The sequence below is a fragment of the Triplophysa rosa genome, linkage group LG21 (assembly GCF_024868665.1).
Source record: "Triplophysa rosa linkage group LG21, Trosa_1v2, whole genome shotgun sequence".
Lineage (NCBI taxonomy): Eukaryota > Metazoa > Chordata > Actinopteri > Cypriniformes > Nemacheilidae > Triplophysa > Triplophysa rosa.
Window position 1 is genome coordinate 17,431,914 of NC_079910.1, and position 72,089 is coordinate 17,504,002.

Below are 72,089 nucleotides of genomic sequence, written 5' to 3' on the forward strand. Positions count from 1 at the left end.
TTGAATTTCTTTGCAGGATGTCAGAATAGCCTCCCAGAGCTGCTGTTTTGATGCTAACTGCCTCCCACCATCATAGATCTTTCGCTTGAGGATGCTCCAAAGGTTCTCAATAGGGTTGAGGTCAGGGGAGGATGGTGGCCACACCATGAGTTTCTCTCCTTTTATGCCCATAGCAGCCAATGACACAGAGGTATTCTTTGCAGCATGAGATGGTGCATTGTCATGCATGAAGATGATTTTGCTACGGAAGGCATGGTTCTTCTTTTTGTACCATGGAAGAAAGTGCTCAGTCAGAAACTCTACATACCTTGCAGAGTTCATTTTCACACCTTCAGGGACCCTAAAGGGGCCCACCAGCTGTCTCCCCATGATTCCAGCCCAAAACATGACTCCGCCACCTCCTTGCTGACGTCGCAGCGTTGTTGGGACATGGTGGCCATCCACCAACCATCCACTACTCCATCCATCTGGACCATCCAGGGTTGCACGGCACTCATCAGTAAACAAGACTGTTTGAAAATTAGTCTTCATGTATGTGTGGGCCCACTGCAACCGTTTCTGCTTGTGAGCATTGGTTAGGGGTGGCCGAATAGTAGGTTTATGCACAACTGCAAGCATCTGGAGGATCCTACACCTTGAGGTTTTCGGGACTCCCGAGGCACCAGCAGCTTCAAATACCTGTTTGCTGCTTTGCAATGGCATTTTTGCAGCTGCTCTCTTAATCCGATGAATTTGTCTGGAAGAAACCTTCCTCATTCTGCCTTTATCTGCACGAACCCTTCTGTGCTCTGAATCAGCCACAAATCTCTTCACAGTACGATGATCTCGCTTAAGTTTTCGTGAAATATCTAATGTTTTCATACCTTGTCCAAGACATTGCACTATTTGACGCTTTTCGGCAGCAGACAGATCCTTTTTCTTTCCCATATTGCTTGAAACCTGTGGCCTGCTTAATAATGTGGAACGTCCTTCTTAAGTAGTTTTCCTTTAATTGGGCTCACCTGGCAAACTACTTATCACAGGTGTCTGAGATTGATTTCAGTGATCCAAAGAGCACTGAGACACAATACCATCCATAAGTTTAATTGAACAATATAAAATTAAATGTTTACGACACTTAAATCCAATTTGCATAATAATTTGGAACGCAGTGTATTGACGGAAATGCAATATAATATACAAAACTATTTCTTCAGAGGTGTATAAAGACCTTACGTAATGAACCATTATGTTTGTAATACCTTAGAATAAGCTATTTATATCTACATACAGAGCGGGCCTACACGCATTGAATTAGACACCATGTTTTGTACAGCAGCTCTAAACGGACAAACAACTCTACAACGCGCGTTTCCTCTTCCTCTCCCCTGCGGTATAGTGGTGAAACGGATCGTGGGATGATCCGTGATCCGTACGGATCGTGCTCTCCGGTGCGGAACGCATGTGACCAGCAGATTAACTGAAAGTTTATTCATCATTGAGTAAAAGAGTAATACGCGCTCTCGCTCTCTCTCTCTCGCAACGTTATTTGGACGAGTACAATATTAAAGCGGTTCCAGATAATCAATGACGCTCAAAACTGCTCCGTCACACAGCTAATATTACAACAACAACATATCTTGGTATGTTAGTATGTTACTCACATACTGATCCGAATCAAAGCATCCTCCTTGGGGGTGATTTTTAGACTTTCTCTCCAACGTCTCTCTGCTGGAAAGTATATATGCTAAAAGCCATGGGTCCTAACGCTTAAAAGTCTTTATAATATTATCGCAGGTCCTAGCTCCTGCCTGACGTGTATCCTTCTTTTTAAACTTAAAATCCACAAAGCTTTTATTTTATGTAATACATAAGACATAGCTCTTTCTACAGTCTTTCTAATGCCCGCAAAATCTCTTCCCTGCGTCAACATGAGAACGACATCTTTTGGTACTGTGGTGGCCACCGTCGTGTTTGGACTGAGCGATTCGTTGCAAATCTATAATACAACGCTAGTGGCCACTGTTAATCAAGATCTGTGTCTTTAAAATGAGTAAAACAACTCATTTGTTTCCTTTTTAGAATAATTAAAGTTTTTATTGCTGAAATTGCATACATTAATATCTGTGAAAACTAAACCCATTTAGTACATTCCATTGCCATATTAAATTCAAAATGCAATATAATACAAATATATAAATAAGAAACATGAATAAAAATAGAAAGAATAACTTCAATGGTAAACAACTAACTTCAGCTTATATAAACTAAATGCATCATGCATAAATTTACTATTAAATAGTAATATATAGCCTATGACTTTTATTTTGGCAGGTTGTCAGAAGACGCTTATTTTTTAGTATGTCTGTTTCTTCACTCAAACAATAACATGTTCGTGAAATAAACTCTCAGAGCAACTCTGGAGGTGAAGTTCATGTCCTCATTCAGCGCAGACAAATTCATGAGCATCATGCTACGTGTAGCACGTTAAACTGTGCAGTTAATTCACGCAGAACAGTCAGATGACATAAATAACAGGATTCGGCATCCACAAGTCCGCATCTAGTTTGATGGACTCAATGCAGCCGGAAAACAAGTTTCACTCGCAAAATAGACTAAAACTAAGTAAAATAGCAGTTCACCATTTCAATAAGCTATCACTCATTTATCAGCATGAGAAACACGTGTGAACGTGTGAACAGACTAAAACGCGTGTGTCTCACTGTGAATGCGTGAGACTTGAGAGACCTGTAACATGAATAGAGTTTAGCGGGCTGTGCATCAGTAATAACGGTCCGTGGGGAAACGCAGTGCTCCGTGATGAAACGAGGCTTCGAGGCAACAAAAATTGCCTCGATGATTTTTTGTATTCAAATTACTCGAGTTACTCGAGGAATCGTTTCAGCCCTACTTCATATGAAGTGTCAGTATGATTGTTTTGGATTCTGAGTGCTCAAGTTTGCTTCTAAGCGTTTTACTTAGTGTCTGAAGTTGGTTATACTCTCCGTGATTGCTATAAAACAAAGGCAAGCAGTAAATATTAGTGGCAGGGCTGTACGATAACTTTTACATAGCACTGGTGTTACAGAGGTTTTGTAGCACAGGCCAAACAGTTGTAGCTAGTGTTGTAGTCGAGACCACCTAAACCGAGACCAAGACAAGACCAAGACCAGAGGGTGTTGAGACCAAGACGTTGAGGGGCCGAGACCAAGGCAGGCCGAGACCGAGTCAAGACCAAGACCAGTACTCCTAAAATTCATCTAAAAGATCCACATAACACTAAAAAGTCATAATTGCAGAATCATGCGTTCTAAGCGATCTTATCTACTATTCTGTAGCAAAATATCATGTTTTCAGATCACATCAGACTTTATTATATAAAGAAACAAGATCTAATACAAGTACCTTTTTTGCAATCACATCTTGGATATTGTGGACCTTTGTATTAAGTTTGTTGACAGATTTCTTTTAGCACAATCCCCCATTCATCTCTTACCGGCACAACAGTAACAAAATTAATCAATTTACATTTAGTCATTTGGCAGATGCTTTTATTCAAAGCGATTTACAGATGAAATAATAAGAAATAAGTCACTGATTGCTTTTAAAGCTTATAGGCTCGGTTTCACATACAAGGCTTAAGGCTAGTCCTAGACTAAAATGAATGTGAGACCTGTCTTAACTGAATATAACTTGCCCAGAAATATTTTTAAATATATCAGGGCCATTGTTTTGTCTCAAGATGCACACCAGTAAATGTATTTTTCTAAAAGTGACATAAATATCTTAATTCAACTAAGGCATAGTCCTGGTTTAAACGAAGCCGTGTCTGTGAAACCGGGCCTTGAAGTTTTACATCCAATCACATGAATAATGTTAACACTTAAATCAGACAATGCACCATCATTTTATTGTAATTCCCACAGTTGTGGTCTTGAAAAAAATCCCGAGACCACCAAGTCTGACACCAAGACAAGACTAAGACCAAAGACAGTTGAGACCGAGACAAGACCATTGAAGACCGGTCTCGAGTACTACGTCACTAGTTGTAGCACAAGTATAAAACGACTTTTGTCATCATTAAAAAATGTGCAAGTACAGTTCATCACATGAATAGCCAGGTAACTTATTAATGTTACATACCGATGGACAAATTAAGGCCATATAATTTTGTTTTAATATTTCTAAGTACTGTGTTTTTCATTTTTTAATATACAATAGTGATATATTTGTCCACATAAATTACTGTAGTGTATTACAGTATTTACTATAGTAAACTGCAGTAAAGTTCCTAGATACTATAGTGTTTCTGAACTTTACTATAGTATATTATGGCCCGATTTCACAGACCAGGCTTAAGGCTAGTCCCAGACTAAAATGAATGTGTGACCTGTCTAAACTGAATGTAACTTGCCCAAAAATATCTTAAAATATATCAGTGCCATTGTTTTGTCACAAGATGTTCACCAGTAATGTATTCTTCTAGGGCATTTTTATAAAAGCGACATAAATATCTTAATTCAACCAAGGCATAGTCCAGTCTTAAACTAAACCGTGTCTGTGAAACCGGGCCTACGTGTTTACTCTAGTTTATCAATTTACTACAAGGGCACTACAATTTTACATATTAAATACTATAGTACACTACAGTATTTTGTCGTCTGAGTGCGCTATTGATTAATGTCACACCAGTAGTGTAGCCAGAAAAGAGACTCTGTCTGGGTGTGCATTTGAAAAACTGGGTGTCACATTTTTTAACAGATTAAAGTGTAAAAAAAACAACTCTGCATATAACGTTACAGAATACACTGGGCTGTTGTGTAAAACTAAACTCGCCACATATCCATAAAACTATATACATTTTATATCTATATAAATGATCAAATATAACTATTCAATACATTCAACAACGCCATAACACATAAACAGTACCGTTAATAATGCCTCAAAGGGGAGACGACGTGGCCTGACCTTGAATGCGTCAATTATGTCATCTGGGTCCAGTGTTTCTGTGAGCTCTCCTTCAATCATCAGCAATGAGAGTCTTTCGGTGAGCATAGGTGCTCTGTTGCTGGTTTTGATTCGATTTACTGATGAAAATAAACGCTCCACGGAACAGCTAGGCAGTGTCATAAAAACGCGTAATAAACTGTTCACGTTGGGGAAAACGTCTTTATCACACGAGTCTAAGACTTCTTGACTTTTTGCTAAAAACAATTAAGCAGGGACCTCTGAGGCGTATTGCTAGCTAGCAACATTCAGTCAAGGACTATATTTTGTTAATTGTGCTCGGCAAACGTCTCCCAGGGTGCTAGGGTGGGGTCACGTGAGTCATTTGCGGAATGCTAATTGGTTGACAGTCCGAATGTTTTTTTTACCAAAATAATTCAAATGAACAAATATAGTAAGTAAACAACAATAGCACGAGTATAACTTTTTTTAAAACCCTTTCACACGTAAGTTTAAAAATTTCAGAATGACTCCCTGGCGTGAGTTTTTTTCAAGGCAACCGTTAGAACGTATCGCTTTAATATTTCCATGGCGACGCGGGACTGCTTATCATGTGACAGACACACCGCAGAACGACAGCAGCTATGACTGATGTATTGCTTTTACGTAATTTTTCTTTTTTATTCATAATATTCACAAACTTGTTAACTATGATATGAAATATCTGATATTCCGATTGTCAAATATGTGTATATGAATGTGTTTTGTTGTTTAAACACTTTTATAATGATCGCGTTAGTTGAGCTAACAGTTACGTTATAAGCGGGCGCTGTCATGTTTGTTTGTGCCGCATTTACAGCACGTGAATTTAAATGTATGAAGCCTAAAATAAACATTACGTGATTGAAAGCACTGCATAGTTGTGATATGTGAGAGGATTGAGTAAATCCGTCTCTGGCTCAGTGCCAGCCAAAGCGCCAAATGTTCTAATCACACCAGTGTGATCGTATACGTGCCAAAGGGTTAATTTAAGACTAAAAATCTGCATTTATTTTGTGTCACACACAAACAAGCACAACGACAAACGCACTTTGCACAAACACGTGACGGTAGACTCGCTGCAATTAATGGAAATCCGTCGTAGTGACGGAGAACTTTAATCCATATGTGTAAATGTGTCATTTTATGGTTTAAAATGGCCGCGGTCTAAACAATCTAGTAAAACTTAAATAAATAAAAATAAGTGTCAGATAAATGTTAATTATTTTTGTTTAAATTAAAAAAACATTTAGAATCAGATTTTAGGTCCAACATGGCGGACGCGTCAATGTATGATATATGAACACAGACGTGAAGCGCTCTTACTATTTTAAATTAGTTTTTAAATACACTTTTTTAAAATAACACAGTGTATTGAACGTATTAAAATAAAATAATTAATACACAACATTAAATGCATTATAATGACTGAATATTTATTGACATTAATAGATGCAGCAACAAACATAACAACTACATGTAAAATGTTTTACCTGTAATCGTTACAGATTAATAACGAAACATTTAATAATAGAATCATAATTAAAGTAAAACAAAATGAAATTTGGGACTTGCTACTCCTCAAAAACATCCAATGAGCGAAACCGACCAAGGAGCGCTTAGCTTAGCGTTAATTTACGCGTGAGAAATGGTCAGTCACGTTTTCTACTGACACCTCAGTGGCACACAAACCTTCTCAAAATGACGTAACAATGATCTCTGCGCGTCTACAGATCTTATCTTAGCTTAGCTTATATAAAGGCTGAAAACACTCGCTGTGCTCATTGTCATTTCAGCTGCGTTTGCTTAACGTTCGCTTACGGTTTGCTTAACGTTCGCATAACTGCAGTCTTCTAACGGCGAAATGGGTCAAGAATTTGGCAAATGTGTTAAAACCGACAGCGTTGACGATCGGAGCGGTGTGTACAAACAATGCACACCAGCACCATCGACCGCGAATGGTGAACGCGATGGAGGAAGGAAGAAAAATAGGTTTTGGAGACGGAAGAAAGGCCTCAGAGAAGATCAGGTTCAGGCCACTGAAGTGATCGATGTGGCATCTGACAGAAACACCGACGGTAAGTAACGTTAATATCATCACTTTATGTACACTTCCGTTCAAACGTTTGGGGTCAGTTCCTGTGTTTCTCCAATAGTAAACGCATCAAAACGAATGGATTGAATTGAATGATTTCATAAACAAAAATGTAGTTAAAATATATGTGAAAATATTTCAATTTGAATCTAACTTTCATAACCTTTTGGATCTGTTATATAATGTAAAAATGTTTGTTATACCTTATATGTTGAATATTATTTATTGTGTTTGCCAGGATGACCTACTGTTACTGTAACTTAATGGTTAAAAGGATGAACAGATATTTCAGTATCGTGTTGGATTCATGAATGTGACATTAAGTGTTGATTATTTGATGAATATTCTTTGATTGACTTGATCTTGTGTGTTTGTCACTACAGAGTTTAAGGATAACCAGGAAACTCTCACCTGTGACCTGGAGATCCTCAGCACTCAGGATCCAGTCCTGTCTGAGTCCCTTGTGCAGGTGCACTTTGGGTCGGACTCGACTGAGGATGCCGTACAGGATCCAGTCGCTATAGAGTCGGATTGGGAGGAAAAGATGGATTGGGATAAAGAAATCCAGCCAGCACCAGTCAGTGTGGCTGAGGAGGTGATGGAGGAATATGAGGAGCCCAGCGTGGTCATTAAGGGTGAGTTTACTTCCATAATCACAACATATCACAACATACACCTATACACTTCTGCTCATATGATAAATATAATATTATGGAGTTATATAATTAGATAAATATTAGATAAATATTGTTAAAATAGTTTTGGATGAAGTATCGCTAATGTTTGGTGTTTTGTGTCAATTTCATGTCTCTTTTAATAGAAATCAAGTCATGCCGGTATGAAATCGGTGACATGCTGTCTGAATGCGCTTTTGGAGCCATTTATGAAGGGACCCGGTTGAAGGATGGCTTGAAGGTTTGATTTTTTACTCACAGTAACCAACAAATAGTCTTGTGCTCATCTATTTAATATCTCTCTCTGTCCTTTAAAAACCTTCTGAATGTATCTCATATCCACTTTTTAGTGCTTGTATTTCTTACATGTCTGCTCAGGATGAATGCTTTGAATGAAATGATTTAACTGTAAATCCTTGTTTGTTTTGTTGATCAGGTGGCAGTGAAACGTGTCAATACCTCTAAGCATCTGGATTATATCATTATCGTAAGTAGTACCTATTATTCTTCAATTGAAAACATCTTCATTACTTTTTACATGCACACAATTCCACTGTCTTCTGTTTTTCCAAACTCTGTGTAATGATGCTGTTTTCTTTCTTCTAGCCTGGTCACCCTGAGCCTCTTCCACGTGAGGTGGCTCTTCACATGCTTGCCTGTGATGGAGAAATCCTTCCTGAGGTTGTCCAGCTCTTGGACTGGCAGGTGTATCCGGACCACTACATCATGGTCCTGGAGCGCCCCTCTCCCTGCGTGGATGTACGTGAATTTGCCACGAGCAACAAGGGAAAACTCAACGAGGAGGTAGCCAAAGACATCATGTGGCAGGCGACCACAGCTGCCTACAAGTGCTGCCGACGGGGGGTTTTCCACCGTGATATCAAAATGGAGAACCTCCTCATAAGAACAGACACCCTATACGTCAAACTCATCGACTTTGGGTGCGGCGATCTACTTACAGGGTCGTCTTACAAGACGTTTATGGGTATGTGTTATCATTTCATTTACATTTGTATAAATAAGATGACAGCATTCAGATTCAGTGCTAGGCTCACTTAGACTACAAAATAGTGTGTTAATGTAAACGGTTAAATGATATGAAATCTGTTTTCTTCAGGCACAAGAGACTACGCCTGCCCAGAGTTTTTCAAAACGGGCGAATATTACGGACAGCCGGCGACGGTGTACTCGCTGGGCGTGCTGCTGTTCGCCATGGTGTGCGGGACATTTCCCAACTGTAATGACCAGTACTCGATCAACGAAAGGATCTTGTACAAAGACGGCTTGACTGAAGGTGAGATCTTCATCAGACCAACTGTAGTTCTGAATGATAGAAAACAGAACAAGTGCTTTGATAAAATAATTGAATAAGATGATGAATGAGAGTTTAAAGTGACATTCAGATAAACTCACAGTTTAAGTTAATAATCGTCTCTTCTGTCTTTCTGAACAGAATGCTGCCATTTGATTCAAGCCTGTCTGCAAGAGGATCCAGAGGATCGTATTGATCTGGATGAGATCCTTCACCACACATGGTTTCAGGTACTGACATCTTTATACACAGACACATTTTCTGCATTTGTTTTTTTGCTGTTGGTTTATTCTGAAATCTGGAAGATGAAAAGTCAATATGTGTCAATATAATGTAGACAATACACCACTTATATTACTGTTTATTTCAGGACAAATATCCTGCCGACGGTCTCCAGACTCCCATCCACTTTAATGAGAATAAAGAGGATGATCAGAAGCCCAGAGTGAGAATTGAAGGTGAGCTTACTTTAATAATTCCAGCATAACACAACGTATAAAAAGGATATAGTTTCACTCCTGGATTCTGATTGGTCAGTAGCTGTGTTTTATTCACTCAACGATTCTGTGTAACAACACTTTACAGTATGTTATATTATTTACACGATATTGTTAAATAGTTTTAGGTGAAGTATTGCTGATGTTTGGTGATTCATGTCTGCTGCATTTCTCTTTGAATAGAAATCAATGGCCGGCGGTATGAGATCGGCAGAAAGTTGGGTCAAGGCGGTTTTGGATACGTCCATGAAGGGACGCGTCTGCGGGACGGATTGAAGGTTTGATTTTTTTCTATCTTGTGCTCATCTTCTTTTCAAACCTTAATGTGTCCAGTGTCCAGGACTTCAGTGCTTGATCTACTGAAACCTGACCAAACTTGCTCTTTACTGTTGTAAATCTATTATAGCACAGTTCTGTTCCGGATGAATGCTCACACAAATCCATTTTTTTATTTTGTTGATCAGGTGGCAGTGAAAATTGTCAAGAAGACCGATGATGTGAGGGAGGATTATATCAACTTTGTAAGTAGCTTGTGTTATTATTCAGTTGAAAACATCTTCACAGTTTGTTTGAGACTGAGCTAAATCCTTGTTTGCTAAACCACCTTCATCTATTCATGACAAACAATTGTTTTTCTTCTAGCCGGGTCATCCTGAGCCTCTTCCACGAGAGGTCGGTCTTCAGATGCTTGCCTGTGAGGGAGTACATGTTCCTGTAATCGTCCAGTTGCTGGACTGGCAGGACGATTTAGACCGATACTTCATGGTCCTGGAGCGCCCCTCTCCCTGCATGGACCTGCTCGGTTTCATGAAAAGCAATGGAGGCAGAGTGACCGAGTACATTGCGCAGGCTATCATGGGGCAAGCGACTTATGCTGCTGCAGTCTGCTGCCTACGGGGGGTTTTCCATAGAGACATAAAGCTGGAAAACCTCCTGATTAACCCGGACACGCTGGAGGTCAAAATGATTGACTTCGGGTGCGGCGATCTGCTTAAAAGATCAGCTTACAAGGAGTATATGGGTATGTTTTATCACTTTCCTAATGATTTTCAGATATTTTCTGATAGTTCTTCTTCTCACTTTTGAGACATCACATTTTTTGCACGCTAATTTGTTTTCTTTAGGCACAAGGATCTACATGTGCCCCGAATACTTGGAATGGGGCGAGTACTATGGAAAGCCGGCGACGGTGTACTCTCTGGGCGTGCTGCTATTCGCCATGGTGTGCGGGAGATTTCCCACCTATTCAGACCTGGACCAGATCAACGAGAAGTCGTGGAGTAAAGACGGCTTGACTGAAGGTGAGATCTTCGTCAGACCAACTTTAGTTCTGATTGATAGAAAACAGAACAAGTGCTTTGATAAAAGAATTGAATAAGATGATGAATGAGAGTTTAAAGTGACATTCAGATAAACTCGCAGTTTAAGGTAATAATCGTCTCTTCTGTCTTTCTGAACAGAATGCTGCCATTTGATTGAAGCCTGTCTGCAAGAGGATCCAGAGGATCGTCTTGATCTGGATGAGATCCTTGAACACAAGTGGTTTCAGGTACTGACATGTTTATACACCGACACATTTTCTGCATTTGTTTTTTTGTTGTTGGTTTATTCTGAAATCTGGAAGATGGAAAGTCAATATGTGTCAATAGCATATATTTAGACAATACAGCACTTATATTACTGTTTATTTCAGCAGGAAGATCCCGCAGACGGCCTCCAGACTCCCGTCCACAATGGGGGTGATGATGTCATTGAGGATCCAGATGATGCTTGGTCTGACTTGAATGATCATGTGGACATTTTAAGCCTGCACACTTCAGGCAGTCCGTCCGAAGAAGAGTCGGAGGATGATCAGAAGTCCAGAGTGAGATTTGAACGTAAATTACTTTCATAATTCCAACATAACACAATTTACAGAATGATATAGTCCTTGATTCTGATTGGTCAAAAGCTGTGTTTTATTCACACAACGATTCTATGTATCACTTCACACCTTTAGCAATGTAAACATTCTGTTTCTGTGATATATATGTGTGGATGTAATAACATATTCAGCAACAAAATTCAGGTTAAATTTATTTTTAAAAACAACACTATGGGGCGGTTTCCCGGTCAGGGCTTAAGCCTAGTCCTAGACTAACTTAAATGTTAGAGGTGTCTTGATCGAAAACAACTTGCACTGACATAACTTAAAATATATGAGTGTGATTGTTTTGTCTCAAGATGCAAGCCTGTGAAGTTGTTTGTAAAATAAGTTTTTTAAATTGACTTAAATATCCTAATTTAACTAAGGCTTAGTCCTGATTTAAAATAATCCTTGTCGGGCAAACCGCCCCTATATGTTACATGTTAAATAGATATTGTTAAATAGTTTTAGGTGAAGTATTGCTGATGTTTGGTGATTCATGTCTGCTGCATTTCTCTTTGAATAGAAATCAATGGCCGGTGGTATGAGATCGGCGGAAAGTTGGGTCAAGGCGGTTTTGGATACGTCCATGAAGGGAAGCGTCTGCGGGACGGATTGAAGGTTTGATTTTTTTCTGTCTTGTGCTCATCTTCTTTTCAAACCTTAATGTGTCCAGGACTTCAGTGCTTGATCTATTGAAACCTGATATTGAAAACTTGCTCTTTACTGTTGTAAATCTATTATAGCACAGTTCTGTTCCAGATGAATGCTTACACAAATCCATTTTTTTATTTTGTTGATCAGGTGGCAGTGAAAATTGTCAAGAAGACCGATGATGTGAGGGAGGATTATATCAACTTTGTAAGTAGCTTGTGTTATTATTCAGTTGAAAACATCTTCACAGTTTGTTTGAGACTGAGCTAAATCCTTGTTTGCTAAACCACCTTCATCTATTCATGACAAACAATTATTTTTCTTCTAGCCGGGTCATCCTGAGCCTCTTCCACGAGAGGTCGGTCTTCAGATGCTTGCCTGTGAGGGAGTACATGTTCCTGTAATCGTCCAGTTGCTGGACTGGCAGGACGATTTAGACCGATACTTCATGGTCCTGGAGCGCCCCTCTCCCTGCATGGACCTGCTCGGTTTCATGAAAAACAATGGAGGCAGAGTGACCGAGTACATTGCGCAGGCTATCATGTTGCAAGCGACTTATGCGGCTGTCGTCTGCTGCCTACGGGGGGTTTTCCATAGAGACATAAAGCTGGAAAACCTCCTGATTAACCCGGACACGCTGAAGGTCAAAATGATTGACTTCGGGTGTGGCGATCTGCTTAAAAGATCAGCTTACAAGAAGTATATGGGTATGTTGTAGCACTTTCTTAATGATTTTCAGATATTTTCTGATAGTTCTTCTGCTCACTTTTGAGACATCACATTTTTTGCACGCTAATTTGTTTTCTTTAGGCACAAGGATCTACATGTGCCCCGAATACTTGGAATGGGGCGAGTACTATGGAAAGCCGGCAACGGTGTACTCGCTGGGCGTGCTGCTATTCGCCATGGTGTGCGGGAGATTTCCCACCTATTCAGACCTGGACCAGATCAACGAGAAGTCGTGGAGTAAAGACGGCTTGACTGAAGGTGAGATCTTCATCAGACCAACTGTAGTTCTGAATGATAGAAAACAGAACAAGTGCTTTGATAAAAGAATTGAATAAGATGATGAATGAGAGTTTAAAGTGACATTCAGATAAACTCACAGTTTAAGGTAATAATCGTTTGTTCTGTCTTTCTGAACAGAATGCTGCCATTTGATTCAAGCCTGTCTGCAAGAGGATCAAGAGGATCGTATTGATCTGGATGAGATCCTTCACCACACATGGTTTCAGGTACTGACATGTTTATACACCCGACACTCAGCAAAAAAAAGGGGTTTTAGTATTAGTCACCATTTAGTTTTTAGAGCGTGAGTCACATACAGCAGAAAACTGAAGTAAAATGCATTTTCTCTGTAAAGGGCACAGTTATTGAAAAATCAAGACACTTCAGACAAAAGTATTTGTTTTTTAATATTGCTGCATTTTCTGCATTTGTTTTTTGTTGTTGGTTTATTCTGAAATCTGGAAGATGGAGAGTCAATGTGTCAATATCATATATTTAGACAATACAGCACTTATATTACTGTTTTTTCAGCAGGAAGATCCCGCAGATGGCCTCCAGACTCCCGTCCACACTGGGAGTGATGATGTCATTGAGGATCCAGATGATGCTGGGTCTGACTGTAATGATGATGGGGAGGTTATAATACAACAGACCTCAGTTGGTAGTGTGTCAGGCGTGGTAAACCTGCACACTTCAGTTAGTGGTGCGTCGGACTGGTAGGGGGGATATACGGCAGAATTCGTTCGATATTGCATCATTCAGGATGGTTAAAATTCAGCAGAATTCGTTTGATAGTGCGTCGGACTGGGAGGGTGACATACGGCAGAATTCGCTCGATATTGCATCAAAAAGGATGGTTAAAATTCAGCAGAATTCGTTTGATAGTGCGTCGGACTGGGAGGGTGATATACGGCAGAATTCGTTTGATAGTGAGTCGGACTGGGAGGAATTCCTTTGATACTGTATCGCACAGGATGGATAAAATACAGCAGAATTCATGTAATAGTGCGTTGGACTGGGAGGGTGATATACGGCAGAATTAGTTTAATATTGCATCATTCAGGATGGTTAAAATTCAGCACAATTCGTTTGATAGTGTGTCGGACTGGGAGGAATTCCTTTGATATTGTATCGCACAGGATGGTTAAAATACAGCAGAATCCATTTTATATTCTATCGTATAGGATGGTTAAAATAGTGCGTCGGACTGGGAGGGTAAAATACAGCAGAATTAGTTTGATATTGCATCATACAGGATGGTTAAAATACAGCGGAATTCATGTAATAGTGCGTCGGACTGGGAGGGTAATATAGCAGCATTAATTTGATATTGCATCGTACTGGATAGTTAAAATGAGGGATGTGAACGAATGTTCGAATATTTGATTAGCAATAATTATTCAAAAATTAAAAATGCTATTTGAATATTCGTATTTTTCATAAGAATAAAAAACTGCGTCACTACAGGGTTAAGTTACGCTACAGAAGACCTTATTAGAATAGTCTCGTCTTATTTAACGCTTCTTCACTTCATCTGTCATGACTTTATAACATACAGAAAATATAAAAAATCATTTGTATGCGTTCCTAAATCTTTGTTCACTCAGATCGCAAGCTAGTTTAAATATTAAGTTTACACGGCGGCGGGTTCGGATGAGTGTTATGCTCGGCTCACATCACCATAATAAAATGTTTTAAAAACTGGTTAAAAACATTAGGTATACAAATACAAACGTAATATTAAATGATTAACATTAATTTATTTATTACCATAGCTTGTTCGGAGCGGTTGATCTTTGTAAATTCATATTCGTTGGATAAAAACTATATAAACTAATACTCACTTCAACAACTTGAAACATGAAAGTGTACGTTTCACTGCAACCAATGTTAAAGGGATGTTCACCCAAAAACTCAAATTTACTCTTTATTTACTCACCCCCAGGCCATACGAGATGCAGGTGACATTTTTTCTTGAGTAGAACCATAAAGAAGATTGTTTGGTAAATCCGCAGCCCTCTGTGCTTCATATAATGGATGTATATGGGGTCCACCTGTCTAAGAGTTCCTGAAGGACAAAATTCTAACAAAAGCGGGTCTTGGTGAGATATTGATGTCTTGTGAAGCGAATCGATCGATATTTGCAATAAACTGAACGTTATTTTTAATAATACGAGCGGTACTTTACACCCTCCGCCAGAAGTCAGAAGCGACTTGCACCACCTGCTGGTGAAGCGGTCAGGCAGCAGGTAGAGATCATGCATTGGCGGAATCGGCGCTCTGTTGCTTCTCCTGGGATTCCCGGATGTGGAACTTTGAATTTCAAGTCGAATTTGAACCACTGAATTTGTGGATTCGAATTTTTAAACCGAAATTATATGGACTGAAAATTGTCTGTCGAATATTAAAGCTTGTATTTTATAACAAGTTGAATTTTTTAAATGAAATTTAAAAGGTGAATTTTGATTATTGAATTTTTAAACGGTGAAACTGTGTGTGAAATTTTTACATTTGAAAAAATCACAGCTTAAATATGCAACCATGTTGAATTGCAGAACCTTAAAATGCGAGCACTGTTAATACAATGCATTTTTTTTCAGCTTCAAACACATTTGTCTCTATTTTACTTCCATATAGGTGCACCCAAATTTTCGACCACATCGCATTTAACACCGCAGTTTTACCAGTTCATTTCTTTTTAAATCGCTGTCCATATAGGCAAAATTGACTTGTAAATGATTAACTAACAATCTGGTCATCATAAAGTTCTTTATTTTTGAAGCACAATTCTACAAGAAAGGTAACTTACTGAAAAAGTGTTGGTGCTTAAAGTGCTTCACCGAACTGAAACTTAAAACAGCTCAAGATAAATGGACCAGGGCTTGACATAACCTGGGAGGTTGATGGCTCCGTGTCAGAGCATTGCTTATGATTTTCGGACGGATCAGGCCTTAACTTAACATTATTCACAAAAAAGTTGTCAATCGTTCTTTTCATCTTCTCTCATCATCCGCGCTACATCCACTCTGTTTAACTGACGGGCCTACGTATAGGCTCCTCCCCTCTCTGTCTGACTGCAGCACACGCATTTTCACACGTACACACCAGAGGTTGTGCCAGACTTTTTATTGTCCGTCATTTTGACTGACAGGCTCATAAAAAGTCCGTCATAATCTATTATTACCTGTCACTATGGTGCAAGGTGGCTTTAGGTGGTAATTAGTATGTTCGTGATGTCTTCACGCTGTTCTTGCGTCTAGGAACTTTTTGTATTTTAATACAACTGAATGCCCAATAAAGCCGTTGTTGTTTATATTCATCTATATATTTAATGTTTTAATGTTTATGTTCATATGTGATTCGATCTGGGAAAACCCAACACATGGTGCAAATTTATATATTACAGTTTTTGATACCAAGCCCTTTCCAAATCAGTTTTTATTTTGCTCATACCTTGGGTATGTAACAAAAGTTATGGCTGAGGTCGGCTGAAGCGCTAGGATATTAAGGAACGGAATTTGGAGAAAAACGGGTTTAAGGTTAAGTGATGAAAATAAAAGCAGAACAGTCCATTATCACAAGGAAAAGTCACTTTAGAGTAGTAAAAGACTTACTCTAATAACAATTTAATAAAAAAAACATTTCCCAGTGTTGAAGTCTATAAAAATACTTTACAAAACCGTTTGAATAAAACGAAAGTAAGGAATATGGTGCAGGGCACACTTAAAGAACGAGAGCTCTGCCATTATCACTACACGAGGAAACTAGCAAACATTACGGACAACAACTAATAAGCAGTGAAGCAAGTTTTACCTTGTTTATCATGTGCATAGTGTCTGGACTTTTGATCATCCCTTGTATGTTTTGCGATCGCGGTCCGGCTCGCATGAGCAGCGATAACTCCCGGTGCTGCAGACGGGGAGCTCCACCATATCACGAAAACATTGTATGAAAAAAACTTTGCATGCCGTAGTTTACACAGGACTGGCGGGGAATGTGCATTGATGCTCCTTCATTCTTCATGTTATGTGGTTTACTTTGATAGGTGAACTGTCTTTCCCGCGTCTCAGTGCGACATCCGACAGGTTTTCTCAGATCGCATCACATATGTCTAGTCAGTAACAATGACAGGTGAAAACACGCTCGCGAGCATATCACGCTCTAATGAAGGGAAACGGGGAGTTACAAATTGCCATCATTGTAATCCGTCAAAATAGCTAACGGACGGACGGCCTTCAGATTTTTCCGTCACTGGTAAACATTTTTTGTCAATGACAGAATTTTTGTTTAACACGACCTCAGGTACACACACTTACAGGAAAATCTGGACCATGGCCAATCAGAGGGGCGCTCCGCCCTTCACTATCTCTGATTGGTTTAGACCACGATATGGGCCTAATGTGTGTCTGTTGTTGAATCACAGGAAGACTTTCAGAGTCGCGGTGACTTTTTTTCTCCCTCGAACGGCTAGTCGCACCGGTGCGACCTCAGATTTTTCTTATTCGCACCATTGAGAAATCAAGTCGCATGTGCGACCAAATTGGTCGCACTCTAGAGCCCTGCACATGTTACACAGCAGTCACTTTCACGAATTGACATACCCTCTGACAAAATCATCATACACATAAGAGAGGCGATTTTGGCAATATTACTGTATTTGTCTCGTGCAGCGCGTGTGAAGTGGCTAACAAACTGCATATTTACAGAAGTATGCTCATGTTCTTAAGTCTAAACAGTGACAGGGAAACGCTATATTGCACTCATTGTGCAGTGAGCGGAAGGGAGAATTGTCAGAGTAGATGCAGAGAAAGACCATCCTGAATTGTATTTAGTTATATTAACTTTTAGAACAACGGGGCTGAATAGTTTTCTCTTTCTCTACTGCTCTTGTATACTCCGCTGTATTTCTAACTAAAACTGCAATTCATGGCCGCTAGAGGCTGTCTCTAAAACAGAGCAGAATCTCATTGAGCCCCATGTTAAAATGGCCAACTTTACAGCACAAAAAAACATGTTTACAGCCTGGTACAAAAAAATATTTTGGTCTATATAGGTAATTTTACCCTTCATGACAACTGTGAGGAGGGTGATATCCTTAAAACTCACCCGTTTAACTTATATTAAGCCTTAAAATTCTGCAAAATGGTTGCGTGGGCACTTGAGTGACAAGTGGTTTTAGCCAACCGGGTGCCTCAGCTCCAACCACGTCCCGCCTCTTTGCCCATTTACAATTATCCGGGAGTGAGGCTCGATGCCAAGATGGCAACAACCGGCTCCACCTACTTTAGGCTTAATTTTTATTCTTCGCAAACCTATGGGTGACGTCACATATACTACGTCACATACATTAAGTCCATATTTTATACAGTCTATGGTTTATACCAAAAGCAAAAAGGCCCCAAGCAGTTTTGCGCCCCTGTTTTTACTTATTTGTCCAGTAGGGGGAACTGTACATTAAGAACCACCAGAACAGACCTAAGAAAAAAGATAACTTCATCATCCATCACGAGTTATGGTAAATAAACGTTTTCAGGCAATCGTCCAACATGTATAGTTTTAAACGATTCATTGATATCGATATGAAATTATTTCTAAAAAGATATGTAGGCCTATGTGTAATTTATACTCAAAGACAATAAAATGTATACTTATTGACCAGGTCGATATTCTGTCTGGATCAACCTTAGCTAACCACGTGTATGCTTACTCGATATCTCTTACTCATTTTCATAATTATTTTCTTTTTCATTTTATTTTGTTGTCTGTCTCTAGCCTATGTGATGGCCTTTTCTGGTAACATATTCTTCTGACCCTGTTTACTTGCATTAATACATAACGTCACTACAGTAGGCTTCTATGTAAACCATTTCAATTTAGCTGCACACGTACTTAAGTTATTAATTATTTTAAGTCGTTAGTCATAGTACAACTTCCTACAAAATGGAGAGCCCCATAATCGGAACTAACAATTAATCACTGCGGTCAGGCCAGCCTCCACTTTGAAAATGACTGTCAAGACAGCCCTCACGGTGGTTTTCTGTGCGCGCATATATGACAGATTGCGGTAGGAGCGCAGGTATGGGAGGCAAATCCTGCCAAATTTAAATAAATAAATTAAACGATGAAAATGAAAACCAGATTAGCAATTTCATTATACACAACTGCGTGCACAATATGTGCCAAAATGAAAAATAAAATGAAATTATTTTATTTTCATTTTCATTTTTACACTGACAATGCGTTGTCCCTGTCAAATTGAAAAAGAAAATGCAATTGGTGATTTGACATTTCATTTTCACTAAAATCTCGAGGCAAGACTGCCAATATGAAAATGAAAAGGCAAATGTGAAAAAGAAATTGTAAAAACATTTTTTACAAAGGTTTTATTAATGTTCACGCAATAATACTGACACAATTCAAATTAAAATGTAAACTTTGATTTTCATTTTATTTTATTTTCTCTTCTCTTTTATTTCATTTTCGTTTTCATTTTCTTTTTCTTGTTCACAGTCATGCAAATTACATGTTAATTAGTGGGTGTGGACGAGCGTCTGCATTACTGGGAACGCCCACAAAAAACGTCATATCCGTTTATTCGAACGAACGTGTGTAGACCTTGTCAGGCGCTTGGCCTTAGCGCTTTGTAATGATGACGATGACTGTGCCTGGTGCAATACCGAAAATTGTTGTGTGGTGTTCTGCATCTCTGATAAGTTAACAGACGAACAAACTAAAGCATTGGAGAGCCCGTATCTCTAGCGTGCCCTGAAACATGCCGGAGCGCGATTGTCCCCACTCCGCCGCTGACCTGCTCTTACACTGTACATTACCATCCGCACCCGAGCACGCTATCATCATTACACTGTGACTGCTTTTAAGAAAACATAAACAAAGCGATCTTTCTCAGCACAATAGAATCCATCGTAATGTTCGGTTTGAGGTTGATAAGATGTGTTTAACCTCACGCGCGCTGTGCGCAGACCAATTCGCTTATGGTATCACAAGAGCGGCTCATATGTGTTTAAATCAGCCCCGCGTACTTCATTCATTATGATTATGAGCCAATCGTTATACAAAGTGCTGCACTATGTTATGAATGCATGTTTTAAATGATGCGCCTGTTTAAATTCCTTGAAGTTCAGCTGTCATGGCAAAAAACATCTAATACGCACACACTATTAATTCATTCGAATTGTTTTTTTTGTCCCACGGCGCGGTGACACAGGCCTGCACTTATAAGTGTTGTAGGTATTAGATGTTTTTTGGTATGACAGCTGAACTTCAAGGAATTTAAACAGGCGCATCATTTAAAACATGCATTCATAACATAGTGCAGCACTTTGTATAACGATTGGCTCATAATCATAATGAATGAAGTACGCGGGGCTGATTTAAACACATATGAGCCGCTCTTGTGATACCATAAGCGAATTGGTCTGCGCACAGCGCGCGTGAGGTTAAACACATCTTATCAACCTCAAACCGAACATTACGATGGATTCTATTGTGCTGAGAAAGATCGCTTTGTTTATGTTTTCTTAAAAGCAGTCACAGTGTAATGATGATAGCGTGCTCGGGTGCGGATGGTAATGTACAGTGTAAGAGCAGGTCAGCGGCGGAGTGGGGACAATCGCGCTCCGGCATGTTTCAGGGCACGCTAGAGATACGGGCTCTCCAATGCTTTAGTTTGTTCGTCTGTTAACTTATCAGAGATGCAGTACACCACACAACAATTTTCGGTATTGCACCAGGCACAGTCATCGTCATCATTACAAAGCGCTAAGGCCAAGCGCCTGACAAGGTCTACACACGTTCGTTCGAATAAACGGATATGACGTTTTTGTGGGCGTTCCCAGTAATGCAGACGCTCGTCCACACCCACTAATTAACATGTAATTTGCATGACCGTGAACAAGAAAAAGAAAATGAAAACGAAAACGAAAACGAAAATGAAAACGAAAATGAAATAAAAGAGAAGAGAAAATAAAATAAAATGAAAATCAAAGTTTACATTTTAATTTGAATTGTGTCAGTATTATTGCGTGAACATTAATAAAACCTTTGTAAAAAATGTTTTTACAATTTATTTTTCACATTTGCCTTTTCATTTTCAAATTGGCAGTCTTGCCTCGAGATTTTAGTGAAAATGAAATGTCAAATCACCAATTGTATTTTCTTTTTCAATTTGACAGGGACAACGCATTGTCAGTGTAAAAATGAAAATGAAAATAATTTCATTTTATTTTTCATTTTGGCACATATTGTGCACGCAGTTGTGTATAATGAAATTGCTAATCTGGTTTTCATTTTCATCGTTTAATTTATTTATTTAAATTTGGCAGGATTTGCCTCCCATACACGCAGGAGGACAAATTTCAAAATAAAAGCGGTTTCGCACTCAATGAGAGACGATGTTAAAGGGTTGCTATCTCACAGGATGGGTTAAATGCAGAGGTCACATTTCGGTTATGGGTGACCATAACTGACTATAGAATAACTAAAAATAACTGATAAATAGGTAACTTTTAATACACAATATCAGGACTGTCTGATGTGATTTTTTAAATACCCCCCAAATGTCCCATATAAGCTGTTTTTATACATGTTCAGAGTTCAGACACATGTTTAAAGGAAACTACCTGTTTCAAGAAAATGATTACACCTCAGAATCATAGTACACAATCTCAGATTACCACTCAGACAATATCAGGACTGTCTGATGTGGTGTTTTTAAATAAAAGTCCCCTGAATATCTTATATACACTGTTTTTTTCTATATGTTCAGATAAGTGTTAAAATGAAACTACCCTTTTTGTGAAAGTGATTTCACATCAGAATCATAGTATACCATCTCAGATTGTCCATCATACAATATCAGGACTGTCTGATGTGGTGTTTTTAAATAAAAGTCCACTGAATGTCCATAGACTGTTTTTTCTATATGTTCAGATAGGCGTAAAAAGGAAACTACCTGTTTTGAGAACATAATTCCACCTCAGAATCGTAGTACACCATCTCAGATTGGCACTCAAACAATATCAGGACTGTCTGATGTGGTTTTTTAAATAAATGCCCCTCAAATGTCCAATTTATACTGTTTAAGTGGGCTCCCATAGGCCATAGGGTATTACGTGAAGTGCTACTGCCTTACGTGAAATTAAACGACCTTTAAGTGTGTTTAATTTTGCTCAATAGGGGGCAGTGCTTTGTTGTAAATATCGTTTAAAACTATACATGTTGGACGATTGCCTGAAAACGTTTATTTACCATAACTCGTGATGGATGATGAAGTTATCTTTTTTCTTAGGTTCTGGTGGTTCTTAATGTACAGTTCCCCCTACTGGACAAATAAGTAAAAACAGGGGCGCAAAACTGCTTGGGGCCTTCTTGCTTTTGGTATAAACCATAGACTGTATAAAATATGGACTTAATGTATGTGACGTAGTATATGTGACGTCACCCATAGGTTTGCGAAGAATAAAAATTAAGCCTAAAGTAGGTGGAGCCGGTTGTTGCCATCGCGCCTCACTCCCGGATAATTGTAAATGGGCAAAGAGGCGGGACGTGGTTGGAGCTGAGGCGCCCGGTTGGCTAAAACCACTTGTCACTCAAGTGCCCACGCAACCATTTTGCAGAATTTTAAGGGTTACTATAAGTTAAACGGGTGAGTTTTAAGGAGATCACCCTCCTCACAGTTGTCATGAAGGGTAAAATTACCTATATAGACCAAAATATTTTTTTGTACCAGGATGTAAACATGTTTTTTTGTGCTGTAAAGTTGGCCATTTTAACATGGGGCTCAATGAGATTCTGCTCTGTTTTAGAGACAGCCTCTAGCGGCCATGAATTGCAGTTTTAGTTAGAAATACAGCGGAGTATACAAGAGCAGTAGAGAAAGAGAAAACTATTCAGCCCCGTTGTTCTAAATGTTAATATAACTAAATACAATTCAGGATGGTCTTTCTCTGCATCTACTCTGACAATTCTCCCTTCCGCTCACTGCACAATGAGTGCAATATAGCGTTTCCCAACACCTGTCACTGTTTAGACTTAAGAACATCAGAATCAGAATCAGAAGAGCTTTATTGCCAAGTGTGCTTGCACACACAAGGAATTTTCTTTGGTGTTGGAAGCTTCTAGTACAGACATTCAACACAATGACAATACAATATAATACGATTTACAGTCTAAAAGATTCTAAATTGTGCATATATAAAATAAAGACTATTTTACAGAAAATGGGGGATAATAACATATAAGAGACATTGTACAGGGTAGTATATAGTAGAATAAACATATTAACAGATTGTATGTACACTTGTGCAAATGGATAATTTAGTAAGTAGAGGTAGTGTTATATACATGTATACATAAGATGTAGATATAATAAGGCACTATAGTGCACACTATAGGAGTAGTGGAAGTGGAATATTGCTCTTAAGGAGCAGTTATCTGTTTAGGAGGGAGATTGCCTGGGGGAAGAAGCTGCTTCTGTGTCTGGAAGTCCTGGTGTTTGGTGCTCTAAAGCGCCGGCCAGAGGGCAGCAGATCAAAGAGTTTGTGTGCTGGGTGTGTGGAGTCAATGATGATTTTTCTTGCCCTGTTTTTCACTCTGGAATCGTACAGGTCCTGAAGTGTGGGCAGAGGAGCACCAATAATTTTCTCAGCACTACGAACTGTCCGTTGTAGTCTTCGTAGGTCTGATTTGGTGGCCGAGCCATACCAAACAGTAATTGAAGTGCACAGAACAGATTCGATGACCACTGAGTAGAACTGGGTCAGTAGCTCCTGTGGTAGGTTGAACTTCCTCAATTGACGGAGGAAGTATAACCTCTGCTGGGCCTTCTTTACAATGGAGTCTATGTGGGACTCCCACTTCAGGTCCTGAGAGATGGTGGAGCCCAGGAACCTGAATGACTCCACAGTATCCACAGTGCTGTCCAGGATGGTGAGGGGAGGAAGTGATGGAGGGTTCCTTCTGAAATCCACTATCATCTCCACTGTCTTGAATGCATTCAGCTCTAGGTTGTTTTGACTACACCAGGCAGCCAGCTGAGCAACCTCCTTTCTGTAGGCAGATTCATCACCGTCTTGAATAAGGCCAATGACTGTGGTGTCATCTGCAAACTTCAGGAGTTTGACAGAAGGGTCTGTAGAGGTGCATTCGTTTGTGTAGAGTGAATATAGCAGTGGAGAAAGAACACATCCTTGAGGAGCTCCGGTGCTGATGGTACATGTGCTGGATTTAAATTTTCCCAACCTCACTAGCTGCTGCCTGTTCGACAGGAAGTTAATAATCCACTGACAGGTAGAGGTTGGCACAGAGAGCTGGGTAAGCTTGGGCAGGAGGAGGTCTGGGATTATGGTGTTGAAGGCCGAGCTGAAGTCTACAAACAGGATCCTGACGTAAGTCCCTGGTCTGTCTAGGTGTTGTAGGATGTAATGCAGTCCCATGTTTACTGCATCGTCCACAGACCTGTTTGCTCGGTAAGCAAACTGGAGGGGATCAAGAAGTGGTCTGGTGATGTCCTTCAGGTGGGCCAGTACAAGTCTCTCAAATGACTTCATGACCACAGATGTTAAAGCAACAGGCCTGTAGTCATTAAGTCCAGATATTTTGGGTTTCTTCTGTACAGGGATGATGGTGGAGCGTTTGAAGCATGAAGGGACTTCACACTGCTCCAAAGATCTGTTAAAAATATTAGTGAAGATGGGCGACAGCTGCTCCGCACAGACTTTCAGGCAGGAGGGTGAGACATTGTCTGGGCCTGGTGCTTTTCTGATCTTTTGTTTGCGGAAAAGCTGGCAAACATCCTCTTCGCAGATCTTAAGTGCAGGTTGAGTGTCAAGAGGAGGTGTTAATGGTATAGCAGAGATAGGGTCAGGGCGGGTGTGAAGGGTGAGACTCTGCATTTCAAAACGACAATAGAAGTCGTTCAGGTCGTCAGCCAGTCGTTGATTACCCATAGACTGAGGGGATGATGGCTTGTAGTTGGTAATGTCTTTCAGGCATGAGCATACTTCTGTCAATATGCAGTTTGTTAGCCACTTCACACGCACTGCACGAGACAAATACAGTAATATTGCCAAAATCGCCTCTCTTATGTGTATGATGATTTTGTCAGAGGGTATGTCAATTCGTGAAAGTGACTGCCGTGTAACATGTGGCACAAATGAATCGCATTTATTTACTATTATACGCTTGCTTTAATGTCTGACAACAGAAAATGTCAATGAGAATGGCTTTATTGGACATTTATTGGCATTAACATACAATATGTGACAGTTCAAAGACTAGAAGCGAAATTGCCAACTGAGCGCAAATGCGGCATAATGACGTTTTCTGTATGCTAATCAGTACGTCAAGAATCGATTCTGAATCGAATTGTGAACCTAAGAATCGATTCTGAATCGATCGTGAGGGACCAAACGATTCCCACCCCAAATGGAAACCCGCTTAAAGATCGCGTAGCACAGGCAATTTCTGCCAATCTCATATTAATCTTGAGTGCCTTTACAGTAGTATTGCATAAGTCGTATCTTCGAAGAGTATTTAGTTTGATCAAATTTATAAATGAGAGATACAGCTGTACGATTATTTCCGGAAAAACACGAGCTGCTAGAGGTGGGACTAGTGGGGAGAGTGGGATTGAACTACAGCACGAGCACACAACACATCATCACATTAATCCCTTCGTGTTTTGTACATTATGCACATTCACGCCGATTGCCAACAAAACACAAACGTGTGACTTAGTTTGACTTACAGCGTGCAGTTCATGTCCGACATCAGTTTCAAACGATCTCCAAATCCAGCGTTATATCCACCGTTTATATAACATCTATCACAGAAATGCCACGAACAAACAGACACACCTAAACTTCACTACCGCAAGAGTAACGAGCTGCAGCACAGCCCTGCCCATCTTGACGCAGCACAGAGAATCTTGATGGTAAGCGGGTCTCGCTCGTCGGTTGGCTTGTGGTCGGGCTCTTTCTTTCGCCTTGCCGTGCTTTTCTGGGAGAATCACCAATAAAAGGAATAGGACCCCCCACAGGGATCCAGAATTATAAAAATCTTTCCGAAACAAGTTGGAGTGCTGGGGGAGTGTATCGAGCACAGAAATACTACGTCATACGTCCAACTCGTTTTTTAACAAGTTGACCATGTTAAGCATGAGAAGTCAGCACGTTTAACAGTGTAAAGAAGTCAGAATTAGAGCTGTAATCGGGCCTTAAAAGTTAGGCCCGACAGGGTCCGAGCCCGACAGAATTCGGCCCGAGCCCGACAAGTACATTTTGATTGACAGCTTTTTAAAAGCCCGAACCCGTTTACAGCCTGACATTAGGCTATTCAAATGTGCACACGCACACAGCTTTTTGTCAAGAATGCGTCATCTATACATGTTTTAACATAATTTATTAATGACTAACGTAAGCTATAGGCCACTTGGAAGTTGGAACAAAGAAATAAAATAAGTCCTCTGTAACATCATAACATATCACATATCCCACTGGCTCATTATTCTCATTATGCACATGGTCAAAACTTTTCCTCACCTCAGACTTTGCTTTAGTTGCTGGTGCAACCAAAACGTAATTGCCAGAGGCAAGCCTCCGTTTCACCTCCTCAGCATCCATTTTCGCATCTTTCTCGCGCTAATCGGAACGCATCACATGACCGCTCATTTACCGCGCAAGCACGAGCCCGGCCCGAGCCCGTGTAAAATGATAGAAATTAAGCCCGAACCAAAGATCTTCAGCTCTAGTCAGAATGCATGACCTAGCATGTTACCCCATCTTTAACAACTACTCAGTTCAGGTTAAGAATATGATGTTTACAATGCAAAATATTGTTGTTGTAAAACAATAAATTTAACTTGCATTTTGTTGCTGAACATATTATATATTTATATTACAGAAACAGAATGTTTACATTCTGTTAAAGGTGTGCAGTGATACACATAATCGTTGTGTGAATAAAACACAGCTATTGACCAATCAGAATTAAGGACTGAAACTATATGTGTTTTATAAATTGTGTTTTGTTGGAATTATGCAAGTAAACTGACCCTGAATGAACATGCTGGGCTTCTCATAATCCTCCATCATGCTCCTCTTTAGACTGACTGCTTACTAAAAGTTGGCAAAGTTTTAACCTCCCAGTCTGACGCACCATTACATGAATTCTGCTGTATTTTAACCATCTTGTACAATGCGATATAAACGATTTCTGCTGTATTTTAACTAGGGATGGGCATATTTAAATCATTTCATATTAGAACAGTTGAGCTCATAAAAAAACAAATATTTGAATGTTTGTTTGTTTATTTAAATTAAGTAAACAAAAACATAATTTGTTACATTTTTTTTAGTCACAATTTCACATCAAGCTTATAAATATAATTAAATATTCATAGCGCAATAATATTATATCCTGTATATAGGGTTTTAATGTTGAAAGATTAGCAACGTAGGAAAAATAGCCTACATAAAAACTGCGTTTAAAACTGCGCAGCGCGAAGCACAAAAAGAGAACATACAAAACGAAAAGGAACAAAACTGTGGTAGATAGTTATCTAGTTTATTTTGTTTTATATGTTCTTGATCAGAAAAACAAGCATATAGAGTAGGCCTATTTTACTCTGGTGAAAGTTCCTCAGCCGGTTATCAAGCCGATTGTTAAGAAAACTCACTGAATGCTCTTCTAAGTCACGGTAACAAAAAACAAATCTGACAAGAATATCTGGCTTGATCATAAATAAAGTAAACAGGCTTGATACCTCCATGCCCACTCTTAAGGTCCTAAAATCAAAGACTGAGTCATTGTAGTGCTTGTTGTCATGTTTATTACGTGACTAATCTGAGGAAGATATTTACTGATCCTGCTGATCACCACAGATATAAATATGGTTTTCGTTGTCGTTTCATGGTCAGTGTCTGTCTTGTTTAGCTTTGCATTGCATTTGCATCAATAAATAAAACTGTGACTAAGGAATTACTGATCGTTTAAAAAAAACATCCGTGCTAATTTATTTACAGGCTATAACTTGAAGGCGACGACCCTATTTTAACTTCTTAGGAGGAAAATACAGGCTTTTAGGTATGGAAAAGGTACTCTTATGCAAAAGCCAAATTCATTAAAGGGATAGTTCATAGTTGTGTTATGTTGGGATTATGGAAGTAAACTCACCCTGAATGACCACGCTGGGCTCCTCATATTCCTCCATCTCCTCCTCAGCCACACTGACTGGTGCTGGCTGGATTTCTTTATCCCAATCCAGCTTTTCCTTCCAGTCCGACTCTATAGCGACTGGATCCTGTACGGCATCCTCATTCGAGTCCGACCCAAAGTGCACCTGCACAAGGGACTCAGACAGGACTGGATCCTGAGTGCTGAGGATCTCCAGATCACAGGTGAGAGTTTCCTGGTTTTCCTGAAACTCTGTAGTGACAAATAGGGCTGTCACGATTATGAAATTTGACTGACGATTAATTGTCTGATAAGTCATTGCGATTATGACGATTAATTGTCTGTTTTATGGCTTTCACGATTATGACGATTAATTGTCTGTTTTTGAGCTTTGACATTTAATTCTCATACATTTTTGATTCAGCGATTGAAACCACCATATTGTTCTGAATATAAAGACTATGTTCTTTTTCTTGTAAATACATCGGAAAAAATTGTGTCGTCATATATTTAAGGTTTAGGCTTTTACATGTCAATAATACAACTGCCAAATACTTGTAAATTAAGTAAATTGATCAGGTGTGAATTGAAGCCACCATTAAAATACTATCAGTCATAGAAAAGCTTCTAGTCTGTTTTTTTCTAACTTGCAAGACTACAATAAAATTGTATGTTATTGAAATTTTGGTAGACTGGTTTTCACACTGAGATTTACTTAAATAATATTAAATTGTACTGCAGGTAATTTGTATGGTATATGCTTTAGTTTTTTTTAAGTGATTGTGTTGTGGTGGTACATTTTACAAGTATTACCATGCTTTAGTTACAATATATACACTAAAATATGCAATATGCAGATGCACTACAGCTCCCCCTAGTGTCTTCTATAGAGATGTGCAATAATTGCGATGATCTGAAACCATCGCGATGAGGTCAAACAATCGCGATGAGACGATTATTTAATAATCGTGACAGCCCTAGTGACAAACACACAAGATCAAGTCAATCAAAGAATATTCATGAAATAATCAACACTTAACGTCACATTCATGAATCCAACACGATACTGAAATGGACAAATTTCACTCAGATTTTCAACAAAATGATCTGTTCATCCCTTTAACCAATAAGTTACAGTAACGTTAGGTCATCCTGGCAAACACAATAAATAATATTCAACATATAAGGTATAACAAACATTTTTACATTATATAACAGATCCAAAATGTTATCAAAGTTGAAAAACTACATTTTTGTTTTTGAAACCATTCGTTTTGATGCGTTTACTATTCGAGAAAATTAGTTAAATATTTATAAGTGAACTGACCCCAAACGTTTGAACGGAAGTGTACATAAAGTGATGATATTAACGTTACTTACCGTCGGTGTTTCTGTCAGATGCCACATCGATCACTTCAGTAGCCTGAACCTGACCTTCTCTGAGGCCTTTCTTCCGTCTCCAGAACCTCTTTTTCTTCCTCCCTCCATCGCGTTCACCATTCGCGGTCGATGGTGCTGGTGTGCATTGTTTGTACACACCGCTCCGATCGTCAACGCTGTCGGTTTTAACACATTTGCCAAATTCTTGACCCATTTCACCGTTAGTCGACTGCAGTTAAGCGAACGTTAAGCAAACCATAAGCGAGCGTTAAGCAAACCGTAAGCGAACGTTAAGCAAACCGTAAGCGAATGTTAAGCAAACCGTAAACAAACGTTAAGCGCACCATAGTCAACTGTTAGCAAACGCAGCAGAAATGACAATGAGCACAGCGAGTGTTTTCAGCCTTTATATAAGCTAAGCTAAGATAAGATCTGTAGACGCACAGAGATCATTGTTACGTCATTTTGAGAAGGTTTGTGTGCCACTGAGGTGTCAGTAGAAAACGTGACTGACCATTTCTCACGTGTAAATTAACGCTAAGCTAAGCGCTCCTTGGTCGGTTTCGTTCAGTGGATGTTTTTGAGGAGTACGCGTCCCAAATTTAATTTAGTTTTACTTTAATTATGATTCGATTATTAAATGTTTTGTTATTCATCTGTAACGATTACACGTAAAACATTTGCATGTAGTTGTTATGTTTGTTGCTGCATCTATTAATGTCAATAAATATTCTGTCGTTATAATGCATTTAATGTTGTGTATTAATTCTTTTATTTTAATGCGTTCAATACACTGTGTTAATTGTTTAAAAAAATGTATTTAAAAACTAATTTAAGATAGTAAGAGCACTTCACGTCTGTGTTCATATATCATACATTGACGTGTCTGCCATGTTGGACCTCAAATCTGATTCTAAGTGTTGAAATACCATTTAATAACTAAAATATATATTTTTTAATTTAAACAAAAATAATTAACATTTATCTGACACTTATTTTTATTTATTTAAGTTTTACTAGATTGTTTAGACCGCGGCCATTTTAAACCATAAGATGACACATTTACACATGGATTAAAGTTCTCCGTCACTACGACGGATTTCCATTAATTGCAGCAAGTCTACCGTTACGTGTTTGTGTAAAGTGCATTTGTCTTTGTGCTTGTTTGTGTGTGACACAAAATAAATGCAGATTTTTAGTCTTAAATTAACCCTTTGGCGTATACGATCACACTGGTGTGATTAGAACATTTGGCGCTTTGGCTGGCTCTGAGCCAGAGACGGACTTACTCAATCCTCTCACATATCACAACTATGCAGTGCTTTCAATCACGTAATGTTTATTTTAGGCTTCATACATTTAAATTTACGTGCTGTAAATGCGGCACAAACAAACATGACAGCGCCCGCTTATAACATAACTGTTAGCTCAACTAATGCGATCATTATAAAAGTGTTTAAACAACAAAACACATTCATATACACATATTTGATCGGAATATCAGATATTTCATATCATAGTTAACAAGTTTGTGAATATTTTGAATAAAAAATAAAAATTACGTAAAAGCAATACATCAGTCATAGCTGCTGTCGTTCTGCGGTGTGTCTGTCACATGATAAGCAGTCCCGCGTCGCCATGGAAATATTAAAGCGATAGGTTCTAACGGTTGCCTTGAAAAAACTCACGCCAGGGAGTCATTCTGAAATTTTTAAACTTACGTGTGAAAGGGTTTTAATAAAAAAATTATACTCGTGCTATTGTTGTTTACTTACAATATTTGTTCATTTTAATTATTTTGGTAAAAAATCATTTGGACTGTCAACCAATCAGCATTCCGCAAACAGGCACTGACTCATGTGACCCCACCCTAGCACCCTGGGAGACGTTTGCCGCGCACAATTAACAAAATATAGAGTCCTTGACTGAACGTTGCTAGCTAGCAATATGTCACAGAGATCCCTGCTTAATTTTTTTAGCAAAAAGTCAAGTCTTAGACTCGTGTGATAAAGATGTTTTCCCCAACGTGAACAGTTTATTACGCGTTTTTATCACACTGCCTGTTACAAGCTGTTCTGTGGAGCGTTTATTTTAATAAATCGAATCAAAACCAGCAACTATGCTCACTGAAAGACTAAATAGCCTCTCATTGCTGATGTTTGAACGAGAGCTCACAGAAACACTGGACCCAGATGACATAATTTCAAGGTCAGGCCACGCCATCTCCCCCTTTGAGGCATTATTAGTGATGCTTTGAAAAAGCATAACTATTGTTATTCGAACATACATACTTCTTATAATTATTCTTCCGCCAAAAGTTTGGCACGCTACTCTTCCTGCAGCTTTTGACGTGAATGAATACATCACATCGACGGGCCTATTCGGGAATGGTGTGCTATGACTTTTATAAGCGATCGGGTGGGGTGCAATACGGGGGCCAAAATCCACCCAAAAAATCCCATTGACTTAACATTGCGCCCAACTTTGAGGGATCGTAGCTCCGAGCGAGGATATCGTAGAAACATGAAAATAAAACACGATTTGAAGGGGTTATCAGGCTCTATAAGAACATCACTGACAATGGGGTGTAAGTTGCACCCCTGGGGTGTGAGAGCCTCCCAAAATTTCTGTATACTTATAATGGCGCCCTAGGACTCCTATTCAAAACCTAGATACCTATATATTCACATGTTATTTTTTCGCTTTGGACCCATGAATGACTACATCAAATCGAGTGGCTAGGGATGGGGAGTCGACTCTTAATGTCCCTAAAGTCGGAATCGACTCCAAGACAGGTATCGACTCGTCGACTCCGTAATTTTTAATGTTGTCATTGACTCAATTCAGTTACATTGTCTTTGTGATTGGCGCAAAGCAACGAATAACATTTAAAAACCAATCAGGTAAAAGGCATACCTCTCTCTCTGATTGTACTACAGCCGATCCAAAACAGCGCAATCAGAGCATGAGCGACGCCTACTTGTTCGCTCACAAAAGTACACGCAATTCATTCTTCACCTTCAATCTGATCTCATTAAATTCTAAAAAATTCTTATTAAAAACTCTCCTATATTTCGTCTATCCCTCTTCAAGCTTTTATTTCTCTAAATGACTGTTAAGACTTTGTAAGTTGCTTTAAATCAAAGCGTGGCGCTATGCTTAAATGTGAGTCTGTGCGCATAACGACACAAATCAAAATCAAGTTTGTGGAAACAAATTATAAAGCGTTTCATCCAGTTTAAATACTTAAAAAATCAGCAACAGTCAAGAAGTCACAAATCATATATTAAGTTATTGTTGCTGGGTTATTATTATAGCATATTTGTTGGTTTTGAAATTACATGTTGATATTTTGAGTTATTTTGCAATGAGTTACATTAAGAAAAGAACACAAGGTAGACTCAATGCCTTTTTTTAAGTGTTGAACTTAGCCCAGGGTGAATATATAAACTCTTAAACGAAAATAAATAAATAAATGTTTTAGGCTTGTTTAGCGCACATTTACGGAACCTCAATTCAAAACAATGAAACGCGGTGTCTTTACGTACAAAACATATTCATTTGTGCAACTGTAACTCTCCAAAATCGATGAAATAAAAAATATAAAAACAATAAAGGAAACGAAATGTCTTAGTTATACCCCTGGGGTGTAAGAGCCTCCCAAAATTTCCCAATCGCAGGAAGCATGCCCATGTAAGGCGTAAAACATCCCGTTTTGAATATCTTAGCAGTACAACCACTTAGAGACAAGGGGGTGGGCTCATTTTACTCAGGCAACCAATCAGTGTCACATGATCATTATGAAGATATTAAGCCACGCCCATAGCAACCATTTACAGCAACCGATCCCATTGACTCCCATTATCAAAAGTTCATATGGATATCTTTGCAGTACAGTGTCGTAGAGACGAGGGGGTGGGCACGTATTACTCAGGCAACCAATCAGTGGCCCAGGAAGTTCATTAAGCCACGAAGCCACGCCCATAGCAACAAAACATCTTAACTTAGCAACTGTTTAACAACACCTACATCTCTTCATCAGAACATCATAGAGAGATGGGGGTTGGTTTGTTTCACTTGTGGGTTGAAGCATCATCAGTTGGCATATGCTAAGCCACGCCCATAGCAACCAAACAGGTTAGCCTAGCAAACATTTAGCAACACCTATATCTCTGCATCAGAACATCGTAGAGACACGGGGGTTGGTTCGTTTCACTCATAGCTTAGAACATCATCAATTAGCACATGCTAAGCCACGCCCATAGCAACCAAACAGGTTAGCCTAGCAACCGTTTAGCAAAACCTATATCTATGCATAGGAACATCGTAGAGTCATGGGGGTTGGTTAGATTCATTAGTACTTAAAGTGTCATCACCCTAGTGCCGAGTTCCGCGGTTTGCCACGAAAGCATCACTCACAGTTTCTTTAGAAAATGTACTATCCAGTTAACGGTACTGTTTATGTGTTATGGCGTTGTTGAATGTATTGAATAGTTATATTTGATAATTTATATAAATATAAAATGTATATAGTTTTATGGATATGTGGCAAATTTAGTTTTACACAACAGCCCAGTGTATTCTGTAACGTTATATGCAGAGTTTTTTTTTTTTACACTTTAATCTGTTAATAAATGTGACACACCCAGTTTTTCAAATGCACACCCAGAGTCTCTTGTTTTCTGGCTACACTACTGGTGTGACATTAATCAATAGCGCACTCAGACGACAAAATACTGTAGTGTACTATAGTATTTTCTATGGAAAATTGTAGTGCCCTTGTAGTAAATTGATAAACTAGAGTAAACACATAGTATACTATAGTAAAGTTCAGAAACACTATAGTAATTTATGTGGACAAATATATCACTATTGTATATTAAAAAGTAAAAAACACAGTACTTAGAAATATTTAAAAAAAATTATGTAAACAAAAAAATTATATGGCCTTAATTTATCCATCTGTATGTAACATTAATGTCATTTGTCAGTTATCTGCCTATTCATGTGATGAACTGCACTTGCACATTTTCTAATGATGACAACAGACGTTTTATACTTGTGCGACGTGTTGTAGTACTCGAGACCGGTCTTGGTTGGTCTTGTCTCGGTCTCAACTGTCTTTGTTTCGGTCTTGTCTTGGTCTCAGACTTAGTGGTCTCTGGATTTTTTTCAAGACCGGTCAAGACCAACTGTGGGAATTACAATAAAATGATGGTGCATTGTCTGATTTAAGTGTTAACATTATTCATGTGATTGGATGTAAAACTTCAAGGCCCGGTTTCACAGACACGGCTTAGTTTAAACCAGGACTATGCCTTAGTTGAATTAAGATATTTAAGTCAATTTTAGAAAAATACATTACTGGTGTGCATCTTGAGACAAAACAATGGCCCTGATATATTTAAAAATATTTCTGGGCAAGTTATATTCAGTTAAGACAGGTCTCACATTCATTTTAGTCTAGGACTAGCCTTAAGCCTTGTCTGTGAAACCGAGCCTATAAGCTTTAAAAGCAATCAGTGACTTATATCTTATTATTTCATCTGTAAATCGCTTTGGATAAAAGCGTCTGCTAAATGACTAAATGTAAATTTGATTAATTTTGTTACTGTTGTGCCGGTAAGAGATGAATGGGGGATTGTGCTAAAAGAAATCTGTTAACAAACTTAATACAAAGGTCCACAACAAAGGTTTCTGCGCTCTCGTGCAGAAACTCCAAATATGCACTGCAGAAGAAGACCATAACACACGTAGTTCTAGGAAATGCCTAAGGACATGTTTTTATCACTGATCCTCAATCCTCCTCAGGTATTTTTATGATAATAAAGTATATTTATCACGATCATGTTTGACGGGTGTTGCTTTTTTAAATGCACGTTATAAGCAACTCAAACTCGCACTGCTTTAAGATCGAGCAGCATTTCCTACTGATCCCAGAGACGTGCTTCACGGATAAGCTACGCATCAATAAAATAATCGATACCTTGCATTATCGCAGCCAGCTCAGTTTCAGCAGGATTTAGTGGTAACCACGGTTAACCGGGCACATGTCTACCCTTGTCACGAACCCACCAACCACATCTCCCTCAGACACCAGATTTCCAGTTTCACGCACCCGTTCCAAGTCACCCGAATTCTAATTAACAACACCTGTTTCTCATCAGCCTGCAAACATAAATATCTCACCTCCAGGCTCACAGTCATCCGGTCGCAATGTGACATACCTCGCGTTCTTGGGACACTTGTTTCGTGGACTCTAAGGATTTTCGTATCTTATTTCTCTCTGGGATTCTTCCTCGGCGACCAGCTCTACAGTTACGAGCTACCTAAGGATAAGACTGTTCGTGTTTTCTTTCTCTTGTTGAAGATTTTCCGGTGTTTATGCACCTATGGACTTTCCCATGATATTCTGAATAAACCTCTTGTTTTGTGAAATTACCTGTTCTCGTTCTTCCGTGAGTGTTGTGATAGAAGACCGGATCACTAAGAAGGATTTTCCGAGGATGGAATCCCAGCCCCCAGAAAATCTCAGACCGTTCCAGGAATTGGTTGACCTCCTCCGCTCATCACTACAACCGCCTTCACTGCCGTCTGCCCCTGCTTGTCCCATGGCCAAACCTACTACTTTCTCCGGGGAGGTCCGGAGGGAAGGGTGTATGTGCCCACCTCTCTCCGACTCACCCTCCTGAACTCTGTACACACGTCCCCGGGATCTGGTCATCCAGGTCGTCAACGAACTATCTCCCTGCTTCAAGGTAAATACTGGTGGCCGCACATGCACCAGGATGTTCACCACTACATCAAGGGATGTGCAATTTGTGCGATGTCCACCACACCGCGTCACCTCCCAGAGGGTAGCTAATGCCGCTCTCGATACCACGAAGACCATGGTCACACATAGGCATTGACTTTGCCACAGACCTACCCGGCTCCAAAGGTTTTACCACGATCCTAGTAGTCGTCGACCGGTTCTCGAAGGCATGTAAACTTATTCCTTTGAAGGGTTTGCCCACAGCCCTGGAGACCGCCGAAGCTTTGTTTCATCAGGTATTCCGCAACTTTGGGTTGCCCGAGGACATAGTCTCCGACAGAGGTTCCCAGTTCACCTCACATGTGTGGAAAGCCTTCTTCCGACTGCTAGGAGTATCTATTAGCCTCTCCTCTGGCTACCACCCTCAGACCAACGGCCAAACAGAACGCAAGATCCAAGAGATTGGACGTTATCTGCGTGCCTACTGTCATGACCATCAGGACCGCTGGAGTCAGTATCTGCCTTGGGCCGAATACGCCCAGAATTCACTCCACCAGGAGGCCACGGGTCTTACGCCATTCCAGTGCGTGCTCGGCTTCCAACCACCACTGTTCCCTTGGACAGAAGACTCGTCAGAAGTTCCGGCCGTGGATGCCTGGTTTCGAGAGAGTAAGAGAGTCTGGGATTCTGCCCACATTCATCTGCAACGAGCCAGACAAAGGCATAAGAAAAACGCTGATACTCGTCGACAGGACAACCCCACCTACCATCCAGGGGATCGAGTTTGGCTCTCTACCCGTAATATCCGTCTCCGTCTGCCTAGCAAGAAATTGAGCCCTCGCTATATTGGACCATTTACTATTGTGAGACAAATCAATGATGTAACCTATGAGCTCCAACTACCCGCCCGATACCGTATCTCACCATCCTTCCACGTCTCACTGTTAAAACCATACACTGACCCTGTTCTTCCTCCTTCCACAGAACCTGAAGCAATCCCTCCTCCAGAGATCTACCCCGGAGGTTCCATCTACATCGTCAACCAAATTCTAGACTCCCGGCGACGAGGCGGTCGGCTACAATACCTGATCGACTGGGAGGGGTATGGTCCGAGGAGAGATCATGGGTTGATCACCGTGACGTACTAGACCCAACCCTGTTATCTGACTTCCACCGTCTACACCCTGATCGTCCAGCCTCACGAGGTCGTGGCCGTCCTCGTCGTCAGTGGAGTGCGTCAGGAGACGCCCGTGGAGGAGGGGGTAATGTCACGAACCCACCAACCACATCTCCCTCAGACACCAGATTTCCAGTTTCACGCACCCGTTCCAAGTCACCCGAATTCTAATTAACAACACCTGTTTCTCATCAGCCTGCAAACATAAATATCTCACCTCCAGGCTCACAGTCATCCGGTCGCAATGTGACATACCTCGCGTTCTTGGGACACTTGTTTCGTGGACTCTAAGGATTTTCGTATCTTATTTCTCTCTGGGATTCTTCCTCGGCGACCAGCTCTACAGTTACGAGCTACCTAAGGATAAGACTGTTCGTGTTTTCTTTCTCTTGTTGAAGATTTTCCGGTGTTTATGCACCTATGGACTTTCCCATGATATTCTGAATAAACCTCTTGTTTTGTGAAATTACCTGTTCTCGTTCTTCCGTGAGTGTTGTGACAACCCTCTGCTCTTGGTCTTGTCTTGGTCTCGGTTTAGGTGGTCTCGACTACAACACTAACTACGACTGTTTGGCCTGTGCTACAAAACCTCTGTAACACCAGTGCTATGTAAAAGTTATCGTACAGCCCTGCCACTAATATTTACTGCTTGCCTTTGTTTTATAGCAATCACGGAGAGTATAACCAACTTCAGACACTAAGTAAAACGCTTAGAAGCAAACTTGAGCACTCAGAATTTGCAACAATCATACTGACACTTCATATGAAGTTATATTTTTTATGTTCGGACAAGTAATTTTTGTACTCGGACAAGTGAATGACAAATTTACTTGTCCGAAGGACAACCACATGACAACACTTAATGTCAAGCCCTGCATTTACATGATTCACGGATGAAGAAGAATTGTGTTGAAGCGTCCACACTCCAGAGCCATTGAGAGAGAGCTGCGCCAACGGAAGTTTAAAATTTTCGCGTGTCACGTGATTCATGGAGCCCTCAGCTAGTTCCAGGAAGTTATGTTTTCTGTTTTTAATGCTTTTTTTTCGTTTTTTTATTCATCAAATGACCTATGTCCTTAAATGTGTTAAAAGTTGACCTCAATTGGTCTGTTTAGCAGCAGCTCCATGCGTTACTGGTACTTTCCGGGAACTATTGAGATGAACTGCCATTGCTGTGAAAAAACTGTTCCATTGTTCCTATCTGAAAGTGGCCTGATAATCAAGATTACAATATCAAGGGCAATAATCAGCATCAATGATTTTGTTTTAATCTTGCAGTCCTATGGAATGAGTATATGTTTTATATTTATAATAGCTTATATGCTGCTCTGACCCACAATCATTTAAAGTCACTTCTTGTGTTCAGGGTTAAGCTATGTTTTTAGCATTTTCATTATTTTATATTTTTGAATCCATACATTTATAATTACATTATAATTACATAGATCTCATTACGTTGAGCAGTTTTTTTGTATACACTCCCCCAGACATGATGTTGGCAAGAATGTATCAGGCAGGAGATGTTGAATAAAATGTAAATGATTTATTGAAAAATACAGTTGTGCTTCAATGATCAATCTAATTTAATCAGACTAGAAACAGATTCAATAGAGAATGTGAAGCTGACGCCACGCCCTATGTTGCATGATGCAGTGGCACCGCCATTTTGGGATGATAGTACTCCACTGCTATACGCCCTTTTCACAATGACTTTCACAAATGCCTTTTTGCAAAGCAGTGTATCATAACTGACAGAACACGTATTCAAGTACTTATCCTAGCACCTTCGCTAACACAAAAGAAAACAAAACACTTACCTTCATAATCAAACAGGTACTGTTCAACGAAGAATTTGTATCCTTTCTCTAGCTTTGATCTTGTCGTTAGCGAAAATTTGTCTGCAAAATGTTGTACATCATCTAGACGTACAGTGGCTTGCAAAAGTATTCATCCCCCTTCATTTTATTCACATTTTGTTATGCTGCTGCCTTATCTTAAACTACTTTAAATTATTATTATTTTTACATTAATCTACACTCCATGCACAATAATGACAAAACAAATAACTGATTTTTGACAGCTTTGCAAATTTATTAAAAATAAAAAACAAAAATAAGTACATTTGCATAAGTATTCATACCCTCAACTCGGAAAATGGTTATAGCGCCTTTACAGACCAGAGCATGTGAGAAGTGCTGAGCGGTGAGAATTTCCGCTCCCCGCTCACATGGGTGTTCACCCCCCCCCCGCGCCACCGCTCAAAGTCGCACCAGACCACTCCGCTCAATTCCACTCTGCGCTCACCTACAATTTCATCCCGCTCCGGTGAAATCGCTCCACGCTCGCTCAAATTTAAAATTCCTCTGCATGCTTAACACCTGCCGTTTTCAACCGAAGTCTTACGAAGTTTACACCGCACGCATCTGCGGCTACCGGAACGGATCGCGGTCATTCTAGTCTATGCTTGTGTTTACACCAGACGCGCTGCGGCACGTTTCAAAAGCGTCACAGTGCCGCTTCGCTAAATATAGGCGCCTAGTCTATTTTTGACGGACGCCGCTTCCAATGTCAGTGGCTGCTCTAATCTGTTAACATAGGCGCGGGAAGGAAAATCAACATGCAGCAAACGCGCTCTGCGACGCGTCCGCCACGCAGCCTATAAAGAACTCACAGCAACAGCAGCATCAGTCAAAATAGAACATTTATTTCAAACAGACACAACAGAAAACATCCAAGTTTTGAACATAAATTAAAAGTTGAAGTGATGTCAGTCTGAGGCTACAAACAAACTAAAAAGCTAAACTAAACATCCATGTGTTGAACATAAATTATCGATGCAAACTCAAACTCGTGGTGTGAGCGGTGTCGGAGCGAGACAGAGCAATCGCTCCGGCCTTTGGATAAAAACCCGCTCCGCGCTCTGACTATATTTCGCACTCTCTGCTCGCTCCCCGCTCTGCTCCACTCACATGCTCTGTTACAGACTCAAATCTTTTTGGGTATGATGTGAAAAGCTTTACACATCTGCATTTGGCAATTTTCTGTCATTCTTCTCCTCAGATCCTTTCAAACTCTGTCAGGTTGGATGGAGATCATCAGTAGACAGACATTTTCAGGTTTCTACAGAGATGTTCAGTTGGGTTCAAGCACTAGCTGGGCCACTCAAGGACATAGACAGAGTTGTCCATAAGCCACTCTTGCATTGTTTTAGTTGTGTGCTTAGGATCATTGTCATGTTGGAGAATGAACCTTCTGCCCTGTCCGAGGTTCTGAATGTTCTGGGCTAGGTTTTCATGATCATTATCTCCGTATTTTGTGTACAGTCCCTGAAGCTGAAAAACACCCCACATCATGATGCTGTTTCCACTACACTTTACTGTTAAGACGGTATTGTACAGGTGTTGAGCAGTGCTTGTTTTTCTCCAGACATGATGCATGAATCTGAGATTCATCAGACCAGAATATCTTGTTTCTGACAGTTTGAAAGATTCGTTGAAGTATGTTTTTGCATATTTCAAGTTTCCATGTGTCTTCACTGAGCAAAGGCTTGAGTCTGGCCACTAAGCCATAAAGCCCAGATTGGTGGAGTGTTGCAGTGATGTTTGTCCTTCTGTAAGTTTCTCCCATCTCCATATATGATCATGGAGCTCAACCAGAGTAATCATCAGCTTCTTGGTCACCGCTCTAACCAAGACCCTTCTCCATCGATGGCTCAGTTTGGACAGGAGGTCAGCTCAAGTAAGAGATCTGGTGGTTCCAAACCTCTTTCATTGAGGATAAATGGAGGCTACATGCTTCTGTGAACCTTCAATACAGCAGATTTTTTTCAGAAGTCTTCCCCAGATCTGTGCCTTGATACAATCCTGTCTCAAAGCTCTACTGGCAGTTCTTTTGACCTCATGTCTTGGTTTTTACTTTGATATGCATTTTCAGCTGTTGCACCCTTTATAGAGAGGTATGTGCCGCTCCAAATCATACTTATTCAATTGAATTTGGCACAGGTTAACTCCACTCGAAGTGTATAAACATCAACAAGCAAAACTAATGCTTCTGAGCTAAATTTCAAGTGTCCCAGAAAAGGGTATGAATACTTATGCAATGTTTTTTTTTTTATAATTTTTAAATTTCAAAGATGTCAAAAATATTTTTAATTCAATTAATTTAATTATAACCCAAATTTTATTCAAAAGCGTTATTACGCGATGCAAATAAGAACACGTAAGCGTACCCAACAGCATGTGTTATATAGACCAAGAGTTTACAGATATGAGACTCCTAATGATGATGTGTCGCGTAACTATGGAGGACTAAACCTGCAAAAATTATAAATAAATGAATGTATAAATAAATAAATATATAAACGAATAAATGTAATAATATGAAAATAAATACAGGAATGAATGGTTTGATAAAACAAAATAATTCGTTTTAGCTATTATTGATCTTAGCTTTAACTTTTCTTTTCATTTTTTAAATTGATTTATTATTTTTTGTGTCCATTTTTAATTATTTTTAATTATTATTATTTTTTATTTTTAGATTATTTTATTTATCATTTCCTTTTATTTTTACATTTATTTATTTATACGTTTATTTATTTTTATATTTATTTATTATCGCATGTATTTATTTCCACTTTTATTTATTTATTCTTGTATTTATTCTTACTTTTCTGTGTCTTGTATGATAATTAGATGGGTTGGTCTTGCCTACTATTGGTTCAGCGTAGATTGAAGCGTTTGATCGATTACTCTTGACTTGTTTTGGACTAACGTCACGTCACTCACTGATCGTTTGCTTCGTGTATAACGTTTATGGCGTGCGCACAATTAGCTAGAGAGTTACAGCATTTAGCCAATGAAGTCGATAACCATGCATCAAATGACTATGTGTCATTCAGATTAGATGCACTTATTGAGGATTTATTACAGATTGACGGAGAGATAAATGACAAAGTTCTTCAAAATCTGTGCGAGTCAGGGGGTGCTAAGGTGGTGACCAAGTTCCGGTTACAGGTCCTCTGCCAAAGAGGTGCATGAACGACCTCAGCAGATTCGTCGATTCTGAAAGCACAAGACGACTTGATATTAAGATGTCTAATAAACACAGACTTTCTTGTTACATGATTTTGACATTCTTGTTAAGATTGCAAATTATTGGTATGATCGCCCGTAACGGCTGAAGCGAGGTGAAAAAATAAATAAAGCGATTTGACACGGGATTCGTACCCATACAATAAAGTGAGGCAGCGTGTCACTACGGTAACAATCACACTAAGCTATTTCGCAATGCTAGCTGCTGCGGATCTTTGCAATAATATCAAGATGTCACACAACAATATGCAGCTGGATGAATCAAGGGAATATGCCCGTTTTAACTTGTGACCTCTGTGTTATTTATCTCTTATGGAATGTAGTTTACGAGTACCGTTTAGTAACCACGTCTTTTTAGAAGGAATGGTTTCCATTTGATGGCCCCTGTAGTGAAAGAACGATGCTCATTACTACCGTGTTAACTTGTGACTTAAGTTCACTATGTCTCAATTCATTTACATTATGTTACATCATGTTACATTAAATCTTTACGCTTTTTCTAACCGAAAGGCTGCTTATAACTATCACTTTGACAAAGCGTTAGCTTGCGACTTCGGTTTACAAGCTCATCTGTGTAGTTAAACCTTATTACATTTTGTGCTTTATGATTTTCACCAGTTGAACTGTAACGCCACCATACCATAGCACCCTCTGACTCGCACAGACTTTGAATGTGCTGCAAAGAGGCTAACAACCGAGGGAGAACTTTGTCATTTATCTCGCCGTCAATCTGTAATAAATCATCAATAAATGCATCTAATCTGAATGACACATAGTCATTTGATGCATGGTTATCGACTTCATTGGCTAAATGCTGTAACTCTCTAGCTAATTGTGCGCCCGCCATAGTTACTTAACGTTATACACGAAGCAAACGATCAGTGAGTGACGTGACGTTAGTCCAAAACAAGTCAAGAGTAATCGATCAAACGCTTCAATCTACGCTGAACCAATAGTAGGCAAGACCAACCCATCTAATTATCATACAAGACACAGAAAAGTAAGAATAAATACAAGAATAAATAAATAAAAGTGGAAATAAATACATGCGATAATAAATAAATATAAAAATAAATAAACGTATAAATAAATAAATGTAAAAATAAAAGGAAAGGATAAATAAAATAATCTAAAAATAAAAAATAATAATAATTAAAAATAATTAAAAATGGACACAAAAAATAATAAATCAATTTAAAAAATGAAAAGAAAAGTTAAAGCTAAGATCAATAATAGCTAAAACGAATTATTGTTTTATACATTATAACAATTATTAAATTCAATTCAATTTTATTTTATTTATATAGCGCTTTTCACATGTGCATTGTTCCAAAGCAGCTTTACAGGAGCAAATAAGAAAAACACAGAAAGGTAAAACACAGCACAGTGCATGGTGTTTATAGACCAAGCAAGTCATTATAATAAATAATATCTAATAAATAAATGAATAAATAAATAAATAGTCTCCTACAAGCCAACACTGCACGCCTGCTGTGGCGAGGAACCCAAACTCCAATGATGAATAATGGAGAAAAAAAAACCTCGGGAGAAACCAGGCTCAGCCGGGAGGGCCAGATCTCCTCTGACGTGTCATAGCTGCACTCAGTGACCCCGACCAAAGCCACCGAGCAACGTCCACGAAGAACAGAGAGACGAGCCGCGACAGAGCCCACCCGCCGAAACCGTGCAGGTCCAACCCGGTCCCATTCCGGATCAACAACAGACAACAGAGGAACAACCAGGGAAAAGTAGTAATGGCATAATTAACTTTATTCCTCTGTTGTCCGACATCGACCACAAAACAAGACCAACCAGACCAGACCCACACAGTCCCAACAAATGAAACCCCCGAACCACAACCAACAAGCCCCCCCACTCCCTACAACACCCACCCAGCTACCTCCAATCAAAGTCACTGAGTGCAGCCATAACTTCAAACTGCTGTCATGTGATGTAAGTTTAGCATTAAATACCAAGTATTGTAAATTTAGCATTTATGTGACAGGTAGTCCGTCTTTGCTCTCGGTTGGGGATGGAATTGTCTGAGCTGGGCCGGCCAGATGGTCGCCTTTTTCTTGGGTGGTGATGGAATTGCCTTGGATGGAGCTGGATGGTCAGTCAGTCCGCAGGCTCTCGCAGGAGGATGGCACGGGATTTTCCGATGTAGCTGGCGTAATCTCTAGTTGTGGATGGGCATATGACGTTCATCTGGGCCTGGCGGAATCTCTCCCTACCTCGGGATGGGCATCCCGAGGCGAGGGCAGAAACAGAAAGAGAATAATTAGCGTAGCTGCTGTTCATTAGCTATGTATTAGTGAATGCTTGGCTGAAAAGATGTGTCTTTAATCTAGATTTAAATTGGGAGAGTGTGTCTGACCCTCGAATAGTATCGGGGAGGCTATTCCAGAGTTTAGGTGCTACGTATGAGAAAGCTCTACCCCCTTTGGTGGATTTAGTTATTCTAGGTGTTATCAAAAGTCTGGAGTTTTGAGATCTTAGAGAGCGTGATGGGTTGTAGTGTGGTAGAAGCTCTGTTATGTAGGTAGGGGCTAAACCGTTTAAGGCTTTATAAGTAATTAAAAGAACTTTAAAGTCAATACGATACTTAATGGGTAACCAGTGAAGGGTTGATAACATTGGGGTTATGTGATCGTATTTTCTGGACCTGGTTAGAACTCTGGCAGCTGCATTCTGAACTAACTGTAGTTTGTTTATTGATGCTGCAGGACAACCACTAAGCAGTGCATTACAGTAGTCAAGTCTTGAGGTCACAAATGCATGAATAAGCTTCTCTGCATCAGCCACACATAAAATATTTCGCAATTTGGCAACATTTCTAAGGTGGAAGAAGGCTGTTTTTGTGACATTTGAGATGTGATTTTTAAATGACAGGTTGCTGTCTAATATAACGCCGAGGTCTTTAACTTATTTATTTATTTATTCATTTATTTATTAGATATTATTTATTATAATGACCTTGCTTGGTCTATAAACACCATGCACTGTGCTGTGTTTTACCTTTCTGTGTTTTTCTTATTTGCTCCTGTAAAGCTGCTTTGGAACAATGCACATTGTGAAAAGCGCTATATAAATAAAATTGAATTGAATTTAACTGTATTTGTTGGAGTAACAGTGCAGCCTTCAATTTGTCATTTGTTTGACAAATTGTTTTGTCATTATTGTGCATGGAGTGTAGATTAATGTAAAAAATAATAATTTAAAGTAGTGTAAGATAAGGCAGCAGCATAACAAAATGTGAATAAAATGAAGGGGGGATGAATACGTTTGCAAGCCACTGTATTTGTGTCAGATGTGCAAGCCACTTGGTAAATTCCATTCTGAGGCGCTAGCGGAAGTAACTTCTTCTTCTTGAGTTTTACTGGTGGTTGGCAAATCAGCTTATAGGTGCACTACCGCCACGTTATGAACTGGAGTGCTAGCGGAAGTAATGATACACTGCTTCGCGGCAGAACGGAAGATGCGTGACGTCATGTGAAAAGGGCGTATTATTGTTTTCATATGTACCGCTACTTGTTTTGTTTGGTATATGGAGAAATCGATAGTGAAAGAACCACAGGCTTTTCCTGAACGACTCTGCGTAATGCTATTGCAGTTTTTAACACAGCAAGACCGACCGCTACCATAGTTATGTTTCCTAATCAAACAAGGAAAACAAAACACTGCATTGATCGCACTAGCAGCCATCCTCCCAAGATGGCGCAACATTCAACGTGGCGTGACATCGATTAATAAGCTCTATAGGTATAATTATACAATGCAAGATAGTGAGAATTTCACAGCGTTGTCTCGTGATGTTATTATGAACTTTGAGATAGAGACCATTGGAGACTCAAATCTACTAATAAAGACAATACAACACCCAGAAAAAGGTTAAACAAAAGTGAAAATAAGAACAAAATGGAAAAATAAAAGTGAATGATAAAATACTAAAATAAATGAATGAATAATTAAATGTAATATAACACAGTGTATGTCCTCAGATCTATTAGCTGATAGGAACTATAGGAGATTAACATCATTGATGTGTTGCCATATTTGTACTTATTTTGCCAGAGTTTATTCTGATTAAATTCAAACAAGACAAAATGATCACTAAATAAACACAAAATATGAATTGTTTTCTCTTCACCTCAGAAGACTTTTATTAACTCATGGAGTCATATGAATTACCTTTATAATAAATATGCTTATTTGAGCTTTACAACATTGCTTAATATAACTCAGACTGTGTTTGGTTGACGAAAGAAAGTCATATACACCCAGTATGGCATGAGCAAAAGTAAATTATGGAATCATTTTAATGTTTGGGTGAACTATTCTTTAATTATTACTAAACCACATGAGTGCATAATTACTACATTTTATGTATTAAAACAATATAGACAGTATAGGCAGAAAACAGACTTTACAAATTGACTAATAAATAAATCTGTAGTGTAATTTATCATAATGTAATGTAATGTAATCTACTTCACAGCAATATTATTAGCATTAAATTAATATTGCGGATTGACAGTCCTGCATACAGTATATTATGACTAACTCAATAAAAGAGAGGTCATAACTTTAATAGTTTGATAAATGACCTCATATATGTGCTAGTAACATGTTATTAGGAAGAATAAATAGTATTTGTCAATCAAGTTTTGCTGAAAAAACATTTCCGTCTGGCTGCTTTCTCCATGTCAATGTTATGTCCTCTATCCCATGATCCTTCAGTTTCTGCTTTATCTGAAGAACAGAATCAATCCTTCATTTCTGAGTACTTCTGGCACACACCTTCATGTTTGTGTCTTTACATTTATGAACATTATTACATAGACACATAGGGTGAGGCCCTAAGCAGACGCTTATTTCGCTTATACGTAGGGAGGGCCGGTGTTCTGTCGAATTGTGCTACCCTGTCGAATTTTGCTACCTCCATACAAAAACAGGACTAACCCCTCCCCCAAACCTAAATTACTCCTCCCCCAACCTAATCACAACACGAGGGTATCAAAATTCGATGGGTAGCATAAATCGACAGAACACCAGATCTGTGCATAGTCTTACTCCGATTATGCTTAATAAGCTGATAACGTGTAAGGTCGTGTAAACGTGTCAAACGGCGGGCAGTTGACGATTCAGATGTTGCGTCACAAGTGGCTGTGTTCCCACGAGACTCAGCCACCACCTCGTCTGCTCCCCGTTCCGTGACGGCAGGACTACGGCCCTGCCGTCCGCTACGGCAAGCAGCGAGGGTTATATGAGGATCACTGTGAGCGTTAATCCGCCAGCCACTGGCTCACGGACCGTTCGCACCTCGTCTCGCTCGTCTGACCGTTCCCCAGGAGATGGTCTCACCGTCTTGTTCCTCAACCACGTATTCGGAAACGGTGCGTGATAATGATGAGATGTCCCTTGCAGCATCGGGGGTGACGTACTGCCATCCGACTCCGGTGATTCCTCGGAGCTCCTTCCCTCGGGGGGTCGAGCCCAGGAAGAAGCGGATGTCGAAATGTCAGCCATGCTTTCCCGGGCCGCCGTGAGCGATGGGTTGCAGTGCCCGAACTGCCTCTCCCAGCGCTCGCGGCTGGTTACATGGTGCCTCGGGCTTGAGCGCGGCTCCAAGCCGCTCCCGCCCCCAGTGCCATGTTTACCGGAAGTGCATGAGGAACGTAGTAAGACCTGGAATGCCCCCTCTCTGGCACGTTCAAGTCTAACAAGTTCTGTCACCCTCTCTTCCCTCGAGGGTGAGGCAGCTAGAGGATACGTCGATGTCTCCCAGGTGGAGTGTGCCGCCGTGGTGCACTCATGCCCGCAGGCGGCGGCCACCTGGGGGGCTCGACCTAGACTCCCATCCAAAGCATGTAGGGTCTCGGCATCTCTCGTGTCGAGAGCTTACATTGCTGCGGGCCAAGCTGCCTCCTCTCTCCACGCTATGGCTCCTGCCAGGCCAAGGTGTTGAGAGAGCTCCACGAGGGTAAGACCGACCCAGCGCTTATGCAGGAACTCCGCGCCGCCACCGACCTTGCTCTATGGGTGACCAAGGTGACCACACGGGCCCTGGGTTGAGCGATGTCCACACTTGTGGTCATGAGAGACACCTCTGGCCAAACCTTGCACAGATGAGTAACGCCGAGAAGGTCCGCTTTCTCGACGCACCCGTCTCGCTGGGGGGGCTGTTTGGTGATTCTGTCGACCCGCAGTTCTCAACAGTAAAGAAGCAGACAGAGGATATCAAGCATATCCTCCCGCGCCGCGACTCGGCCGTCGAGTCCCGTGCACCGTCTGCTTCCCAGCAGCCCTGGTCCTCTTCGACGCCCTCCGGCTGTGGCGGAGACCATCGCCCCATCAGCAGCCACGGCGAAAGCAGCGGCCCTCACGGGAAGACCCCGGGGAGTTCAAGAATACCATCGGGCCCGACCCCAGCCATTCCACGCTGGGTGGTCGATCCGGGACGGTTCCTGCCCCGTCCCAACGGCCCACTCTCTTAAGAGTCCTCTCTCTCTGGGTGTTTATCACAGCCGCTCTCACCCTCTACACGACGGTGTTCGGCAACTTGACGTTGCGTCACGGTGAGACCCAATGTCGAGGATAATCAGTAGCCCTCAGCACTCTCAATCGACAGTGCGTTGTGCTACATCATCGCCAGGTATGTAAGCAGCAGAGCCGATCTCCTCCCCGGGGACTTCCCCACGGCAAGGGATCCTCACTGCTCGTCATCGAACCACCCCCTGGGAGGTCGATGAAGCAGATCTTACCCCTAGCCCCTGTCTCAGTCCCTGGGGGCCTGACTAGAGCCCCCAAACCGCCACGGGGCTACGGGATACAATCCATCTCGGCTACGCGATACAACTTACCAGATGCCCGCTCAAGTTCAGGACATCCTCTTACCTCAGTCAGAGGCATGGATGCTCCCGTGCTTCGGGCCAGGGTCACCACCTCTCTGGCAAGCGATCGTGCTCGTCCCTCTGGCCTAAATGTTCAATGGGTTCTGCAGCCCATACTTCATCGTCCCCAAAGAGGGGGGTTGCTAGATCTGCGTACCCTGAACAGGCACCTACTCAAGCTGGCGTTCAGGATGCTCACGCAGAAGCGCATCCTGGCGTCTACCAGATGTCAAGATTGGTTCATGGCAATCGACCTGAAGGACGCTTACTTTCATGTCTCGTTTTCGAGGGCGAGCATATCAGTACAGAGTCCTCCCTTTCGGTCTGTCCCTGTCCCCACGAGTCTTCACGAAGATCGGGGAGAGAGGTGTGTGGGTACTATCTCGACGACTGGCTCATCTGGGCACACTCGCGAGATCTGTTGTGTACACACAGGGACCTAGTGCTTTGGCACCTAGATCGGTTGGGACCACAGGTCAACCGAGAAAAGAGCAAGCTCTCCCCTGTACAGAGCATCCTCTTTCTCGATATGGAACTCGACTCTGTCTCCATGACAGTGTGACTGACTCAGAGCACGCTCAGTCAGTGTTGAACTGCCTGAAACACTTCAGGCAGTCAGCGGTCCCCCTGAAACTTTCAGAGGCTCCTGGGCACATGGCATCCTCGGTGGGGGTGGTCCCCCTCGGGTCGATGCACATGCGACCGCTCCAACACTGGCTACAGAGTCGGGTTCCCTGGAGAGAGTGGCACACCGGCAGCAGGCGTATGGTCATCACGCCTTTCTGCCGACGCACCCTGACCCCCTGGTCTTCAATGACCTTCTTGCTGACAGGGCCGCTACGGCCGCTCATCACGACCCAGTTGCTGGTAAGCCTCTGGGACAGCATGACCTGGTCATTATGTTCCTAAGGGGCGCGAGAAGGCTACCGCCTCTTGCGACCTAGGTGGCGTGCCTCAAGAGGCCCCCCCCATTCTAGCCCCTCGGAGCTGCCGCTCTTTCTCACCTCACAATAAAGACGGCTCTCCTGATGGCGCTCACCTCCAAGAGGGTAGGGGACCTACAAGCACCTTCCGTGTCCACAGATTGCCTAGAACTCAGGCCCGGAGATTCTCTCGTTATCTTGAGACCCCGGCACGGCTACGTGCCCAAAGTTCCCACCACTCCCCCTAGAGACCAGGTGGTGAACCTGCAGGTGCTCCCCACCGGGGAGGAAGACCCAACCCCATCTGTGGATGCCGTCGCTACGGCATACCGATCTCAAGATCGCCCCTGCCCGTTAGGAGTGAGCAGAGATGGGAAGTAACGAAGTACAAATACTTCATTACTGTACTTAAGTAGATGTTTCTGGTATCAGTACTTTACTCCACTATTTATTTTTCTGATGACTTTTTACTTTCACTTCTTACATTTTTACGCAAATACCTGTACTTTCTACTTCTTACATTTTCAAACCAGGCTTGTTACTTTAGTTTTAATCTGTATTTGATGCACAATCAATATTATTTCTTGTCATTGCGTGACTTTTTCAATCTAATGATATGTCTGCCTAAAAGCCGAAGCTCTGTGTGAGGTGGCCACTAGCCAATCAAATGTAAGAAGGTGGGAGTTACTGTTTACAGAGCAAAGCGGTGACCAATCAAATCAAAGAAGACTGAGTAACTGTTCTCAGATCTCGAGCGTGATATTCTGCATCATGTGGTGACTCGTAAATGGTAGGGTTTTTTAGCGCGAAAGGACCAGATTTTAAATATGTAATTTAGCTATTTAGCTATTTGCATGTTCTACAAACATATATACTTCATGAAAGATGTACTGTAGTTCTGTCAGAAGTTAAGGTAGCTCGTTAAGTTAAGCGCATTATTGTTGCTGTTGTTCATTAGTATGTATGAATTGCATGTTTTTTGCTATCGTGGTGTGTGCGTTAAGTTCATGAACGAGTGAAAAATACCTGCTCATTGCGTTGCTTTCGATGAACTAATTATAGTGGGCACTTTTGCACAAAAATGCGCTAATTTCCTGATTGCCATTTGAAGTGGTTTCTGGACATATCCTATTAGTCTTATTTTCTAATTTTCTTAATGCATTTGCCTTGTTTGATCTATTTGATCTATTTTCCTGATTTGTATTATATTTTTTCATCTTGTCATGATTAAAATGATAAGGAAATAAAAAACTATCCTTATCAACGTTGATTGACATTGCAATAAAATACTATCACATTATTTTGGAAGTTAAAATTTTGGGCTGGTTTTTGTTGGAGTGAGTAGGTTTTAGTGAGCCTTTGGGCTGGAAACATCCACCTAATCTAGCAACACTGACATCAGTTTTAATGTTGAACGAGTGTAACATACAATGTAAGAGGCTAAACATTTAATATTTTAAAGCGAGGCATAATTTCAAGAAATGTGTTTAACCAATCGAGAAAAACAGTAATGGTTACCAAGTAAATTGACTTGCCTAATTAATTATCTCTTTATTTCTCAGTTTTCTCTTTTTGACAAGATCTCCCAAGTGTCTACAACCTTTGTATAATGATATGTCCATGAATGGTCTGTGCTTAAAATGTAAAGGGACAGTTAATCTAAAATTGAAAGCAGTGAAATTCTGTTATAAAATGTTTTGACAATCACAGTACCAAACAGTCATTTCCTGGCTATTACGCATCACAGACATAGGCTAGTAGTCTAAGAAGCTGCCACGGACCAAGGCGGAAGGCAACACAAAGAATAGCTAAAATTATGGTTGAGAACTTGAGACAAAGGGAATTCTGTCACAATTATTATCAATACGCTTGTCCTTTACACTCTTATCTTACATCATAATTGTATTATACATTTGTGTTTTTTTCCACTACCTAGGTAGTGGCAAGTAGATTTATTCCATCAGTCTTTTTTATGCTTGTGTTCTACATAATGGTAGTTCAGTTGTGAGGTACGAGCGTGACTCTAAAACATGTAGTAGTATTGGCTACTTTTTACTTAAGTACATTTTAGAGCCCATACTTTATACTTTTACTTGAGTAAACAAGTTTAGTCAGTACTTCAACTTTTACTTGAGTACTTTTAAACATGAGTATCTGTACTTCAACTTAAGTAAAGGATGTGTGTACTTTTGCCATCTCTGGGAGTGAGGCACACTCCTCATGGGCACTGGCTCAGGGCGACTCTCTGGCAGACATCTGCAGAGCTGCGGGTTGCGCTACGCCCAACACCTTCGCGAGGTCCCCCCCTGGGCGGTTCCGTCTGATGTATCCTCATGAATGGTTCCCACCTCGGCAACCCATGACCTCCCTAGGTGGACCTCCACCTTGCGGTTAACTCCTTCAGTCCGCACGTTTTCCCATGAGTTCTCCCCTGATGGTGAGACCATGTGGTGTCTCCACTAATTCCTCCCTATGGTAGGTAGTTTTCTCTGTAGCATTTTTCCCCCAGGGGGAATAATGCTTACCTAGTGGCCCTTACGGTGCCGGGCGGCTGTTAGAGAATCAAGGCCTCCGCCCGTGACGGCCGGTTGCAGGGGCTTCCCACCTCTTTCTAAAAAGCTCTGGGACCCCCTACCTCTCCACTGGATGGTTACAATTTCGCGCTAGTGAAAGACCAGTCAACGTCACTCTGCTAGAGATTGTGACGCGGCACAGCGCTGTTGCGTTTTCCATAGGAACCCCATCTGTCGGCTCGACACAACGTCGAGAGACCGACAGAAGGGAACGTCTTGGTTACGGATGTAACCTCAGTTCCCTGATGGAGGGAACGAGACGTTGTATTTTCTTTTATAAGCTGATTTTTAATAGATATCCGTTTATTTTGTGCATGTAAAAACACTCATTGACAAAAAACTAAATCCACTAATTCTAGTTAGAAGATAATCACGTGAGTTTGGATTTTCTACACAGAAATCGGACACTCATATCATTGCTTCTATAAGAAGCTTTATGCTTTATTGTTTTCCTCTTTTTCATAACTTTCTTTGGATAAAGGTGCCAAGTGGCTAAATGTAATAGAATTTTTCTTTGATCAGTGAAAGTATTGGCCTAATCTGAAAAAATGTCTTCCAAAGTCAAATATCAATATTTATCGGATATTTGTTATTTACATTTATTTGGAGATTTGTGCTTGCATTTTTAGATTTGTACAAATATTTTATAGATGTTTTATGTTAAAAATTATTTTTAATACTAGCTTCTTCTAACGTTGAAAATAGTTTATCAAAACCAAAGTACATCCAGTACTGTAATGTACTGAAATGTGTCAACTATAGGAGTTCATGTGTTGTAGTTTCAACACAAACAGTTTAATACTTACCCACTGTGAGATAGTCTCCATCACTGCAGGGTCATTTAGATTCTGACCAGATTTCACATCCATCTTCACAATCTGCTTTTTTGGATCTGTTAGAAAATTACAAGCTTTATTTATTCGGATATCTAAATTATAACTAGAAATTTTGAAGGGATTGTTCACCCAAAAAATGAAAATGCTGTCATCATTTACTCACCCTCAGATTGTTTCAAACCTGTGTAAATTTATTTGTTCCCATTTACACAAAGGAAGATATTTGTGTGGTCAGTAACCAAACAGATCTTATGCCCCATTGACTCCCATAATATTTATTTTCCCAACTATGACAGTGAATGGGGGATGAGATCTGTTTGGTTACTGACATTCTTACAAATATCTTCCTTTGTTTTCAGCAGAACAAAGACATTTTTACAGGTCTGGAACAAACTGAGGGTGAGTAAATGATGACAGAATTTTTGTATTTGGGTGAACTATCACTTTACCCAGTGTGCATACTTTGTGATTTTTTATGAAGTAATCTCATTAGCTGAAGTGTTTTTTGTTGACAATTTCAATCATTTCAGCGTGATGGAAAAGTTCATTAATATACTGTACTTTATATTTGATATATTATGTAGACATTTTATTTTGAAAGGCACTTAAAGAAAATATATTTATGATGTTAGTAATGTAAGATCAGTTGCTAGGAATCACACAATGGTAATTCAAAGTGCTTTACATAAAATAATTAAAATAATCATCTAAAAATAATCACAACAATAAAACAAGGAATTTAAAAACCTTTAAAATTATTTAAAAAATGTTTTTTAAGTTAATTAAAACAGTTTAGAATCAACTGATTATACATGAAATATAGTGCAGTCAGTTCGGACAAGGCACAGTGCTCATTCAGTAAATGCACAGCTAAAAAGATGAGTTTTGAGTCTGCATTTAAATGTTGATAATGTTTTAGCACATCTGATCTCTTCTGGAAGCTGCTACGAGCAGCATAAAAGCTAAAAGCAGATTCCCCTTGTTTAGAGTGAACCCTTGGTATATCTAACTGACTTGATCCTAATGATCTAAGTGGTCTGTTAGGTTTATATTTAGTGAGCATATCTGCGATGTGTTTCGGTCCTAGGCCGTTTAGTGATTTATAAACGAGTAACAGTACTTTAAAATCAATCCTAAAAGTAACTGGAAGCCAGTGTAGGGATCTAAGGACTGGTGTAATATACTCAGATTTTCTGGTTCTAGTGAGAATCCTGGCAGCAGCGTTCTGTATGAGCTGCAGCTGTCTAATGGTTTTCCTGGGAAGGCCGGTGAGAAGACCATTGCAATAATCCACCCTGCTGGTAATGAAGGCATGAACAAGTTTCTCCAAGTCTTGACTGGAAACAAAATTTCGAATTCTTGCAATGTTTTTGAGATGGTAGTATGCTGATTTTGTTACCGCTTTAACATGACTACTGAAACTAAGGTCTGACTCCAGAATCACACCAAGATTCTTGACATGATTTTTAGTTGTTTGACCCCTAGAGTCAAGGTATGCATTCACCTTGAGAACTTCATCTTTGTTTCCAAATGCAATGACTTCAGTTTTCTCCTTGTTTAACTGAATAAAGTTTTGGCACATCCAACTGTTAATTTCATCAATGCATTGGCAGAGAGAGTCAATGGGACTGTAGTCATTTGGTTATAAGGCTAGGTAAATCTGGGTGTCATCTGCATAGCTATGAAGTGCAATTTGGCTCTTTTTCATTATTTGACTCAGTGGGAGCATATACAGGCTGAACAAGAGTGGCACAAGAATTGAACCTTGTGGGACGCCGCATGTTATTGACGTCCACTTAGACTTATGCTCTCCTATACTCACTTAATAACCTCTCCCATCTAAGTATGACCTGAACCATTTGAGGACCATCCCAGAAAGACCGACCCAGTTTTCTAGTCTCTCTAGAAGCATGTTATGATCGACAGTGTCAAATACAGCACTGAGATCTAGCAGTACCAGCACTGATATTTTGCCAGAATCAGAATTTAGGTGAATATCATTTATTATCATTATGAGCGCTGTCTCTGTACTGTGATGCGGTCGGAAACCAGATTGAAACTTGACCAGGTATCCATTAGAGTTTAAGTAGTTGTTCAGCAAAAACAATCTTCTCAATAATCTTGCCTATAAAAGGAAGATTCGATATCGGTCTATAGTTGCTCAATATGGCGTTATCAAGATTACTCTTTTTCAGTAGGGGCTTAACAACTGCAGTTTTCAGGGAGTTTGGAAAAGTCCCAGAAAGAAGTGAGGCATTTACCACTTCTAACAGATCTACTTCTAAACAGTTTAGCACACTTTTGAAAAAAGATGTGGGAAGTGTGTCAAGATAGCATGTTGATGAGTTGAGGTGCTGTACTATTTCTTTCAAAATGTTGCTATCGATTTCTTCAAATTGTTGTGATTGCGGTGGAATCTGTCTGACCTCTGTATAACTTGCGGACGTACTAATCGCCTTTCTGATATTATTGGTCTTCTCCGAAAAGAAGCAAGCAAACTCATCGCATTTGCTGTCAGGGAGCATTTCAATGGGAATCTGACTTGGAGGTTTTTTTTAGACTCTCAACAGTAGCAAAGAGAGTGTGAGTGTTGTTTAAGTTACTGTTTATAAGGTTTGAGAAGAAGGCCTGTCTGGCTGTGCCAAGTTCCACATTGAAAGAAGCGTGAAGACTGTCTTTATAGATGCTATAATGAATTTCAAGTTTCGTCTTCCGCCACATCCGTTCAGATTTTCTGCATTGTCTTTTCATACTCTGTACTACTGCAGATGAATGGAAGAGTTCTTGAACAAAGCTCATCATAGTATCACACCACCAGAAGTAATGGCTCCACAAGGAAAGTTCAGCCCAGTCATGGTGGGTCATCCAATGTCCCATTTAATGGATTTAGTTGAAATAATGGTTCCATCTGACCATTTCCAAGAGTCCCTGTACAGACCAATCCATAAATAATAACCCTTTCCAAACAAATGCAGCTTATCATTCTCAGTTTTATTCCGAATGGTGACCAGATCTGTGTAATGCTGTCTGCAGTAGTGCCGAGCTTCATGCCAGGTTGTGTAGAAAGTAGACCTAATAAATCTGTCTGGTCCATTCTCTGGAATAAAATGTCAATGTTAATTAATATTTGAACATTGTCACTTTAATACAGCATATTTGTCAGTGCTGAAATATGATTGGTTTGATAAGAATTTTATGATGTGTGATCAGAAATGATTGAATATTGACTGAAAACGGTGACCAATTTGATTGTAATTCCACCGGATATCAGATGCAAACTACATAGATGGTCTTGTCAATAGAGTTTGCACATTTCCTCCTAAACTTGAATTGCACTTCTCAGAAATGCCACTAAGATGCCAAAAGTCTATAACTTCTAAGTCAGTCAGTGTGTAGTTTTTGTATTTTTCTTTAAGTCATGTATACTGAGCAATTACATGCTATATTTTGTGGACTTTCAAAATATTGTTTTGAGCTAAATGTAATGACACTATAGTTATGACTTTTTCCATATAAATGATTCATAGCAATAGAATGCAATTAAGTATTTGTTACATATATGACTATTTTAAAGAAAGATTTAAAGAGCGATTGGTAGGCTGATGGTAGCACGGCTGATGGTAGCACCTTGGAAGGTAGCAGAAAGCAGCACGGCCCTCGTTTTCTACACATTTTTAGATGTTAATGGCCCTTAATAATCACCTTCCACAAGCTTATGTTTTATTTCTTCCATTAAGTGGTCGGGACACAAATGACTGTACATGTACCACCCTTCCCACCCGCAAAGTACACCTATGGTTAGTTAACTTAGATTGCTCATAGGCGAAGTTTATCAACTAAACTAAACCAAATATACCTGACACACATATGAATTCTACTCATCCTTCACATCTTCAATCATACTTAAACGTGTTATAAAAGTGATAATTAAGCAGTATGTTATTGTAAATGCAGACTTATTTCGGTAACACTTCACATTAAGGTACCTTTTATGAAGCATTTATAAATGTGTTCAATAATAATTAATAAGTAATTCACAAATGCATTATAAAGCAGTTATAACTGCATGAATAAAAAGGGGATTCTAACGAAATACCTGCCAAATAGTGAGCAGGTATAAGATAAACAACACAACACCCTACAGTGTCCAGTCTCACAGCATATATTGCAAACAACATCAAGATAATAATGAATCTGCTTTCGAGTGAAATAAATGATCAATAAATACATTTATTAAGAATTTATAAATGTGAGTTAAAAATGGCTCAATATTTGGCAGGTATTTTGTTAGAATCCCTCTTTTTATTCATGCAGTTATAACGGCTTCATAATGCATTTATAAATGACTTATTTATTAATGAACACATTTATAAATGCTTTATAAAGGGTACCTTTATCCTTATATTAGACAGTATATTTAAAATTTATGTGTAACTTATATTTGACATTTCTGAGCACTTTTAAACATGTTTACATTTAATGTAGTGAATCTATAAACTCTAACTAAAGTATGTGACTAACTTTATATTTTTTATTGTTAATCTGCAAAATCCAGCTGTTCAGGGCAACTGTTTAGAGCTCAACTGTACCGGGCACTAGCTCAACTGTACAGGGTAGTAGCCCTCCAGAACCAGAATTGCCAGAATTGAATGATTAGCAATGATTTCGGGCACAAATTCTCTTCTCCGCAGCGTACAGAATTTGCATCAACTACGTGGTGCATATGCTATTTCACAAACCTAGTAGCTTTCAGGATGGGGTTTGAATCCTGTTTGGCACATATCTTATATTTTGTTGATTACCACCATTGTTGAGATGTATATGCTGATGTCTATGTGTTATATAGTTATGGTAATCTATAGTTCTGTTTTCTGTGCATACATTTGAAAAGCCTTCAGAATCTCAGAAGGCATGATGTAGTATCAAGACTACTAGCAAAGAACAAACATCTGACCAGAGAGTGGATTACCAAAGAAATCAATTACACATCCTACTAGTTGATGGTTTACATCACCAACTTCACATGATCACATGACCTCCTTAGCTTTCTTAGGCTTAGTAGGGCTGGGTGCGACAGTCATTTTAGCTTATGGAATATTGTGGGCTCCCTCCACTGTATAAAAGGAGAGAGTACTTTTCACCCGGTGAGCATCACTACTGGTGGACCTCTGTGTCATCAGTGCCCCATCGTTTGCCTTGAACCAGATGTTGACACCTGTGTTGGAACGGGCTGTCAGCGTGTTTTAGGAGCTTGTTTGCTGATGTGCCAATACTTTTTTAAGAGGTTAAAGTAGCTGTTGGACCGTTTATATCCTGACCATCTGCACTGCTTGGACATCGGTGTGGACAACAGAAACTTTTCATGTTAGTAGCTTGTTACATGGTCAATCAAATATGTTTGTGGTTTGCTCAAGAATGTATTTGATTTATTGAGCGACCCTCATTCTGGGCTGTTCCCTCCTTTATCGCTCATCAAGATCGTGGTGTTCTTATCGGATCGTTTCCTGCTTTATTAAGATTGTGATGTTTCTTTAACGCTTCCTTTTGCGGATATGTACATGTTCTGTGTTGACTTATGAGGCAGGAGGGAATGAATTGTCAGTGTACACCCTGCCTTATACTTTTAGGCATACGGTGAAGGCCTCTCTTGGGCAGCATTGCTGTTTTGTTTCCAGCGTCAGACTTGAGTCAGCTCTTTTCTTATTTCTGTTGTTCTTTTCTTGCGTATTGTTTGTTTTTCTCATTTCAGCCTATTCACTAGCAAGAATCCAGCTGTTCAGGGCAATTTAACATTTTAACAGACTTTATTAGAGTGATAAACATAACAAGAAGAACAGAGAGAGAAGATGTGCAGGCTTTCTCGTCCGGGTAAGTCTTGACCAGCGAGACTCAGAGTAGGAGAGATCGCTCGAAGACCCCCAAAGGTTTGAATGAGCTGATATGGGCTTAGGCTTGACACAGATCGTCAAGATTATTACGGATATACAAAGGGTATGCTTCGGATAACCAGCGATCTGATTGTTTCATCTGAGATGCATATGCTGGCGGCCGTTGTGGCTGCTCCAATCCGAATCCAATCCAATGTTCAGGTGATACGCCAGAAGAGCTGAAAACATTTAGATAATGTCTGCTATACCAAGATCTCGTGGCCATTTTTCAGTTGTCTGCCAGAAGGAGTGGCTCTTGTCTTGAGGAGATGAATGGTTGGAGAGCACATATTTAGAAAGTGGCTCATAGGGACTGAGGAAGGAGTTCAGTCGAAAAATGTAAAAGGGGTATAAACTGAGATGTCGGATAGGGTAGGATGAATGACCGGGTTAAAGGGATATTTCACCCCTGAATCAAAATTTCCCAATGGTTTGCTCACCCTCAAGGCATCCTAAACGAACATGATTTTCTTCCGGAAGAACAATGCAGTCGTTGTAATAATCCCAAGTATCATTTTACTTCCAAGTGGTAGAACCTGTATATAGAAATAACCTTTTATAGATAGAAATAACATTTGTATTAATTTTCCCAATACTAGTTATTATAATTATGCACATTATACCACTATTGTTTCTACTTCTGGTATCACATTCTCATGAAAAACAAAATGTGTATTTATGTGTTGATTTTAATAGCAAACGTTTAATCAAATAGGTAATTTACTATCAATATAGTTAACCATCATCAAAAGAGACCTCTGTTCCTCCTTCCCTGACCCTGGTGTAAGTTATGTCCCTGTCCGTAACAAGATGTTAATGAGCGATGCAACATGGCAAAGCCCACCCTACATCCCCGCCACCCCCAGGTTTCCACACCCACAGCTTGCTTTACCGTGATGCATCAAAAAACGAGACATGGAATGTAGAAGCAGCCCATGACAAAGCCCATGCAGGCCAGCCCACTTGTCTATGCGTTTTTTCTTGTTTTGAATATTAAAAGAGTGAATAAATTACTTAGATTTGGGGGAAATATAATTTCTTCTGAAGTGTAGAGTTATACATTTGGGGTAATTATTGCGTTACTAGAAAATTGTAAAGATGAAGACTTGAAGAGATAATAAAAATGATAAGAGCTTTCACCCTGGATAAAATAGACTTGAGGTAATAGTCTTGTGTGTGTGTCTAGATTTAAACATAAATCAAAATGAGTGATTAATTGTTCAGAATGATCTGTTTTCATTGTTATTTAAGTGTTTTAATTTAGTCTACCTCTCTCTCTGTATTACTGCATTTCGGTTTGTATAAAACATACAATTTTAGTAAATAATAAAAATTCTTCATTTTACATATTTAGTTACATTAAGATGGCAATTAATAGTAAAGTATTAGAAAATTGAAGTATTAAAGTTAATTGGACCTGTAGATAAAGGTTCTTTAAAGATTATTATTTGCTAAACTTGTAGACAAATTTGCAACAATTTACCAATAATTGGAATCTTTTAAGTGGTGACAACCAAAATAATCATTTCCGAAAGAATGACACAACAGATAATATGAACTCCAACTTTATTGACAAATTTCTTCGCAAATATTTCATAGCATTGAACCGCTTTCACAAAACCCCTTTCCTGTATTTTGAAAATAAAGCCATTTGAGGTGCATATAAACACAAATTTGAAACCTAAAAGACGAGCGAGAGGTGAGTTAAGAGTCTGAGGAGGAGTCTTTGACGTCTGTGCTCTCCGTGGCCTCGCTGACCTCACTCATCTCTTTACTCTCTCCACCGCTGTCTCCGTCTCCCTCCTTCTCACCGTCCTGTACAGACAGCTTCTCCACCAGACCAGTCACAGATGTGTCCTGAGACGGAGGAGCTTCTGACCCCCACAGACGTACACCCGGCTTCTGCAACTGCACATCACAGTTGTTCATTTTTACAGTTGACCATATTGACCAGTTTACATGATATTTCACAACGAGTCACTAAAACCATCAAGATTCGAATATAGTGAAGTAAAACAATACATGACAAGATGATTTACATAATTGTGATGTCACACCTCATCTGCCATCTGTGTGAGATTTCTCTTCATAGCATACGCGTCTTCACCATCTGCGTAATATTTGGGTTCAACTTCACTGATCCTACAAAACAGTATTGACAGAAACAATTTGGTATCAATACACGGAGACAAGAATCCTATAAACTTAATGTGTCTTACAATTGAACTGCTTACACTGTATGATAAATGGTGCGTTTTCTCTAGAAACTTTAATAATAGGTTCATTTCCTGTATAGTGTAAAAAAACAATACTCACTGAAATTTAAGCGTGTTGGAGTACAAGTGAAGAGCGGCCCGGTTACTGAAATACAAACATCAACATGGTGAAGAAGATATTCCAGCAAATCTTTAAGACCACACATGATAAATGATAAACTCACACATCTTACCTTTTCCTCACATGTAAAGAGACATATTTGGCATTGAAGTTCTCAATCATGGCTCTGCTGGCCTGATCCATAAGTTTTTGAGCCAGTCCAAGACGCCTGTGAGAGCGTTTGACTGCCTGCATAAACACAAAACCTCAGAGCATTATTATACAATGCTTACTACATATGCAATCATAATAAAATTACATCAGTCCAAATGACTAATTGAAACGCCAACCAGTGATGTAATGTGTCCATGGGGCACGTCGTCTGGATCTTCCTCCCTATAAAATTTACAACACACAATTATTATAAATGTATAATTATTGTTTCATATATTATATTTATATTGTTTCACTTTAACAAACAATATACTTACATTTTAGCCAAAACATATCCCACTATTTTTCCATTTTCGTCTTCGGCTATGTAGGAGAGCTGAAAAACAAACACAAGCATTCATTACCACAATCCGCTGTGCTGAGATCAGTGTTTGTACACGTTGTCAGTCACAGACCTGTGGCCAGGAGAGGCCGTGGTAGAAGTAGTATTTCATCTGATAGTTCTCTGGAAGACACAGCAGGTTGCAGTGCTGCATGTTCATCAGATCTTCTGGCTGATATAATAATACAAATCAAAACATTGCAGTCAGCTTCCCATGTGTAACAGCAAGTTATTTCACAAGTGAAAGCCAATCACAACAAAGCTTTAATATCATACAGAAGAGCGAGATTTAATATCTGGTGTGTCCGGCTAACGTTACATCAAATCTGGGAGACTTTATATTGAACTGTTAGATGACATTACGGCCGCGTGTTAAAGCGCTCTAAATGTGCCTATGATGCTAATACAACTGTCAGTGACACGCTTACTAACTTAAGTTACTAGTATCAGATGCTGGAATTTCGTGTGATAGCTAACGTCAATGTAATGTCTGCTGTATGCGCTTTACTCACCCGAGCGTTGCGTATATTCATCGTGTTCGCTGGACTAGTTGATAAATATATATAATACACTAAAATTAGTTGTCAAATCGACACAAAACGCCTCAAGAAGAAGCTAATAACAGGGCAAACGAAAATAGCTACACCACTACAACCATGTTGCCCAGGACCGGAAAACGGATGTTAAGAGAACGTTTCCGGTAGAAAAAAAGCCCCTACAAATAGTGGGAATATAATTTGATATAAATACATATAATATAATTTAATATAATAGAAAAAGTGTCACTTGAATAGAAGCGTGTAATAATAAATGGGACACATTTATGTCCACAGCTCCGCAGAGGGGGATTCTTGGCCTACACGTCGTGCATTAAAACCCTTTAACGCACGGCTAGCTCCCGTTTATACCATGGTCATTTGACAAATTAAATATTTTATTGATGTTTACAGTGAAATTTTAGATCAAACAGGTGAAAATTACAGTGATTTTGTCAGTTAAATTTCAAATGTAACCAAATTTACTGGAGCTACATGTGCGTTAAAGGGTTTTAATGCACACCTTCCAGCCAATCAGAATCGAGTATTCAAAAAGACCGTAAGGTATAACTGGAAATTATTGTTCTCATGTTTGAAACCTATACAAAGTGAAAACGACAGAATAATCTGCATATAACACAAATTTGGGCAACAAATAAAATAAATTAAGGTGCACAATTTATAGAATACGGATTAATTTTTACATTTAATAGATTTTTACATTTATCATAAGTTTCTGATGAACTCTTGCATACAGTGTATAACTTATATATTACAGCAGGCCTATGCTACATTCATTTATCATAAATTAGCGAATGCGTGTTATTTGTTTAGGATTTAAAGGACACCAAAACTGTACCTTATTTGCTGGAATGGGCCTACTGTCAAAAAAGAAAAACGAATCATAACACATTGGAGGCATCACAGCCGTTTTATTGTGAAATTACAATAAAATAGAAAACACTGGGCGTAACTTTGTTTAGCAAAGTTACATAGCTCATAGATGTTCAAGCATACAAATAAGCAGTTATACTAAAAATCTGCTGATAATGTCTTGGGCTTCCTTCAGGGCTTTCAGAAACTCAGCCTCTATACACACGTATCCAAAAAAAAAATGCAATGTCTAACTAAAGTTGAAACCAGACACAGTGCAGAAAGAACTAATGTCTTAGTAGGGCATGAATAATATTAAGAGATCAAAGCTCATTCACATGTATGTGATTCACATGTGATCTATAACATCAGATCACATAAGACTAAACATAACGCTCATGTTAAGACATGGTAAGATTTCATGGATAAAACACTTCATCACCCAACATACTGCATGTTGAAAATGATATTGGTGGTGTGTGGTAATGATATATATTTATTACAAACTTGCAGTCAGTAGAAAGGTTGCATGAACAACCCATCTAACCACACCTCTTAACACTTTAAAATGCAAAAAAAATCACAAAGAGCAGAAATTAAGACTTGCTAGTGGAAAGTTGAATACAGGACATAATTATTTTTTTTAAAGAATAAAGATGTAAACCGAAGGAATGAGACTGCAGTATTAAAAACGACATCAAAATAAGAATGTTGCTCAACCAAAAATTGTAACTGTTGTTCATTCTAATGAAATATACACAGAAACAAGAGGCATATACTATGTGGAATGATATCATAAGTTGGTTATGATACACCAGTTATATAAAAGCTGATGTTTAACTAGTAATGATTAACCAGTATTTCCTAAACTTCCCTGGCCCATTTTAAATTCAGTGCACATCTTTACATTTATTTTAAAGTGCCTTTTTATTTCTCCTTGAGGCACTCAACCAGTTTTTCTTTTTCATTTTGGTTTCCTCTTCTTTCACAGTTTATGTGGGTTCACCCATTTGTATGTTCCCTCGTAGCGGAAGCCCACCTTCTGCACCAGCTCATCTGCCTCCGGAGGACCACGGCTATAAAAAACAAATTCACAATGCATGTGAAATGTGTTACACATCACTTCAAACTTATTTCCCACAAATATTTGTATTACCTTCCATATTTATATGGGATAGGTGGCGTCTTCTCCTTCTCTATCTGATGAAGAAGTGGAGTGAAGATTCTCCATGCTTCCCTCAACTCATCGCTAGAAAAGCATCAAGTTAATGATCAGAATGCCATCATCTTACATGCATAACATGACACCTGTGTCAAAGCAGTAGACTGACTGACCTCCGTACAAAATGCATCTGACTTCCACAGAACACATCCAAAATTAGGCGCTCGTAAGCATCAGGCAGCTTAACGTCCTGAGAAACGGACCAAAAATACATGTGGCAAAAGCTGATACATGACAGAAGTAGACTGTCATATTGATGTTATTATGTCTTGTTTTTTACTGCCATATTCTGACACATAAATAAAAAAGGTATAAAAACATCATTAACTCCCACTAAAGAATCTAAGAGGACCGTGGTACCTTGTATCTGCTGTGGTAGGTCAGGTCCAGCTCGGTCTCTTCAGGGCTGAAATAAACTCCAGGTTTTTTGCTCATCATCTTGGCGTATATGGCCTCGTTGGGCTGCACGCGTACCACCAGCTCATTCCTCCTGCACTGTCCGGTAAAAATGTCTCCAGGAACATCTGCGAACTGCAACCGCACCTCAGCCTTTCTCTCATTAAGAGCCTTCCCACAGCGGAGGATGAAGGGAACACCTGAAAAGACAGATAGAGAGCCAAAATGGCTTGGTCTTAAATAAACAGACATGTACTGTACTTGTGCTCAAACCAGTCAGTCACATTCGACAACAAACTGTTATTGTTAAAATTCAGATCTCTGTGTTTAAATATCTACACAACAGTCTTGCTCCAGTAAACATTTAAAAGGTAATACCGAAGTGTGCAAATCTTTTTACCAGCTCTTAGTTTAGTTTAGCCAAAACCCTTTAGTTTATGTCAGATTTAACACAGCAATTGTCCATACAATTAGACAGTTATTACATCATTTTACCCACGTATAATGTACAGTCCATTTTTATGTGTATTTCGGGGAAACTATGAGTTTAACCACAGTAACATACATATAATTAATGGTGATTAACCATGAACTATTTTATACACTTTACCTGATGCAGCAGGATTAATAATAGCGACAGACTAAATGTACTCGTCCAGCGAGTGATCAGCAAATCGTAATCAACTCTAAGAAATATTACTTTCCTGTAGGGATGCACCGAATGTTCGGCCACCGAATATATTCGGCCGAAAATAGCAAAAAACGCATGTTCGGTATTCGGCCGAATATGTGAAATGGCCGAATAATTTTACCGAACATGACTCGAGAAACGATCAACTAGCAACCAGCGCAGAGAGAGAGAGAGAGAGAGAGAGAGAGAGACGTGCGCTTTATTAATGCCGCAAACATTTTGGCAGTGTGTGTGTGGAGCATTTTAAGGTGTCAGAGAAAGACATAGCACGGGACTTGCCGCACGGAAGTAAATTTCCGAATGAAAGCGTCTTTACCGGTCGGTAACTTGTGGCTATTTCAGACGGGAGCGGGCTGTCTGACAAGTAGCCCCGCCGCTCGCGACATCCTTTGACATCATACAGTGGTCGCGCGCACACAGTTCCCTGTACTAAACAACTTGTCAAAGTATGTTCTGTGCATCCCGGCCACGAGTGCACCAGAGAACAGTCAGCTTTTGTGGGCGGAGTTTGCAGGAGAGACGTGAACTGATGTGGTTGTCAGTCAGCATCAGTCAGAATAGCTTGCGTTCGATGTTTTTTTTTCTTACAATCATTTTGCAACGTAGCCTATAATAATCCAACAGTTTTAGTTTATTCGTATTTTTAGTTTATAGGCCTAATGTGGAATGACACTTTTTAATGAAGTGTTTTGTTGTAGGGGTACAGAGTAACTTACATTACATTCTTTTACCAGTCAGTTATAGGCCTAATTAATATAGGCTATTAAATTTTTTGTTTTAATGTATTTTGTTTTGCTCAATTTTATATTAAGTTGTATTGTATTTTATTGAAAAGCAAGACAAATTTTTAAAAGCAAATTTTGACTATTCAGTTTGTGCAATAGTGAAAAAATAGCTTAATAAATAGAAGAAATGCAAAAACCATATTCGGTGTTCGGTATTATTCGGCCTTCGGCCAAGTGTTTCACATCATGTTCGGCTTCGGCTTCGGCCAAGAATGTTAGATTCGGTGCATCCCTACTTTCCTGGCCTTGGAAAAACAATATTCTTACTGCAGTACAGTACCACTTCAGAAATCTTAACGAAATCAAGCAGTTTAAGTGACGTTGATATGTGATAAATAAACACAGAAACGATTCGAGCATGGATAAAAATGCGGTTTTATTTACTACACTAAAGGGGAAATAAAACCAACTAACTAACAAAGACCAAACACTAACCAACACACATACAACGTAAAAGCAGTAAAGAATGAAAGAAATAGACAAAGCAAAGAGTGGCAGTATTAAATCAGCTATTCGCATCTGCATAAACCATCAAGGACAATCTCCTTATTTAAAAGGGCAAAGCTTAAGCGCAGCTATTTAGAAGTAGATCAGATACTTGCACTGGTTTCCTGGTTGTGCTGGGACAAGTTCTGGTGCGCGTGCAAAACGGTTTCAGAGTCCTGATGAGTTCAAAGCGAGCAGGTGAGTCCGTCGGATTCTTTCTTAGAACCGGATTGGCTGACGAAGGTAGAACGAACTTAGCCGAAGCAAACTGCCGGAAGAAGCTGTCTCCGAGGAGAGAGACAGGTCTCGAGAGGGTGCACAAACACAGCGACCGCGAACACACACGAGCATGCACTCTTTCCTCCGTGCACAGATGTTTTAACCACGGGGGCGTCACACCCCTCCAAGGTGGGCGATCCAATGTGATGAGATAGTTTTGGGCGCGAAAACATGTTTCTTTGTCTGGCACACTAACTCAGTTGCATTTATGGTCGCCTGGGAGTTTGGAGCAGGAATAGTCTTAGAATAAACTAAAATGAGTATGGTATAAAATACATTACTGGGCTATACACCATATTCTAAGACATGAAAAGGGAAACACGTAGATATAAAACATGAAGGGGTTACAATTACATTGACCTGTAGTTTGGACAAGAATGTAAATATACACAGAATACCACTAAGCACATATGCCTTTGAGGTTATAGGTGAAGGAGAATAACATGGGGACAAGCATACAATGTGGGGATACATGTATATACACCTGTCCTCCCCCAAGAACCTCCTTTGAAGTCCAGGGGAGAGTATTGGAATCTGTCCTGGTCAGTGATGAAGGTGTTGAGATAGGGCAGTTGGACCAGACTCGTTGGTGCCTGGTTGAAGCTTGTTGTGTTTTACGATCCCAAATGGTAACCTTTGATCCAACCAGACCCTACAGTACAAATGTAGATGCATATCAAATTCAGATGTGAATCAAAACGCTTACCATCCCACCGTTCATTCTTCACATAAAGCACCGCAGTGGCAAACGTGGCCTGGGTGGAGCCTTTAGGAACAGTCGGGTCATCTAAATAACCCAGTTTAGCATCTCCCTCTCCTTCAGGATCTCCAACGTACTGACCCAACACCACATCTGACAGAGAAACTGGCTCGATGCACTTCAGGACTTTCACCTTTAGGGGGAGACAGAGAGGAGTCATCCATTATTATTCCCATTAATCTCTGCTGTTTTAGGCCAATGAGCTGAGAAGTAAAATAAATGTGACTGATCACTCTATATTACTAAACATGTATATACAGTATCTATATATTATAGAACATCTTGCAGCAGACACTTGGAAACTATATAGTATCTACCCACAATCAGGGGCAGATTAAGGTGGTCAGGGGCCCCTAGGCTGCTCTTTGGGTGAGGCCCCCTTTGGGTGAGGCCCCCCCTTAGGTGCCTTTCACGCTTGCAGTTTAGTTCGGAACGGAGAACGGTTTACATGAAAAGCCGCTAATGCAAAAACTGTCACATGAACTCAGGTTCGCACCAGGGTACCGAACCCTGCGCATGCACTTTAGCCGATTACAATGCATGTAAGAAATGATAGTGTCAGTAGTTTACCTTGGATTTGAGCAGGAGTGAGCCTGCATTGTTTTGCACGTTGCGAGTGGAATCAGAGCGGCAAATGAATGGTAATACGATGTTTCCAGATTTAAAAATAGTCCTGATAAATAGTCTTTTTGCAAGCAGCAGAAAGCTCTGTAAGCGAACATACAGTAAAACCTAGTGTTGTTTACTCTGCGCTGCGCTTAATAGCATCAAGTCATTCAAAAACACAATAAATTGACCCGTGTTCTGTTTACTATCATGTGTCATGCACGTTCGTGATGACGTAAAATTAATGCAAACGCACCATGGTGCGATAGAATCAAATGAGCCTGAGACACCGATGTTAGCCAATGCGAGCTGCCACCAGTCCTCCCGCTGCTATCTAAGTCACATTGTTCTTTTAACCTTTGCATTTTCCATTTTTGTGCTCCACTATTGTACTTTCTTTCGGACATTTTGCCGCTATGCCGTCTAGCAATAGCAGTGACGTAAATGAAAATGATTGACATGATTTCACCAGCAGCTGATTGGACAGATGTGACCCAAATGTAACATCTATCCAAACATTTTCCACTAATTACAAAAATAATGCTGAAGCCAAACCCTTATTTTATTATTATGTCCTCGTTCTTTTCTTTTGGATAATTAACTGACCTCTTGACCTCATTCTATTTCTTTAACGTTAATGAATAACTGGATGAAGGTGGCAGTGGAGATACTGTATATTTGCTATGCACGAGCCTCTAAATTTAGTATCATGTAGATAAGAGCCAGATGAGTGCTGCAAGGGATGACAGATCACAGTTCATTGGCCGACTGGCCCATTACCTTCTCATCCCGCACATCATCAGAGCTTGTGGAGGCCGGCTTCTCCATGGCAACCAGAGAGAGCATCTGCAGCAGGTGGTTCTGCATCACATCACTGGCGACAGAAGAGAGATCCTTTCATTTACAAATCACATTAGAATATTAAAATCCAAATCAGATTAGCAGGGAAAACCATCTAGGCATTTTGGTTAGGGATGCAAGAAATCGAAATATCACAAATTTGCAATTACTGAATAATTTTAATACCTTAAAACATTTTCGACAAGAGAGAGTGATGTAAAACATGTATGTTTGTTATATTTTATTCAGTTATTAAATACATTTTAATATATTTTTCGTAATGCATATTGCATTTTTAGTTTTTAAATTGTGTTTCGCTTTCATTTTTACTGTTTCTTTATAAAGTTTAACATGATGAATATAAAAATAACATTAATTTATTTAACCATCGATGGTGAAAAATCTGGGTATTATTACTCGTACACAGAAATTACAAGGTACTGGCATAACACTGAGCTCAAAACAACAGTTTAACATTACAGTTACTAAAAATGAGTCGTCCAAAACTTCAGAAGTGTACATTTGATCGTTTTTTGTCTTTTATGACTAATTCCATAAGTTCCATACGTAGTCACCCATCATCGCTTCATCACACTTTCCCTGTGCTACAGAAATTTCTAGAATTTTCTGACAGTGACAACTGGAAAAATAATTTTTAAATATGTGAAAATATTTACAGTTTTTATTTATTTGCAATATACTGCAATTATATTGCAACTAATGATAAGCTCAAAATTTACTTCAGCTAAATATACACTAAAACATTGATGCTACATAAAAAAATTAATATTACCACAATAATTAGCACCACAATAATTAACTATAAAAAGGTCGGGTGAAACATCAATTTCTTACACTGTGTTATTTAACAAATTATCACATATCACACTATTCTTGAATGTTCATCCCTAGTTTTAGTGTTGAAGGCATGGAATGTGTTCCAAAATTATTCTTATAATTTTTTTCCTAACACAAATAGCATTAACAATTTAAGTAAAATTTGTATTGATTTATTCCAGCATGACTTGAGAAAGATGCAAACAAGTGGCACTTAGAAACAATCAAAGCAAGAAATCATTTATCTTTACACACAAAGCATTTATTGAACTAACCGTATAATTCCAAAATCATCAAAATATCCTCCGCGACCCTGGGTTCCAAACGGCTCTTTGAAGGTCAGAACCACGCAGGCCACACTGTCGCGGTTCCAAATGGGACCAAACAAACGGTTTCCAAACCTTTGGGGTTTTGAGGAAATAAAGAAAGCAAATCATGTCAATTATCGACACACATCCAGAGCTTCCTTATGTACCGTAACTGAAACCTAATTATTCAGAAATACCAACTGTGCCTGACAGCCATTGAAAAGCAGGAGGCAGAGAGACTAAGTGAGGCAGAACAGTGAGAGAGATGAAGAGAAGCATACCGGAGAACCATAAGGTTCTGGACCATCTCTTTGCCTAGGTAGTGATCTATACGGTAAATCTGATCCTCTGTGAAAAGAGTGAAAAGATGTTTGGATAACTCCTCTGAGCTCTGCAGGTCACGGCCAAATGGCTTCTCCACGATTATCCTGTTCCAGCCCCTGTCAACCATACAAACAAGAAACATGCTGCTTTATATAAAGGCCTTGGTGAGGGCAAACCTAAATCTACAGATTTCTTTTAGTATTTGCTAAAGCATTGTCAGAAAGGACGTTCTGGGTGGTTGCTAGGCGGTTGTAATAGTTTTTTGAGGAGTTGCTAGGGTGTTGTTAACGTTTTCTGAGAGGTTGCTGGGGTGTTTTTATAGTTTTCTGAGGGGTTGCTGGGGTGTTTTTATAGTTTTCTGAGGGGTTGCTGGGGTGTTTTTATAGTTTTCTGAGGGGTTGCTGGGGTGTTT

At 39.7% G+C, this 72,089-nt stretch overlaps 3 protein-coding genes across 4 annotated transcripts in view; 1 reads left to right on the forward strand and 2 right to left on the reverse strand.

Annotated features, from left to right (window-relative positions):
• Positions 1–6,832: 6,832 nt before the first annotated feature.
• LOC130545361 (uncharacterized) lies at positions 6,833–13,834 on the forward strand. The gene is made up of 20 exons (XM_057319802.1): positions 6,833–7,046; positions 7,447–7,698; positions 7,884–7,978; positions 8,174–8,224; positions 8,344–8,722; positions 8,855–9,031; positions 9,191–9,279; positions 9,420–9,507; positions 9,730–9,824; positions 10,011–10,067; positions 10,189–10,567; positions 10,671–10,847; positions 11,007–11,095; positions 11,240–11,423; positions 11,979–12,073; positions 12,257–12,313; positions 12,435–12,813; positions 12,917–13,093; positions 13,253–13,341; positions 13,646–13,834. The coding sequence occupies exons 1-20, from the start codon at positions 6,833–6,835 to the stop codon at positions 13,832–13,834; spliced, it is 3,312 nt and encodes a 1,103-aa protein (XP_057175785.1).
• A 47,577-nt stretch (positions 13,835–61,411) lies between these two features.
• naa10 (N-alpha-acetyltransferase 10, NatA catalytic subuni) lies at positions 61,412–63,401 on the reverse strand. The gene is made up of 8 exons (XM_057319513.1): positions 63,247–63,401; positions 62,808–62,906; positions 62,670–62,728; positions 62,529–62,574; positions 62,312–62,427; positions 62,179–62,223; positions 61,920–62,004; positions 61,412–61,770 (listed from the first exon to the last, which is right to left on the reverse strand). Exons 1-8 carry the CDS (start codon positions 63,265–63,267, stop codon positions 61,567–61,569), a joined length of 675 nt encoding a protein of 224 aa, XP_057175496.1. The 5' UTR covers positions 63,268–63,401; the 3' UTR covers positions 61,412–61,566.
• A 782-nt stretch (positions 63,402–64,183) lies between these two features.
• g6pd (glucose-6-phosphate dehydrogenase) overlaps positions 64,184–72,089 on the reverse strand; it is a 12,958-nt gene continuing 5,052 nt past the window's right edge. For both annotated transcript variants that reach the window (XM_057319683.1, XM_057319685.1), the window contains exons 6-13: positions 71,635–71,793; positions 71,321–71,446; positions 70,149–70,242; positions 68,709–68,895; positions 65,726–65,961; positions 65,479–65,555; positions 65,300–65,392; positions 64,184–65,219 (exon numbers count right to left, since the gene is read on the reverse strand). In XM_057319683.1, the coding sequence (XP_057175666.1) occupies positions 65,129–65,219; positions 65,300–65,392; positions 65,479–65,555; positions 65,726–65,961; positions 68,709–68,895; positions 70,149–70,242; positions 71,321–71,446; positions 71,635–71,793 (1,063 nt within the window). In that variant the 3' untranslated portion in view covers positions 64,184–65,128. The remainder of the gene's footprint in view (positions 65,220–65,299; positions 65,393–65,478; positions 65,556–65,725; positions 65,962–68,708; positions 68,896–70,148; positions 70,243–71,320; positions 71,447–71,634; positions 71,794–72,089) is intronic.

Bases quoted from the DNA above. Each gene is read 5' to 3' on its own strand.
- LOC130545361 (XM_057319802.1), top strand. From the start codon at position 6,833: ATGGGTCAAGAATTTGGCAAATGTGTTAAAACCGACAGCGTTGACGAT. The intron at 7,979-8,173 runs GTTTGATTTTTT...TTTGTTGATCAG, and splicing joins GGTTGAAGGATGGCTTGAAG to GTGGCAGTGAAACGTGTCAA. The intron at 9,825-10,010 runs GTTTGATTTTTT...TTTGTTGATCAG, and splicing joins GTCTGCGGGACGGATTGAAG to GTGGCAGTGAAAATTGTCAA.
- naa10 (XM_057319513.1), bottom strand. From the start codon at position 63,267: ATGAATATACGCAACGCTCGG. The intron at 62,575-62,669 runs GTAAGTATATTG...TAAATTTTATAG, and splicing joins GGATATGTTTTGGCTAAAAT to GGAGGAAGATCCAGACGACG. The intron at 62,224-62,311 runs GTAAGATGTGTG...TTTGTATTTCAG, and splicing joins TCTTTACATGTGAGGAAAAG to TAACCGGGCCGCTCTTCACT.